The sequence below is a fragment of the Benincasa hispida genome, chromosome 12 (genome assembly GCF_009727055.1).
Source record: "Benincasa hispida cultivar B227 chromosome 12, ASM972705v1, whole genome shotgun sequence".
NCBI classification, from domain to species: Eukaryota; Viridiplantae; Streptophyta; class Magnoliopsida; order Cucurbitales; family Cucurbitaceae; genus Benincasa; species Benincasa hispida.
Genome location: NC_052360.1, coordinates 28,265,798 through 28,337,886, shown reverse-complemented (window position 1 = coordinate 28,337,886; position 72,089 = coordinate 28,265,798). Strand labels below are relative to the sequence as shown.

At 30.1% G+C, this 72,089-nt stretch overlaps 3 protein-coding genes across 4 annotated transcripts; all 3 read left to right on the top strand.

The window, feature by feature from the left end:
- The first annotated feature begins 10,275 nt into the window (after positions 1-10,275).
- Positions 10,276-12,021, top strand: LOC120092694 (nudix hydrolase 17, mitochondrial-like). Its single transcript, XM_039050845.1, has 5 exons — positions 10,276-10,554; positions 10,635-10,743; positions 10,828-10,911; positions 11,076-11,204; positions 11,472-12,021. The coding sequence occupies exons 1-5, from the start codon at positions 10,481-10,483 to the stop codon at positions 11,601-11,603; spliced, it is 528 nt and encodes a 175-aa protein (XP_038906773.1). The 5' UTR covers positions 10,276-10,480; the 3' UTR covers positions 11,604-12,021.
- Positions 12,022-18,550: 6,529 nt separating this feature from the next.
- Positions 18,551-31,343, top strand: LOC120067474. Its single transcript, XM_039019031.1, has 11 exons — positions 18,551-19,080; positions 20,300-20,417; positions 20,819-21,132; positions 21,227-21,358; positions 21,441-21,539; positions 21,624-22,071; positions 24,473-24,620; positions 26,025-26,164; positions 27,132-27,257; positions 27,333-27,459; positions 30,820-31,343. The coding sequence occupies exons 1-11, from the start codon at positions 18,653-18,655 to the stop codon at positions 30,876-30,878; spliced, it is 2,139 nt and encodes a 712-aa protein (XP_038874959.1). The 5' UTR covers positions 18,551-18,652; the 3' UTR covers positions 30,879-31,343.
- A 25,986-nt stretch (positions 31,344-57,329) lies between these two features.
- On the top strand, positions 57,330-60,902 carry LOC120092785 (plasmodesmata-located protein 6-like). 2 transcript variants are annotated; one of them, XM_039050990.1, is made up of 3 exons: positions 57,330-58,221; positions 59,809-59,931; positions 60,581-60,902. In XM_039050990.1, exons 1-3 carry the CDS (start codon positions 57,441-57,443, stop codon positions 60,619-60,621), a joined length of 945 nt encoding a protein of 314 aa, XP_038906918.1. In that variant the 5' UTR covers positions 57,330-57,440; the 3' UTR covers positions 60,622-60,902. The 2 variants fall into 2 exon arrangements, with proteins under 2 accessions (XP_038906918.1, XP_038906917.1); XM_039050989.1 differs by having other exon boundaries at positions 59,806-59,931.
- The last annotated feature ends 11,187 nt before the right edge of the window (positions 60,903-72,089 follow it).

Genomic DNA, 72,089 nt, shown 5'->3' with positions numbered 1-72,089 from the left:
TTTAATTAATTTATCAATCCTAATGGTCACTATTGTTATAATGGTTTTGAAGGTTAAAAAAATGACACGTTGATGTGTATGACAACAATTTTCTTGGAACACGGTTAAAATATTCAAAATTCTTATTTTATATGTTGTGAAACTTTAAAATAAAAAATTAATACTCATTGGGATTCATAAATTAAAGTATAAAGAAGATTTCCATCTTTAACCATATTTTTTTTCAAGACTAAATGACAAAATCTGTGGTTTAAATTTGCCCATTCCAAGAAAACACAAAGATAAATCAGTATTTTCTTTTCCTTTTTGAAAAAGGGCCATGGCAAGAATAGAAAAGAAAATTATAAAACTTATAGAATTATCAATTGGATTTTTTTAAATGTACAAATATAACAAAACAAAATATTAGATTGATTTATGTTTTTATTATTCCAATTTTATCCTTTTTAATTTATAAATATGTAAAATATGGACACGTATATCAATAGTATATGTACATACATATTTAATGTTTGATGTATCAGACAATTGATATATCTTATATTTTGTATATATCGTCTTTTTAGTTTATCATCCAATATACTAAAATTTATTTGTTATTATCATAGACTTAATTAGAATGTTTATTCATTAAAATTTTATAAAAATTTAAAAACATAAGAACATTAAAGCTAAAATTCTAAATTAGCTAGACCCTTGATTAGAATGGAAACAATTCTATATCGAAATTAAAAAAATAAAAAAAAATAAAAAAAAAAAAACTTCCTCCATAACATAATTAAAATCATAGTATATTAATTGTATAAATGATATACTTTATATAAAATATATTAAAATATATCAATTTATTAATATACCAAAAATAAAGTATATCGGTTGGTCGATATACTAAAATATATATAAAGTATATAAAATATATGTGTTGATACACACATGAAAGTAAAATTGAAATAATAAAAAATGAAAAGTCATATTTAAATTCTTTTTACCATATTTGTATTTTTAGATAACCATTATTGGTAGATAAATACCCTTTATTTTTTGCGACCCATTACAAGTTTACTCTAGAAAAATGCAAAGTCGTCCCTGAAATATGTGTATGTTATGTTTTATTATATTATATTGTATTTAGTTAGTTATGTATAGGTGTGTGTGGAGAGAGATGAAAACTCCATTGTGAAATGTGACTGCCGAAAACTATGGCAAATCCGCCGCAAAATTGGAAAATTTGTGTATTTTATATCCATATATTTTATTTCACCAAGAAATTTCTTCTTCTTCTTCTTATTATTTATTATTTTGATATTCACAAACGCCTCTATCCATTTGTTTTACTTTATTTCTAGACTCAATATGCTAACTTTTTCTAATACCTTATTTTTGGGTTGTTAGACATTACTAGATTTTATCCACAATTATGACTATTTTTTTTTATACCACTGAATAATTATAAAATTTATTTATCAACCGATTAGATAAACAAATTATAAAATTTATTTATCAACAGATAAGTTAAACACCCTCAAAATTTATATATCGTATGATGACAAATTTTGAATAATGCCTACACAAACAAACAATAAGAAATCAATTGATATACATATATAGGTCATTCGTAAGTCAATTTGACTTCGAAATGATGTTGGTCCATTCATATGTGCATATAGTTATTGAAATGTGGGAGAAGGCCAACCACATGCATTTTTCAAAATAACTTTTTAGAGGTGAGTTCTCAGCTACTCCATTAATTTGGTTTTGAAGAGTCTTTGAAGTCAATTCTATTTTGGTATTTAGATAAATGAGAAAAGACCCAAATAATAATAATAATAATAATAATAATAGTTTATAATGACAAAATGTTCTGAAAAAGTGGGCGGGTCCATAATTAATTATGTGAAGTTATATTATTATTATTATATGGATATAAATTTCACATTCTAAAGCATGTGGCACGTGGGAAGAGCATGCGACCAAGTCAAAGGTTTTCAAATGAAAACACTATTGCCGAGTCTTCCTTTGAGTGCGACACGTCAATTGTTTTTAATTTTTTTAATGGTTTAATTCATTTTCGTGCATTGAAAATGTGATTGCTTGTTGCGTTTTCTTATTTGGATTGGGAATTAATTATTAAAATAACATAATTTTTACTGCATATAATGGTATTAAATTTGTCAATCAACATATATTTTTACATGTTTATACATATAATATGTAATTTTTCAAACATGACATATCATCTGTTGTCACGTAAATTATAAATTTAGTTTATAACGTTTGCACATTTTATTCTAATTCTCTTATAAATATAAACTTTAAAATATTTAGTGCCTTAAACAAATATACTTAATATAATTTCATCAAGTATTTGTGTTCATCCCTGCATTACTATTTAAAGGTTGGGATGACACGAACATTAGATAGAGGAGTGAAGACTTAGACAATGACATACTAATAAAGGAATGTTTGACTCGTTAACCTGACTTGAGTCGAGTTGATAAAATATACCAACTCAATATTTGATCCCATAAATTTTAGATATTAGTGGAATCGAGTTTGTATATTTTACCAACTCATCTCAACTCTCTCTTCTTTCAATGTTTTCAACGGTTCCCATCCATTGGCCACTTGGCGATTATCGTTACCACACTTACCAAGTCTGAGCTTCGGCAACCACCTATGATGACAAAATCCGATGACCATTTTCACATGACCAACTCTGACGACCAATTTTGGGCTTCAACAACCATCTTTGACAACAAACTCCCATGACCAACTTCGAAAATCACCTTCATGTGACAGATTTTAGGCTCCGACAACCACCTTCGACTATTATAAACCCTGACAAAAATTACCTTAGATGATGAACTTCGACGACCATCTTCGCACGAGCAACTTTGACTACCAACTTCAGGCTTTAACAAACACCTCTGACGACAAACTCAGGCAACCAACTCCAATTCACCTTCATACAACCAACTTCGAGCTCCGACTACAAACTCCAGCAAAAATCATCTTCACGATCAACTTTGGCAACCTCCTTCACACAACCAACTCTGGCCTCCGACAACCACCTCCGGTGGCCAACTCCAATGCCACCTTCGTGCAACCAACTTCGAACTCTCACAATCACTTCTGACGACAAGCTCGGGCAACAATTATCTTCGATAATCAACTTCGATAACCACCTCCAACTATTAAAAGACCAATGATTGTTAAAGTATGTTTGGTTTGTTGATTATATAATAATAGTATTTTTTCTACGTTAAGTGTAATAATCATATGTAAAAAAATGTAAAATTGATTTCTATTTAATTGGATTCACATATCGAATGAGGGTTAAGAATATTAGAAAAAGTATGTATGTAGTTGAAAAGTATGTAACAAACAAAAAAAATAAAAAAAACCATAAATTTGAGATTTTTTTTTTCTTGAAACATTTATGATAAAAATTAGTGAAAAATGAAGATTTGTTCTTTAATGATCCTCCAAATTTGGAGGAATTGATAGTGGAATTGTTGAAAAAATGTGGTAGCATTTCATTGGTTACTAAGATGATGAGGATATTCAATTAAAAAAATCGTGAAAGAGGAAAAATATAGAGCAACAATAAGAAGAATAAGATAATGAAGGAAATGATGATAATGATGAAATTCATAGAGAAAAATTAGGAATCAAATGTTTTGGTTTCTCTTTAGTTTCCCATTTTATTTAATCATATTCCTACAAAAAAATGTAATGGGTTAACTATTATTCATTACAAAAAAAAAAAGAAGGAAAGAAAGAAAGAAAGAAAGAAAGAAAGAAAGAAAGAAAGAAAGAATAAATGACTAAAAAAATTATAATCCATATTTTATTCAAATAAAAATTGGGTAAATATATTGAATAAAAAATTTTCAAAACAAAAATAATAATCATAAAAGCATATTATTTATGGTTAAAAAAATTATACTAGTACCTTGGATATATAAGTTTAGTCCCGACTGTCACATTTGTTAAAATAAAAAATAATAATAATAATAAAAGATTGATGTTAGGGATAATGACCTTTCAAATATCTTCACAATGATATGATTGGTATGATATCGTCCATTTTAAACATAAATTCTTATAATCTTGCTTTTGATTTCGCTCGTATTTGCATGCATGCATGTATCGTAAAATTTTATTTAAAATTAAAAGGAAAGGGAAGGCAGATGTTAAATGAGTTCCAAATTACAATCTCGAAGCTAATTCGAATTTTCATTTAATTATTTTATTGTTTGATTTTGAAACAATGTCAAAAGATAAGTATAATAAAACAATGATTAGTGGTTTAGGAAAACTGTGGATGTGTGTTTCTTTTGAAAATTAACAAATAAATTAAAAAGGTCTTAATAATTCTTTTTTGGATGACTATTCCTTTTATACAACTAAATTTGAAGGAGATGAAAAGTCTTGGATTATTGCTTTTTCTTTCTTTAATTTCTTTGTGTTTTTTTTTTTTTTTTTTTTTGAAACTATTGTTTCTTCTTTCTAAGAAGATGCATGCATGTTTTACTATAAATAAATAAATAAATAGATGCATGCATGTTAATTAGTCTTATTTTCAATATTATTTTTATCAAAGGTTGAGGTGAAAATCCTACTTTATTCCTTTTCACATTTATTTTATTTTATTTTATTACTTAAATTTTTAAAATTATTCCCCTTTAGTTTAAAATTTATCCATAGTTTGAATTTCTATATGGGGTATTTTGGCTGTTTAAATTCTTGTGTTACATTAAATATGAATTTTACATGATCTACGTGGATTTTTGTCTTAATTAAAATCATGTGTATTGTGTTAGGTTGTTGAATTTGGAAGTAAATAAAAATATTTCGAAATTTTAGCAGCAATGACTTGAAAATTCATTAACAATACATAATTTTACTTTTTCGGAAAAAAAAAAACATAATTTGACGGAAGCCCACGGACGAAAATAAAATATAATTATATCAAAGGATGAAAATAGAATGAATATAAAAGCTTTAAAAAGTCCGTATTTAAAAAGTCAAGTTGAGTTGTGAAGGTGAAAATTAATTGTCATATTTGGAAATTTGTTATTTCTTTCTGAAACAAATTTGTGAATTTGTTATTAAAAAAACATTATATGCAAATATAATAATTTTTTCTTCCTGCTGTAGGTATTTATGGACTAAGGGACAAAATTGTCCTGAGAAGATTGATGGGCACTAAATCAATTAAAGAAGGATAGCTAGAGCCTAAACAACAAATACGACTCAAGAGGAGGTCTAGAGAAAGAGAAAGGAATGGACCAAAGCCCATTCCGGGCTCCTCGGCCTCGTCGTGTATCAACCAAGGAACAATCACCGTTGCACCGCCTTAACCAATGAAAGAGGAAGGAATGGGCTGAACAACATTCCGAACCCCAGCATTAGCCCAGGCCGAGACCATTCCCGATTAATCAACCCACAAATTATCATGCTTAGCTTCGCTCGGTCTAAAAATCCTAAATAACCTCCTAGATAGGACCTAATCAAAAGTTTTGTCATTAATGATTAGTGGTTTAGGGAAACTGTGGACGTGTGTTTCTTTTGAGGATTAGGGCATGAGAATCTATAAATGACCATGGAGGTTGCTTGAAAGGTAAATGGACTTTTTGAGTTAAAACTCAATATTTTTTTTTTTTTTTTTTTGTTTATTGACTTAAGCATCAAAGTGGACATGACATCTACCACACCAATGTGTTATATGACTATTTTTTGCAGGATTTTTGTCTTCTCCATACAAACAAAATTACAGTTGTTGCCTAGTCCAAAATTTGACATCAACACTTCCTATATTTTTTATATGCATTTCTTTTGTATTATTGATCAAGTATAGTACATATATTCCCAATATATCAATGATATACAATTTATGACATAATTATATAACAACTATCTTTTTTTGGTCATCGAGTTTAGAAAAATAGATATGTTCGGTCTTCGAGTTTTCAAATTGTACATTTTAATACCAAAAATTTTAAGAATAGGTGTGTTTAGTTATTGAGTTTTTTTAGTCATAATAGATGGTAGATGAATTCGAACTACAGATTTCTTGATCGCTAACGTATATATACCAATTAAGCTATGCTCATTTTGACTAGTTATTGAGTTTTTCAAAGGTGCCTTTTACCATCCCAACTTTTTATAAATAGCTTTAAAAAATTAATTAAGTTATTTTTTTATTATTTGAAATAATTATATTACATTTTAAAAAAATATATATTCTAATTTTTTAAAAAAGAATTTAAAAATGTCATATTTTAAAAATACAAAAAATTACTCCAGACACATTTAAATAAAATTTTAAAATGACTAAAAATATATTTTAAAATTTAGGGACCAAACTCATTTATTTCCAAAAATTTGGGAACTAAAAGTATTCATTTTGAAACTCATGAACCAAATACACTTACTTCCATATTGGGTAAATGATATATAAGAATTGAATACACTAGCAAACTGATTACATACACTTACTTCCATATTGAGTAAGTAATTTTCCATAAATCATATCACCTTTTTTTATCTAATAAAACATAATCACTATTTTTTGTTATCCCACTTTTATGTAATTGATATAGTGTAACATTATCGATAAAGTATATTATTGATATTTTAATATAAAATATATCAATGAAATAACATATTTGCACCATCATTGAATTATATCACTATAGTTAATATAAAAGTGCTTGAAAATATATTAGGGAAAATGACATGCTTTCTAAAATGTGATTTTTGACCTTTTTGAGGAGTGTGATTCTTCTTTTGCCAATCCATTACAAAAACATCAAATATCTAACAAAATTTCTCTCCTCTTCTCTTATCTCTATCTTCTTTAATGTCTTCTCCTCTCCTTCTCTCCTTCTCTCATTCCAATTTCTTTTTTTCTTTTTCACCTATTTCTTCTCTACTTCTCCCACTCAAAATTTATAATCTAAGAACGTATTTGAAATACATTTTCAAATATTTAATTTAAAAAATAAATTATTTTTGGAGTTAATTTTTTAGTATATTTTAATCATTTTAAATAAAAATATTTAAATAAAAATGAATTGTTTTCAAAATATTTTTTTAAAGTCGATTCAAACCAATCTAAATTTAGCACCAAAATGTTTATGGATTTAATAGCCAAATAAGCTACTTCTCAAATCTCAAAAATGACACGAAATTAAAACCATCCAACTTTGCAATTTTTTCGGCAAAAAAGTGTCTTTTTGGCTTCTATGACACTTTTTTCCTCTCTCCTCCCTTAATTTGGCTTGTCTCTTCATGTCATAGAAACTCATTTTTTTTTCTTATAGAGAGGTCATAATTATGACATCTCAAGGCTTAAACTTGATCATTTCGATTTTTGAGGTCTTGAAAATCAAGATATTTTACCATTTTGCTCATTTTATAAGTATGGTTAGGAAAAACACGAAAACACGTACCATTTAACTGAAAAACAGAGTTATATCGAAGAAGATATGACCAAAATAAAATCTCACAAATGTGCAATTAAGATTTGTATAGTGTGCATAGGTGGTGGCTGAACACTTACACAATCGTGAAAGCGTTTGAGATCATTATGTGTGCATATATGTGATCATGCTTAAACGATCGTGTATGTCTACTATGCAATTTTGCATGTTTACATGATCACATACATACATAACATATAATTTTATTGAAACAAATAAAGAAAAAGTCAAAATAAACATAATTCAATCAACAATTTCTTTTGCGATTGATCTTAAAGTCAATTGTTAGATTCCTATAGCTTATTTTTTTGAAAAAAAAAAAAAAAAAAAAAAAAAAAAAAAAAAAAAAAAAAGCGACCGACGTGGGACAACCAAAAAAATATTATCCTTAGACACAAATTAAAAAAATAATATAAATGTCATTTTCAAACCCTAACAATCATAAAATTGCTCAAGGTTTGTTTTATTTGACTTGGGTTTTAATGGGGACATCATTATTGTTTTTATGTGTTGACTAATTTTTACCCTAAAAAAGAATCACTCTGCATTTTACAATAATAAAAACTTTGATAATATCTAATTCATTTCCCCTATTTATTCACTGTATAGTAATTTGGTCATAGACATAACACCAACCTTTATTTTGACTCACCAATTTCACGCGGGATTAGAGCTTCACAAAAAACATCTATTTCTATTAGAAAATATTTTGGGCCCCACTTATTCCCCTTTTTTTTTAATTATTATTTTTTTTAACAGATTTAATCACAATTTATTTATATATATATATTTTTTAATTGAGCGAGTTGCAAAAAGATATGTACAAATATTAAGACAGGATTACAATTGCAATATACTATTTTCGGCCTTTTTCTACATAAAATCATAAAAATATATGATACTTACCGATTTCCATATGTATGCTTTGCTAATAACTATTTTTAGTAAAATAAAAGTGGAGGATTTGAATTGCGTACCTCTTAGTCTCTAACACATAGATTTGACAATTGACATATGCACATTTTGATAACCTTGTTAACAATTTAATGTCAAAAGCGTGTGAAAATTTGTTTGTAATCTAGGTTTAGAAGTTTGATAATCCTAAAAAAATGAGACTTATCACAAGATAGGATGCACCCAAGTATTGTTATTTTTTTTTAAAAAAATAATTTCTAAGATTTATGATGATGTTGCTAGATAAGGTAATGTCAATGTAAACAGAAATGTCAACGGTCTCAATTTTACTAAAATGTTGATGAAATCATTGATAAAATATTGATGTGAATGAATATTTCTTGAAAAATATTAAAAATTAATAAATAAACATTTTACATCTTATTAATGAGTTAAAATGCAATCATTTATAATAGTTTAAAATACCATTTTTGTCCTTGTACTTTGGAACTTGTTCAAATTTAATTCATATATTTTCAAATGTCTAATTTTGGTTCCTTGAACCTTAATTTTTTTTTATTCAAAGTTAACTTTTATTGAAATTGGTTTGTAATGCCCTAAGTCCAGGATTCAAACCAAGATTCGAAATCCAGATCGGTACTTGACCTGGCTACACCATTCTGACTTGTTTTGAAGGTTTCTAGAAGTAAAAGTTGTCTCCATTGGAGTTCCCATGATTGAGGCATTGAAAATGAAGGTGCATCTTGTTGGTATAGGTACTAATTTCCAATTCTTTTAAATTTTCTTAACTATATTTTTATGTCCTCAAGATCCCTCCCATTTGAATATGAACCCAATTCATTCATGTCTCTTCCTAAACTTGAGTCGTTACATGTTAAATACATAAATCATTTTTTTATACCAAAACTTGTCATTAGCCTTTAGTACATATAGTTGGTTCTACCATATCACTTCCACTCTAAAATACTGAAAAGTTATTTATAAATTTACTCCTTATAGTTCGAGTTATTTTTAATTTAGACTTTATTGTTTCAAATTTTTAAATTTGACAATAATAGTATATGACTCAAATTTCAGTTCGACTCCAACAAATTTTAAAAGTTTCAAATTGTTGACACATTATCCAAGTTTATTTTTATATTAGGTACACGACATGTTTTCCTGTTAAACTGTAATGATTTTTTTTCCAACTACATGATAATAAGTTTGTGTTTCTAAATTTAATGAACTTTGTAAGATACTTATATTAGCTGTTAGTTTTAGATATGAGTAAACATTAAACAAAAATGACTAAATGAGTGTCAAATGAACAAAAACCAATTTACGAAGATCAAGTAAACCACACTATTCAAATTAAAATTAAGTTCAAATTATATAAAGTAATTTCAACTTTCAAAACGAGAAAGATAAAAAAGAGAGATGAAGTTGTAGTTTAGTATAATTCGTGAGTATTCTTGATTCCTATCTATCAATCTTCCTCAACACCGTCACACCGACCAACATGTCGGTCGAGATCTAGAATATTAAAGTACTATTAAATAATTAAAATTGCATTTATTACATCCCAATTCCCAAAAGAGAGAGATATTTAAGTGAAATAAAAAATTGAAAAGGTCTAAAAATCCCAAAATAGTCAACGTGTGTCATAAAAACAAACCAGTCCCTAATAGGATGATGATGATTCACATTCATTAGTGCGGATTCGTTGTTGAAGGAAGCGACATGGAAACTTAATACAAGAAAGGCTGATTGCGATGTCACCACTTGCGAGCGTGGGCTCATTGGCCTTTGTGGGCTATACGCTGTCTCTACGCTTATCGCACGCACTCAAAGACCCTTCAATTTTCCATTCCAATCCCCTCAGCCCCCGCCCCCCTTTTTACGCGTACTTTTTTCCCCCGCGGTTATCCCTTCCAATTTCTATCACCAACCACCATTTTCTATATATACCTCTCTTCTTCTACCCATTTTTCAATCCTAATAACTAATAATCTTGGATAATTTCGTCCCTTATTCGATCTAGATCTCTCTGTTTTCTGGGGTTTCTTTCAAGATTCTGCTTCATTTCAGAAAAGATGGCTTGCTTGGTTTCTCGTACTGGAAGGGAATTGCAGAGATATAATCATATGGGGTTTCGCCAAGTTGTGGGGTGGGTGTTTTTTCGTTTTTGTTTTCGTTTTTGTAATGGAATTTCATTGATTGACATGGGAGAATGTTGGATTATTGCAGTTGTATACCGTATAGATTTAAATATAATGAAGATGGGATGAAGATTTGTGATGAATATGAGGTGCTTGTGATAAGTTCTCAAAAGGGTCAAGGCTTGATGTTTCCCAAGGTACTTTAAATTAAACAATTCCATATGAATAATTTCTTATTTTCATCAATTGGGTTCTTGTTATTAATCCATTTGGTTTTATAGGGTGGTTGGGAACTTGATGAATCCTTGGAACAAGCTGCTTCTAGAGAGTCACTTGAAGAAGCTGGGGTTGTTGGCAAAGTTGAGGTAGGTTGTGTTTTGCAAATCTTTTTGAATTGTATATCTGTTTTTGGAAGAACAACACTCTTTTGAATCTATGAAAAAGAAAAATGTCAATGTTGATGTCTATTATCGTTTAACTTCTTCAAGCTGAGTTTTGAATTGGATTTTGTTCTTTGTTAATCTTACAGTCTCAACTTGGAAAATGGAGATTCATCAGCAAAAGCCAAGGCACATATTATGAAGGCTATATGTTCCCTTTATTTGTTGAGGAGCAACTTGATCTCTGGCCAGAGAAACATGTTAGAGAAAGAATATGGGTATGTTCTTAAAGCTCATATATACACTTTTTTCAATTAGATTAACCTCATAGGCTCATATCCTATCAAAACTCATTAGATTTCACTATAAACTCAAACAATTTAGATCACTAGTCTTGTACAATAACTTGGCTTCCTGACTGACCCCATCCAAATTCTCAATTCTTAAACAAAAAATCAACTGATTTGTAGATCAAACAGTATATTTTGTGTAACAATCAATACAATTGTGTCTAATATATAGTTTGAACCATTCTCTTTACTCAGATGCCTGTAGCTGAAGCTAGAGAAGTATGTAGACATTGGTGGATGAAGGAAGCTTTAGACATCTTAGTTGAAAGATTAACATCCATTGGAGAGCAAAAGAATGATGATCTTCTAGCAACTGATGATCTGTGATAGAAAGCTCAGTCTTGTTTTTTCTCCTTGTAAATATGGAGAGGAAAAATGATGCTGGGGGCCATGTGAATAAAGTTAATGGTTTGGTTGGATCTTTCCTTTTCTGAAGTCTGATGGCATCAATTCATAGAAAGAAGGAAAAGCCATATTCATGATATCGCCAAAAGCTTGATCTGGCACAAGCTGTTAGAAAAATAAAAGAGACGGAGACATGGGAGAGAAAAGTGTAAGTGAAAGGGAAAGGGAGAGTGAAAGGGAAAGGACAAGGATAGGGAAGGGATAAGGGAAAACTATTGCAGAAAATCAATTTGTACATGGTTGGGGATGTTCATGACTAATTGTGTCATAGTTTCTTTTTCTTTTTGTTTTATGTATCATCAATTTTGAAATAATACAAACAAATATTATTGAAAGATATCATCTATAGCCCACTTGCAATTCATTTTGGTAATTGGTTGAGTTCTCAATCAATACTTAAACTTTTCCCATACACCTTTTCTTGGCCTAAAACCAAACTTCCCATTCCTTTTTAAAGACCTTTCTTGCTATGAATTGAAGTTATCCAAACCATATGATTGCTTAACTTATTTGATTGATTGTGTGACTTGTCAAATTGAAATGTTCCAATCTAAAATGGAATGTAACATGCATCATGGAAAATACGAAAAATTTGTGTTTATCCCTAAATAATCATACGAGTCCATGTAATTTTAATGTTTTAGGGGCTGTTTGGGGCACTGAGATGATATAGGATGTGGAGAGTTATAATGTCTAGAGAGTTCTGATGTTTGAGGAATTTTGATCGAGTATGATCGAGCATGTTCAAACATTGAGATGATATAGAGATACAAAACATGTTTCGAAAATGGGTCCAAAAACAATTAAAATCTGTGAGTTAGGATAATGGGCCTCCAAACAGCCCCTTAATTTTATCTATGTATCTGTATCCTCATATGTGGAGTTACGAAGATTTGAACATTTGACTTTTTAGTCTAGGATATATGTCTAAATCAGTTGAACAAAGTTCAATAGACAACTTTATTAACTTTTAAATTCTATCTAACAAGCTTTCTATCAATATGGATATTGTTCAAACATATAAACTAAGGATCTTCTTTATTGATACTTGTCTTATGTGAACTCCTAGAAACATAAAAGACTTGCATTTATCATACTTCATGGTTTAAAATGGATAACATTGAAACTTCGAGTTTAAAATCATGAATGAACTTTTTTTAAAAATTTGAGACTAAGATGGTTGTAAATACACCTAATCGCGTTGAGTCGATACATATTATTATTGAGGAGTACTTTTAATTAGTTGTACTTAGAGATATCCACCTCCCCACATGGCGGCACCGCCCCGAACAGGATAGGAATTCCCCATTTAGGCGATAAAAGGGGGAGAGAGTGGAAAAAAATTCTTCAAAAACTAGATGGGGATGGGGATGGGAAACACATTCCTCATCCCCGCCCTGTTAGGTTTTTTTTTTCTTATATTCATTATAATAATTTAATGTTACATTATTTATTTTTATTATATAAATATTATATTTAACTTTCAAGATTTATTGTTTAATAGTTTAAATAATGAATATGTTTGAATTGGTGTAAAAAAAAAAGATATGTTTGAATTCTAATAAAATTTGATTATGTATATGGATAATTCGATAAATAATTATTTCTTTCAACTTGAAAATTTTGAGTAATTTCTCTTCAAATTCTAATTGTCCATGTGGAACTAATCATATAAAAGTTAACAATTTATTTAAAACTTTTCTATATTAGTGATTTATGTTAATTAATTTTTTTAAAAATAAATCAAACGAAAAAAATTCCATGCGGGGAACCCCGTCTCTGTAAATTTTCCGTGGAAAATCCAGTCCCGATCCCATGAAAAATTTGACGGAAATGAAAAATGAAATAAGAGGCGAGGAAACATCTCCAGCTTTGCTATTGTATATCTATTCTCTAGTTGTACTTATAGTTGGTTGTTCCATTGAATTATTAACTAATTAAGTTGGTTAAGTATGTTTTAGTTAAACTTTCTCTATTTAATCCTTGGCCTTAATAATGTATGAGATTTGAAAACTTACTTTTTTGTTTGTTAAGGTCCGTTTGGTAATCATTTGACTTTTTTTTTTGTTTTTGTTTTTTAAATTTAAGTCTGTTTCATCCATATTTCTTACAATGATTTATATATTTTTAAGTACAATGATTGAATTCTTAGCTAAATTCCAAAAACAAAAATAACTTTTTGAAAGCTATTTTTTTAATTCTCAAATTTTGATTTGGTTTTTTTATCATTGATAAAAAATAGAGTAAAAAATGAATAAATTTGGAAGTAAAAGTAGAATTTATAGGCTTAATTTTAAAAAACGAAATATTGATCTAAATTTTCCTAGTATTTCAAGAATATTATTTTAAGAAAGAGGGAATAGGTCATTATTAAACAAACTTTTCTTGTTTTCTCTCTCTTGGAAATTATAAACAGCAATAACAAAGGTAAAATGAAAAAGACCTTCAATTGTCATTACGTGTTTATATTTGTTTCTTACTCTCCCAATTATAATCTTTTTTATTTGATGATATAGGGAGGAGGAGATCAAACCTCTTATCTTTGATAATATAACTTTATGTCAATTGAATTATATTTACGATGGTATTCAAATTATAATCTTTAATCAAGTATAAATATAAAATAAATATCCAAGAGGATGATAATTGAGAGAATATTGGACTTTTTTTTATTTTTTATTTATTCATTTCTTTTATGAAATAGATTATTAAAAGATCAATATTTGAGTGCATCTTACTCTAATAACACAAAAATATTAAAAAATATCAAGAAAAAAAAAAATTTGTCATGTGAGAAATTTTGGTAAAGCAATTAGGTAAGATGCACAAAGATATGCATCTAAGTATTTTTCTTGATTAAAAAAACCTTTTTTTTAATACAATATAGGAGGATAGCGAGATTTGAACCACAAATCTCGTGACCATTTAACACGCTCGTATGACAGTTGAGCTATGCTCACTTTGATAAAAACACGATGAATTGTTGCACCTATCTTCATGCATTCTATTTATTTACTTAGTTAAAAAAATTATTTAACAAAGCAGAAAAAAAAATTGTAATGTAACATTCATTACTTAATAATTGAGTGAGTTGCACAAAGATAGATGAAGATTGGGATGAATATACAATTTCTAAAAAAAACTTTTTTTTTGCCTTTTAGCATTACAAAATGGGCCAAAAAGTTAAAAAACTTGCATGAATGTGGGTCCCAAAGGACCTTTCTCCCCTTACCTAATGTGTATGGGACAGCCATTGGTGAGCTGAAGAACCCTAGGCCAGGGCTTCCCAAGTTGTTTGATGTCATTCATTTTTCTTTTTGTTTAATCTTTGGAGGAGATGAAGCACTAAAGGTTGTTGGGTTGGTTTTTAATGGTCAAAAATAGAATGTGGGAAATGTTTGCTTCCTTGCCCTATTGCTTATTTTTATTATATTTCTTTTAGTTTTGCCAAAGTTGGCAACTATATCTTCCCTCATGGCTTAGATATATAGATGAAAAGATTGCAAATGTTTGGAGAGTTGTATGTATATCTAGATTTTTTGGAAATCTAATTTAATTGAATCTTGCTAAATTCTAAAGCTAGAGTTTGATTTTTATGACAAGTTGAGTCACATTTGTTTGAAAGAAATTAGAATGATTCTCTTCATTTTGTTGTTTACTTAATTCCATCCAATATTGATGAATGATAGATTTTCAATATGTGGTTGGGACATTTATTTATTTAGTTTTTTTAGAGAAATGTGTAGATAATGTCTTTCTCATTGTGAGTTGTGTTTTTGTTTTTAACGTTTCTCTTCTCTTTTATATGTTTTCTTTTAAATTTTATGTTAATTTAAATTTGATTCTCATTATTCACGTAATGAACTTGAATTGTTTTAAGTGGTATGTAGGTGTTATAGGTTATTTTGGATAAAAAAAATAAAACTGTAATAAAAAAGACAATTAAGACAAAATAGCATTCGAACTATCAGGAGAAGCACGGAAAATGAGAGGAGACTAGGCTAAGGACCATTCAAAGCTCTTTGGCCTTGACCCAAGTCAAGGCCAACTTGGGTCAAACCTTGCGTGACTAGAGCTAGTTGACTCTTTTGATTCAGAAAACCCTAAAGCAAGTTCAAAGCGGATTCACAAATCAAATCTTAATAGGATATGGAGACCAAAGTCTATAAATAGAGTCTAAAAGCCTAAGGCAAGACAAGTAAGTTCTCTCTACTAACAATTTCATCAAGTTTTAAGCTTTGAACTTCTTTCAACTTAAGTATCAGAGTATATGTGGTGATTGCCACACCAATGTGAAGATAATTCATTTTGTATTGTAGGCTAGTTTTCTTCCCCAAATAAATAAGTTTACCATTGCTACCCATTGAAGGTCAAAAGCTAAACCTCGGCAAAATTTTAGCATCAACAATAAGTATTATACAATCTCTTTAATGTTTACCCTAAAATTCTTTCTTTCTTAAAGTAAATTTTGTTTAGAGGGTTTTGTAACTTGTTTTCTATATTGATTTGTTTCGAGCATGTATGTTTCACTTGTAGGGGGACCACATGTTTCTCGAAGTCAATGTTTTAGGGTTTCAAAGTTGTCTGATTTTTTAAGTACTTTTGGTCTTCAAAGGGTATTTAGGGTGTTTTAGGGTTTCAAAGTTTAGGGGTGTGATGATTTTTTGAATTCTTGAATTTTCCTCTAGAGCTTCTAGCTACTAAATCCCTAAAATGAAGGAGGACTCATCTATCTATAAAGCTCTCGTGGGCTGTGTTGCTCATGCCTAACCCATTGAAGCCATCACGCTTGAATTTTATTGTTCTTGGGTTTAATTTTTCGACTTGGACTTCGAGCCAATTTGTCATGAGATGATCTTTCTTTTGGACTCATTTAAATTTAGATTAAAATTTCATATCACTCAATTTAGCCAAGTGGTGTTCAAATAACCATGATATAAAGACTTGTGACATTACAAATTCTGCTTATTTTTGTTTTCAATTTTAATTTGAAATACTTGTCAATTTGTAACCAATCCCAAATTTTATAATTGATAAACGTATCATTGATTTGAGAAAATACTTGATAATTTGTGATTGACCAAAATTTTCTCATTTAACACTCATTATAAATATTGAATCCACTTTTTCGACATTTGTTTCCATTTTGTAATGCTTCGTTGGTATTCTGTGATATAATGAAAATGTTGATTTGTCCATCAAATAAATTTACACCAAATCATAGGACTTTGTAGTTTAATAAGAAGATTGTAGGATAGATTGCAAAACCACCACTGAAGTATGGTAGTAGTTGTAATTACACCTTTAACTTTTTAATTATAAAACTGAAGCCCAAACTTGTAGTAGTTATAGAAATTAGACTCTCAAATGATAAAAATTGAACACTCAAACTTGTACCATTGTTACAATTTCAACAATTATATAAGTTTGAGGATCTAATTTTAACACTGGTATAAATTTAAGAGTTCATTTTTTACCATTGAAAGTTTGAGGGTATAATTGTAATTACCATCATACTTTAGGGCAATTTTTACAATTTGCCCAAGGTGTTATGTTCTTTTCCAATACCATTGAAGGGGTGTTTGACGCGCAAGTTTGAAATGCTAAGCTCGACAATGTTAAGCTTGGAGGTTAGACTAGGAGGTTTAGGTAGTCTGTGTTTAGAAAATTGTGTTTGGAGTGCATGTTTTGAAAGACTGGGTTTAAGAAAACTGTATCTGGAGTGCATGCTTAGAAAACCTAGTGAAGAAAGGTAGATTTATAAATCTTGAGTTTGTGAAATATTTTCTTATATTTAATTAGTGGTTAGATTTTAGATTGGTTTAAATTTTTTTATCTTAATTATTTTAATATAGTTAAGTTAAAATAATTTAAAAGATTTAGAAGAATATTTTAAAAAAAAAAAATGAAATAGAGATTTGACTAAAATTATGATTTTATTTATTTTATTGTTTTAATAGTTTGATATTTTTTATTTTACTAGATTTTGAAATAAAATTTCATATAGACTTTTGTCACTTTAACTAATTTAAATTAAGGTTTTCTACATATATAATCTAAATAAATATACTTAATTACACAATTGCAGTCTAATGGGCTATTATTTTATGCAAAAACCTAGTTCAATGTACTTTTTAACCCTCGTTACTATTCGATTTATAAAAAATGTGTCTATATATCTAAATAATAATAATAATAATAATAATAAAAGCATATAGGGGATGTTTTTTTGTAGTGATCGTTTTACAACGAGGAGAAATAGAAGAAAATAAATGAAATCTCCTTAAATAAAGAAACATATAAACAAAGGAGGGAAGAGAAAAAATTTAAACAATAATAAAAAAAAAACTCCAAATGAAAAAAAAAAATAGAATAAAGAGAAAGTATATTTAAAAAATATTTTTTGTAATCAAATTAAGAGCCCGTTTGGAATGACTTAGAAAAAATTGTTTTCATAAATTTATTTTTATTTAAATATTTTGATAAAAAAATCCTTAAAATAAAAACGCCCATGTGTTTGACAACTCTTTATTAGAAGTATTTTTATGTACAAATTTATTTGATTTATTATATACTAAAAGTGTTTTTAATAAAGTTTATCAAAGTTGGCCGAAGTTTGCCCAGAATTAGTGATCGGAAGTAGTGTTTAGAAGTTGGCAGATAAACTTCCTAAATTAAATTAGGAAAAAAAAATTTAACCCATAAATTTGAATAGTGTTTACTATTTAAACTCATGAGAAAGACGGTAGAAAGTCTTTGCTTCTTAAACCTTTGTCTCAAATAAAGGTTGGGCTTAAAGATCCCTACTATTCAAAATTCGAGGCAGGGATAAGGTATTGCTGTTACCAAACACGCCCGTAAATTCACACCAAAAATAGTTCGTGATCTTCTTGGCGTCTTTCTTTTGCGGGTTGACAGTTAAACCTTTGAAGTTCCCGCCAAATATCCAAAGGATTCTTCGCAATTTTGAAATGGATAAAATCTTCCGGTTAATGAATATCAATACTTCAACTCATGAATTACTCAATTCCAGTCTGAGAAATCCTAAATTTCTCACTCCGCTTCTACTCTTTCATGATTTCAACAAAAATCTGCCCTCAGATTCTGAGTTGGAACTCGATTCTGACAAGCTCGGTTATCGGTCTTCTATACCCAGTTCTCGAAGAAGCTGGATTTCTGAGGAACAGGTTGATCGTAGAGAAATTTCAAAAGCAAGGGAGTCGAAGGTTCAGATAGACCCATGGCCGGAGTGGGTTGACTTCATGGAATGTTTGTCAAAGAAAGGGTACTTTGAAGGAGACAGAGTCCCATTTATGAATACCGAATTGGGTGCAAAAGATTTCAATCATATTCGAACTGCGTGTCTTGATTTTGCAAGGGATCGGTTTAACCTTACACGGTAATATTGGATTTTGAATAATGCACTCTAGCTGTTTGATAAATTGCCTGAGAGACCAACGCTATTATGAAAATCATGTTTTTTGAACCAAATTTTTTTGTTGTATCTCTCGTCTTTTTGGGGTCCAAATATGTCTACGAGCTCCTTGGTTAGAAAAACGTTTCATGTTCTGAATAAAAAAGATCGATCAATTTTGTATTTCAACTGCAAGTGCACTCTTGATCGGGTCGATAATCGATAAATCTTGCCAAATAGTTTTCAATTTTGTATAATATGCTTTGACAGAGAGTATACCTTGAGTCATGGTTACTAATTCCTTTCGTAATTGATAAATGTGTGGTCCGTTGCTCTGTTTGAATCGACTTTGAAGGCACTTCTGGTGTATATTATACTTGCAACAATTACCTTTGAAACTGAGTTGAGAATCCAGGAAGTTATAATATCATTATTACATTTATAGACAGCCGAAAGATTCTTATCTTAAGGCTTCGGCTTTGTGATAGATCCATTGATGAATCCTTCCTTATTCTTTCTCGAAAGTGCAATCATCATTGCTTTGTCCAGGATTTGTAATTGCTCACACCTAGGACATTGGTTGCTCCATAGGAATGATGGAGGTGAAGGGGATTCAGATGAGAATCGTTACTGAGAGATTCTTTATCCGCCATGTTGATCGGAAAATAAATTGTAAGAAGACGAAAAAGAAAAGGAGAAGACGCACTGAGATTCTTTATTGCTCTGATACCATATTGCAAGTATTTGAGAGGAAGAAAATGTAAATAATATATTGTAATAGTTTTGAAGAATGTAGTTAAACAAAGAGGTCAATTGTTGAATTTGGGTGATCCAAACCGTCTTACCCCCATTCGCGAAGCCTTCATTGCCTAGTTAGAGAACTAGAGCCAGATCGTCTATGTTACTGTGATTTTCTTTACTGTTCTGTCATCTTATTGCGTTTTTATTTTCATAACAAATGCTATATCCTTAATCTCTTGTCTTGCTAGGCTGTTTGCGCAATATCAGTACTTTCTGAGGTATAGTTTACCATTCTTCTTAAAAAAATTAAGTTCTTTCTTGGTATCGTCTTTCCTGATTTGTAAAAACAACCTAATAACTTGGGTTTTAGCACCAAGAAGGATAAGTTTCTATTTAACTTTCATCTTTAGTTGTAGTTTCCTTTTGTCACGTGTCTGAGAAACTGCAGTATCTTTTCTTCCAGGTGCTTGTCCAGGAAAGAGTTACAGGTGATTGCAGGATGTGGATGCCCAAGCACAGATAGGAAAGTTGTGAACTCAGGGAAGCGTCTCAGAGCACATCTGGGCATTGATGAGGGAAATGTATGTATTGAATTTCCTACTGTTTATGCCACATGCAATTGAAAATCTTATTCGGTTAAATTATAAATTTAGTCTAAACACGTCTTTTTAATCCTTAAACTTTAATTTCAATTACTGCCTTTAACGAGTATTACTTCTACTTAGTCTTTGTCTACGAATCTATCAAGCATTATAAAATCACAACTTAGCCAAAATTAGTGTAATGGACATGCCACCTAAACATTTGGGATTAGAGACTAAATCGATAAGCAAGGGATGAAATTTTTAATTTCCCCCCTTATATTTGAATATAGATAAACTAGTCTGTTGTATTTATGAACTCCAATTCATCTACAAGCAAAACAGTTCTTATGATTTCTGGAACTTTGTATCATCTTTAATATGAATAGGCTTCTTAGTAGGTCTGCAGTTCTTGCAAACTGCAGGGAGAATGTGAGAGGGCATATGCAAAGGCATGCGGAGATGAAGGAAGCCAGACCGTGGATGTCATGCGTGTTTTGTTATTTTATGGGCTCGATCACATCTCTGCTATGGTGGAGAACAGACCATGTATGAACAAGAAAGTCAATGACTCTGTTAGAAAGCTGTTGAAGGATATTGTTGAATATAGTGCAGGAGAACGTGAATCTGTTCTTCTAAAGTCTAACGAGACTACTTCAGCAGGAAATCATGAGACAAGTGCTTCAGCGACACGAGGCGACTGGCATTGTCCAAAGTATACATAACTAACTACTTGCCATAAATTACATTTAAACTTCATATTTCTCAAATTTGCATAATGGATTTTCTTTTCATTCTTCATTTGGTAGATGCAACTTTTTCAACTTTTCTAGAAACATCAAGTGCTTGCGCTGTGGTAGTATATCCCTCGAGAGACTTCGGAAACTAAACGAGGATCAAGTCGATCTTCCGTTGAAGAAGGGTGACTGGATTTGCGACAAGTAATGACTCCACACATGTCCTAAACATTTTGAAGTGTTGCTTTTTGTGATTCTTTTTCTTATTGAGACAGCATTTCTGCAGGTGTAATTTCTTGAACTTTGCTAAGAATTCAACATGTTTGCAATGCAAAGAAAAGCCTTTGAATCGACAGCTGAATCAAGGGGAGTGGGAATGCGAATCGTGAGTCCTTTCTTCACTTTCTTGATCTATCTATGGTATTATCCTTGAATGTTTGATCAAACTTAAGTTACATACCTTTTACAGGTGCAACTACATCAATTTTAGAAAGAATACATTATGCTTGAGATGTGATCACCGACGCCCGAAAGCACTAAATTCTCGAAACGTTTCTGCTGGACCTGCAGCTGAGAATAGAAACTACAGTTTCAGCAAGCCTAAATTCTCTTCTGGTAAAGTTGGTAATAATGCAAGCAGAAAAAATGATGGTAGTTTGTGGAGGTTTGGTGAAAATGAGGGTGAAGATGATTCTGGATTTATGGATTTTCCTATTGCTCGTTCTTCTGGAAGTGCAGAAAGACAAGAAAGAAGGAAAGTGGAGATGTTAGAGAAGAGAAAAAGCAGAGAAAATGCAATAGATAAAGAAGAAGATCTAATCTTGAGATCTGACAATATCGAAAGAAGATTTGAGTTTGTTGAATCTAGTGATGATGAAGACATGATCGAATGGTTTGGACACAAGCCAGAATCAAGAAGATAGGTTGGATACTAATGGACCAGAAGTTCATCCAAACCAAGTATCTTTTACTGAATAGAAAAAACTTCAAATTCCTTTTAGCCAGTTTAGTTTTATTTATGAACATTATGTCTTTTATTATTGAAAAATTGCATAATTTACCTATTCTAGAGACCCAAAATAAAAAAATGCTTCACTTTTTTAGAAACAATGTTAATCTACTGAGGTCATATATGAGTAAAGTTACGGCCGACCCTTTCTTCAGATTTGTTTCTTTCTTTTTTTTTTTTTCTTTTTTTTTTTTTTTTTCTTCTCTCTTTCCTTCTTCTTCTCTGGTGTGACCACAACTTATCCAGCATAATCAACTTTGACAAAAACCAGTCATCAGCTCCGATGAAAACCATGCACTAGCTCTAGCGAGTCCATAGGAGCAGTTTCGATCGTGAGAGAGGAGAGTAGCTCCAACCAACTTTATTGAAACTAGACTGAGAGTGCGAGAAAGAACGAAAGTGTGAAAGCGAGTGTGAGATGGGCTTTTCTACATGTGTTAGTTCGTTTTGGGAATTTACCCAAATTTGACATCAGCAAAGGTAAAAAGAACCTCATTTTTAAAAAGCATGACAATTTTTATTTTTCTTTCAAAATTTGGGTCATTCGTACAAAATTCACTTTATTATTTATGATCATCGGACATATCTGTCTTTCTGATGTGATCCTTATTTGTTTTTAATCACAGTTTTTAAATGCAGCTTACACATTATTTTTATTTTTCTTTTAAACAAAAGAATGATTTAATTAGGTAATCAACTGGGGACAATTTTATTTTATTGAATAGTTTTTAATTTTAATTGATCATTCAACTAGGAACCCTGCCCGTAAAAAATAAAATAAAATGAGGAACACAACCTTGATACTGGTGATATTTTATCCATTTTTCCTCTTGTTTTAACTTTTAGGGAGCATTTGAGATATAGTGTTAATTATTATAATTTCAGGCTATTATAATCGGATTATAGTAGTTTGTGTTTAGAATATAAATTATTTTAGTTTTGATTATAATAGTATGTATTTGAGATGCAAATTATAACAAATAATTAAAAAAAACGATAAATGTAAAATAGTAAAAACCGTAGAAAATAGTAAATACTATAGCAAATGCTGAAGGTAGCTAATTCGAGAATACAAAATAGTATTTACTATAGTAAGAGGTAGTTATTATAGTTTTAAACATACCTTTGATTTATTCTCTAGAGTACATTTTTTATTCAAGTAGTTCATCTTTTAATTATAAAAAGATTTAAATACCATTTTAGTACATGTACTTTAAAGCTTATTCAATTTTAGTCCTCATGTTTTTAATTATATAATTTTTGCCATGATACTTTCAATAAATCCAAAATTTAGTCCCTCAAAATTATTTTTGACCAAAATTGGTTAAATAGTAATAATAATTTTCGTACAAAGAAATACAAAATGTAAATAAATTTTCAAATTTTATAGTTAAAATACCAATAGATAATAAAAAAGTTTAGAAAAAATAAACTAAATCAATAGTAAGGACCAAATATAATATTTATAGACAAACTAAAATTTGAAAATTATAAGTACATGAGTTAAAATTGAGAACTTCAAAGTTTAGGTACCAAAATGATATTGTATTAATCCTATAAAAAAAATATTTAAAATGTGGTATGATATTTTAACCTTCCTACTTATTTCATTTTAGTCTATTAACCTAACCTTCATATGCTTTTCTAAATTATCTTTTAATTTTTTTGATCATGAACCCCCAAAAAAAGATTCAAATACTACTGTAGGATTTAAACTTTTAGGGAGCGTTTAAAGCATGAACTTATTATTATAGTCCTATTAAACTTTAAGTCATGGACTTGGATTTAAAATGATGACAGTAGCTAATTATGGATTTGAAATAGTATTTATTATAGTAAAAGGTGTTATTATACTATAGTCTTTACTTCAAATGCTCTCTTAACTTGTTGGATGGGGACAAATGCTTTAATTAACTGAGTTATACTCATGTTACACATATGGACAAATTTGATTACAATACTTATTCCTTTGTGAAAAGAAAACCAATTAAATTAATGGTCAAAAAGAACATTTAAATTAAATTAATCTGAAAACTTAAAACAACAACTAAAATGATTATTACGGACAATTTAAAATGATTCTTTTATCAAAAGGCTTAAAAAATTAAAGTCAAAATCGAATTTAATTAAAGACTTTACAGAAGTAAGAATGAGAAGTTATGATGAAATCCGTGCCACCTCCTCAGCTACAGAGAATTAAATAAAATGAACGGATGTGATTTGCAGGTGCAAAGAGACTATCATAAACCGCGAAGCACATGATCGATTACTCAACTTTTTTCGCCTCTTTCTCCAACCTTTTGCTATGAACAGCAGTTGACTGTTTAATCCTTACTTTCTCTCTCATCTATCTTTCATGCCACGCTCTCTCTCTCTACACTTGGGTCTTTAACTTTCGGAACCCTAACTCAGAAACCCGAGCTTCAAAAATGGGCGACGAGGCCACGAAGGTTGTTGGTAAGTCTTTCAAACCCTAGTAATTCCAATTCTACTATCCGACATTTCCAGTCTTGTTAGGTTTTTTGTTCTTTTGTTTTAATGTTAATTCTGCTTCTGACTGTGATTTCTTCTTCTTCGGGATGTTGGAGTTTGTTCTGTTTGGTAATCAACTTCTATTTTGATTTCTTTTCCTCCTACAAGGGAGTGTGATCTGTTTTGAATACTTGGAAATGGAAGTGGAGACTGTTAATTAATTCGGATTTTGTGTTATTTAGCTGGGTTGCAAATGTTGTGCTCAGGAGATGTTTGGGTATATATTTTTTTGTGTTGGTTTACTCCGGACTGAAGATAGTGTGGTGATTTGCGTTCTCTTCAGGTTGGGTTGTACTAACTGTTGGCTTAATCCTTGACGATTAACTTTTGGCTTTATATTATGTTATCTGGGTTACAATAGATGGACAGACAGTTTGAAGGAGAATCTGAATGTTTAATTTCCTTTACCTTGGTTTCTCACTAATATATNAATAAAATGTTATTTCTTCGACAATCTGTAATTTGTTGAAACTTTGCCAATTAACCTACGAAAGATTGCCATGTTTGGAGGACAGTAAATGAGGGTGTATGTGAGGGCTGCTGTTTGAATAGCAGACTTGTGGGAATGTTGATTAATTGCGACAGTAAACATCTGCTTATGGATTTAATCATACAAGTTTACTTCTTCGAGTGTTGGTATTCAACTTCATAGTTACAATGTCTGAAATTCCTTGGGTCATGCATTTGCTGGAGTTCTGCGCTGATGCTCCAGCAATTTTTTCAATCTCGTTTTGTTCTGGATTCCTTACTTGTTAGATAGGATGTAGTTTCTGAAGTAGTCTTATAAGAAGTTGTGAAGGAGGGTACATGCTGTTATATAAATAAGTTAGATTGATTTACTTGAGTGGCTTGGTTTGATCTGACAGGGAACAAACCAAAAAAATATAACAGGGAACAACCAAATCATCAGGCTGTTAATATGTTGTACTTGTCGTTATAATTAATAGATTGATGACAGGCAAAGACCTTCTTATTGACTATATTCATAAAATGAAAAGGTTTTTATTTGTTACCCTGATGATGGTGGCATGTGAAGCATATAGAAATGCCTGCTTGTTCTGCCTGAGAACTAAGGGTTTAAACTTCTTTATGACTTATGAACTCTTTATCCTCTTCGTTTTCAGAAGTTTATCCTCTTTCTTTCCAGAGTTGGTTTGCCTTATTCAAAATGATGTTTTCTTATGTTCCAAGACTCAGAAAACCATGATTTATTCGTTAGTTATTGACTTATTGCTACTATCATCTTAATGAAAAATTTTCACTTTGTTCAAAAAATTTATGCTTGTTGCACTATGAGCTCTAATTTTAACAATATTTTCTTTTTGGCAGTTCCTCGAAATTTCAGATTACTAGAAGAACTTGAAAGAGGTGAAAAAGGAATCGGGGATGGAACTGTGAGTTATGGAATGGATGATGCTGATGATATCTATATGGCGTCTTGGACAGGAACTATTATTGGGCCACCTAACGTAAGTTCATTTTTCATCTCTTTTACTCCTTTTGTTATGGTGTCTCTGATGGCATTTGGATCCGCCTTTATATACATTGATTTGTATAATTACAAATAATGAGGGAAATATGAATATCTTCACAACATCAAGTTCAAGTGTATCATTTCACAGAAATGTTAACAAAATTTTTGAAAAATAAAAAATGCTGGTTGGTTTGTCAAAATTTTTTTCTTCTGTAATTCCCATTTGTAACTTTTTTTTTTCCTGTTTTCTGTTGTTCATTTGTTTCCTTTTGGTTCCAGCCTCCTTTTTTTGTGTGGCCCTTTTTGTTTTGCCCTCTATATTTTTTATTTGCTCTGAAAAGAAGTCGTTCCCTTCAGTAAGAAAATGTCAATGACAGACTACTGGGCACATCATTTGAGCATAAGAAAACAGTGAGATAGTCTAGCTTATGTGATCAGACTACTGATGGACCGCAAATTAAGAAAAACTTCATGCCATGTTTAACATCTTTAAATTTGAATATGACTATTACTTCACCACATGAAGGTTTTAGCATGTAGTTGGCTTACATTCCTGGATTTTCATACTAAAGGGGTGAAATTTTGGAGTTGAGTATACATGATTCTGCCTGACTTGATTTATGTCCATGGCATTTTTTAAATGATCTGAATTGAGTTTCTCCAGAGTACGTTATTCTCTGATCTTTGTGTTTCCTCTGTTCTTATAGTGGTACATTCTATCTTCAGTCTCTACCTCCTAAAACCTCCCAAAAAGTGCTCAGATTTGATTAGTAATGTAGTTACATTACTAATTTCCTGATTGTCTTTACCTAAAAATTCACAATTAAAGAAAACTGGTATACTGATTACTGTTCCCATGTTCTTCAGCCTCGCAATGTAGTGGATTGATGTATTCTTCTTTATGCTTGTTGGGAGGGGATGAAAGAAATTGTAAATTGAATTGTTGCTTTCTTGTATTGCAGACTGTTCATGAAGGACGCATCTATCAACTCAAGTTATTCTGTGGACAGGATTATCCTGATAATCCTCCAAATGTTAGATTTCAAACTCGGATTAATATGACCTGTGTCAATCCAGAAACTGGGGTGGTATGTGATGATTTTGTGAAGCACTTTTACCATAATGTGACTGAAAATAAATTAACAGGTCATCTGTATGACTAGGTGGAACCAAGCCTTTTCCCCATGCTTGCTAATTGGCAAAGGGAGCATACAATGGAGGACATATTAATGCAATTGAAGAAAGAAATGACTTCTCCCCAGAACAGGAGACTAACTCAGCCTTCTGAAGGTGAGTTTATTCACCTCTGATCATGGAGATCACATCCCTCGCTCATTAGAATATAAAGCATATTGAATATATTTGCATGTTTCTTTTATGATGAACTATCTCTCATTAAAAAAAAGAAATGTATTCGAGGAAAAATGAGATATATTACGTCCAGTCAAGAAGATTACAACCAATAACGCTGCCCACTCAAGGAGGTTCCAAGATGACTCTCCAGTTGTCTAAAACAAAAAAGATCTGTATGTAAAACTGTTTGGTATATCCCAAAACATCTAGGTTCCTGCATTTTGTCCTCAAAACTGTGTGATTATTTTTTGCTCACGTCTCCTGCAAGATCACTTTCATGGCATTTGCCTTTAAACCATCAGTTTGACCTTTGAAATTATGGCTCCAAACGAGTTGGAAAACAGCTTGTTTGCCATCCTTAGGAAACACTACTGCAATTCTGAGCTAGCCAGCAATCTAAAGGAGCAAGATGAATTGGAAGTGCAATAGAAGAAATTGTGGTCTTGGTCTTCCGAACATCTAAGCACAATGCATCAGTTAACAGATACAGCAAAGCTCGGAACTCCATCCTAATTCTGTCTCTAGTGTAAATATGCCTGGGCACCTAAGTGCAAAGGAAGAACTCGACTTTCTTAGGAGTTTTGGCATTCAGTTTGCAATTGAGAGGGTCAGGTTCATATATATATTGCCAGGATCAAATGTGAAAGCTGATTGAAACGACTTACAAGTGAATTGGCTTGACATATCCAAGGTTCAACTCCACATTTCCTGGTGTTGGTTGGGTTAAGTTATAAAGAGTAGGCCATTCCTGGGTCTGTGCTTCATAGAGGAAGGAGTTCTTTTGAAATCGAACTTCAGGTAAACTTCATCACAAACCAGTGTTGGCACATAAATTGTTCTTTGAACTCTGTCAAACCTTGGAGTCCCAGGAAAATAATAGGAAATAGTTTTTTTTTTTTTTTTTTTTTTTTTTTTTTTCCAGCACGAGGTTCCCAAAACTTAATTCTATATTGCATCAAAAGAAACAGAAAACAACTTAATTCTATCTTCTCTGGCCATTTTAAATACACGCCCGTTTCCTAATGCATTTGGAAATATACATCCAAGAACTTGGGGCTAGGAACATATGGTTTCCAGCCTCCTGATCAAGCCCCTGTATACTAATAAAAATCTATCCCACAAGGGTTGTGTCTTTGAATCAAACCGTCATCTCCATCTTGATAACAAAGCAGCATTTCTGTGCTTCAGGCCACCTTTCACAAAACTAACTTTAAAAAAGAATGGAGACCTTCCACCCAACCTGGTGATAACCTTTTTCACTACCGTCTCCTTGTCGCAAGATTTCTGCTTTTTTCTTTTTCCCCAACCTGAAAACAAGTTGCCAAGACATTGAATCTAGATAGCAGGTACAGGGTATGCATGGAGCCTTGGAAGACCGAGATTTCGGCATCATCAAGATGCTGTCTTTAGAAGTATATCATTTGTTTCATCAGGCTTTCCTTCTCTAAAAGCTCATTGATCCCTCTAGGCTCCACGTGGCACACCCAAGTAAAGACAAAGGACTCTTAATTATCGAAGAGGAACAAGTGCACGTGAGAGGGATGTTCAAAGTTGAAATTTTTTATGCCTGATAATCCCATTTATTTAATTTCCTTCCTATTAAATTTGTGAAATAGAGATTGTTTGCCCTTGGGAGCTCTGGCGATATAGGTTGGAGCTATGAGTGACAGTTTAGTCCAACATCCAGATTTTCTAGGGGCCTAGGTGAAATTTTATTAAGAAAATGCTTCTATTTTCTCCTGCTTGAGCTGGCATGGGACAACGGGAGGCCTTTTTTTTCTTTTTTAACCCTTTGGGGTGGTGGGATAGGGCCTGATACCATACGCATTATAACAACATTGAGAATCAAACTGAACCAATTGGTTCGTTGCTGCAATACAATGTAAAACTGAATGCCTATATTGAAATTGAAAATTGAACAACCTGACTGTACAAACCGAAGAAAAGACTGGATAAAAAAAAGGATTAAGGTAATGGATTGAAAAAACCAAATGCCTCATGAAACCGTTGCACCCCTACTAGTATCTAACACATTGATTGCGCTAACGAGCATTTGAAATGTATCTAACAAGGGTTAGGAGTGTCCAAGTGTCTGACATGGATAGAGTACACCAAAACCAACCAAGCTTAGTGTCTAAACTTAACAAATGACTCTTTAAATTAGAGGATATTTATGGGGCTTTTAGTGGTGCGGCGTATCAGGGGTGACACTTCAGTGTCATCTATCAGGTGGGTTCATGAGATGTTTTGGAAGGATAAAGAATTTTTACAATCTCATCAACCATCCGTCCTTGACGGAGCTCCTTTCTGTTAATGGTGAGATCATGTGATCGAAGCTGAGAGAAACAGTCCCAATGGGCTGTTAGACTTCGTCACTGTGAGTGATTGGCTAGTTAGATGATATAATATTATTATTATACCAGGTGGTATCACGTTAATAAAAGGTTAGGAGGTTATGAGTTCAATCCATGGTGACCACCTGTTTAGGATTTAATATCCTACAAGTTTCCTTGATAGCTAAATGTTGTAAGGTTCAGGCAGGTTGTCTCGTGAGATTAGTCAAGGTGCGTGTAAACCGGCTCGGACACTCACGGATTTATTTAAAAAAAAATTAGAGCAGGTGGTCCAGGAGGTTCCATGTTCAAATCTTAATGTTATTTCCTCCCCAACTAATATTGATTTTCACTTGGGGTCTTCTACATATTTCTAGCCCACAGGTGAGGGGGAGTGTTAGATGATATAATATTGAATTTACCTTCACCAATTAACTTAAGTTTTTTGGTCAATCGGTGATTTAAGACTTAGGCTAGTTAGTTAAACATCTCTTTTGGGCCATATCCTTGAGTAAATAGAAGAAGGAATTGTACTCTTCAGCCATACTTATCGAGCAGATCAAAGGAGAAATTGCTCTATTGAGCCATGCCCCTTGTATGTTCCTCCAGCCTTTCCTTTTTATTCTTTCCAATTTTGATCCATCATCTCTGCAATTGGAAATTAGGGGAAAAAGAAAATCCCTCTCCTGTGCTGAAGGCCCAAGCAAGTTAGCCAGAAAGCTAGTCGGTTAGAGATCATTCACAAATTCTTGAAGAAATATTGCCCCTCCTCACTCGCTGATAAATGGTTTCCCTTTCCGGGCAGCTAGATGCTTGTGCTAACTGCTAATGAAGTTTGCTCGTGATTTGCAATTTTTTTTTTAAAAGCACTCGAGTTTCAGTTGCTTGTCCTTTGATTTCTTTACTTCATAATCTTTCCCATCGGTTTCCACTCATGGATTGCCAGAACATACTTCTTCTGCAGGTAATGAAGATGGAAGAATTGACCAAAAGGGGCTAGTGTTGAAATGTTGCATTCTTTAAAGGTAAAAGACCAAATATGATAATGTAAATAAACAAAGACATTTGATGTTACTATTTAAGCAACATGCTTATGTCTACACGCATATGAATGAAGTTGAGTTGAGTTGTGTTCCATTAAGTGACATGTTTGTCATAATGTCAATTTTCTTCTTTGCTATTTGCCTAGCCTTCCCTTTTGAACAGCTCATTGATGAGATGGGTTCCTTTCAGCTGTTCTAAAAGATCAGCAAAAGAGATAAAAGTGAAAAAGACAAACGCAAGTTATGTTAAATAGAAGTCAATCAAAATCTTTGTAGATTCTGTTCCCCACTAACCCTTCCTCTATTGACAGTTGTGAACAAAAATGAGAACTTTCTGGCGTTTTTCTATCAGTACCATTATTATCTTTGGATTGTAATTTGTAGATTGTTGTATGTATGTAGAATTCAACTGACATCTTTACTTATATATTTCGCTTTGGCCTTTAAATTTTTAAGTGATTTGTTTTAATTATTCCATTTTTAAATTTTGTTTTAAGTTTAAAAATTGTGTGTTAAAATCTATTTTAGTCGTTGTGGGGTTTTTTTTTCTCCTTTTTTTTAACATTTAACAATAATCCCAGGTCCATTTGGAAAATTGATATCTACCTTATTATATGTGGTGGTTTTAATTGTTGATTTGGATATCGGTTTTTGGGTGGTGAACTAACAAGATTAAAATGGGGTTATGTCATACTCTTATTAAAAAAAATAGAGTAATTGTTTTAAATAGTAAAATTGTTATAAATATTTTTAAATATAGTAAAATGTGATTGTTTGTCACTAATGGACAATGACATTTTGTTATATTTGTAAATAAATTTGTTCATTTTTATATATTTGAAAATAGTTAAAAAAAAAAATGTACAATTTCTTCTTAACTTGAAAGTTCAAAAATTAAAATAAAATATCTAGAAAAAGAACTCAGAAAATTTAGAGACTAAAATATAAAATTTAAAATCTTAAAAGTAATACAATGTTTTATTTAGGTCTCGTTTGGTAGTCATTTGATTTTTTTGTTTTTGAAAATTAAGTATATAGACACTACTTTTACTTTTAAATTGCTTGATTTGTTATCTAATTTTTACTAATGATTTAAAATATCAAGCCAAATTTTGAAAACTAAAAAAAAAAAATAGTTTGTAAAAACTTGTTTTTGTTTTTGAAATTTGATTAAGAATCTAATCATTGTACTAAGAAAAATGCAAATCATCGTAGAAATGGTGTGCAAATAGACTTAATTTTTAGAAATAAAAAATAGCAAACGAAATGGTTATCAAATAAGGTGATTTAAGAGTCTAACAAGATTGGGGAATCGAACTTTTGACAACAAAAAAATGTCATGTCAATTATCATTAGGCTATATTGTCAAAGTATTGTTATTGTTATTATTGTTGTGCAAAAGAAACAGGATTAAATAATTGACAAAATGAATAAATTAATCATGTAAAGTTTTATTTTTTATTTTTTTGGACAGAAATCTAGTAACTTTTATGATAAAGGAACTTTCTAAAAACTCTACTGGCGACCCCACATGGAAGAATGTTAAGAATGTATCAAAAACATAAATTAGTTTTAAATTCATTAGCTTACACAAAGATTCAGTAAAATAATTTTCTCTTTATGTCATTTAACGCTTTATTTATTTGGTCTCTTATTATTTTTATTTGTATTATAAAAATGTGGCAAAAAAAAAAAAAAAAAAAACATCATCTTAAAATCCTACTGCAACAGCCACTATTCCTATTTCAAAAATGAAAAATAGAGTATAACACATCCAATCATATTAGAGATAATTATTCAAAAAAATTAATATAAATAAAAGCAATTAAAGTTCATGTAATAAGAAAGCATAGTCTCTTTCAATCAACCAAATTATAAAAAGAAATTCGCCTGTTTTCAAATATAAAAAAGTGAGTAAATATAAATATGAAAAAATGTCACAGACATCTCTTAGTGTCTATTACTAATAGATTGTGACATTTTATTATATTTAAAAACATTTTAAATAGTTTTATCATTTAAAACAATTACTTTTAGAAATTATGTTTTTATTTTTTATTTTTTCTTTTTTTGGGTGACAAAAAGTAGATACCTTTAGACAATCTTAGATAACCATGTCACATGGGGTCTATAAATAGATTTAAACATCCCCATCTAAGGTTTATTGCTACCCAAGAATTTATTACATTGATTTTTAAGACAGAAATCTTATCTTCACAAAATGTCATATAGGTTTTTGGTCTTTGGTCTCAACAAACCAAAGACAAACTCTCATGACTTTGAAATATATATATTTTTTTTAAAATAAAACAATAATGAAGCTCACCAATTATTGTCACCATTTTATCCCACTCTTAACGATTCAAAATTGACCAATTTTACTTACGAATTTAATTGATGGAGATGTTAAACTTATCATTGTTTTATTCATTCTCTCTTTATGATTAAAAAAAATAATGAGATAATTATATCTTTATTTTGTCATTGTCTTCATGATCAATTGGATTTTTTGGTCGTAAAAAATTAATTAACATTGACTTTCATTAACCTTTGCAAGTGAAATTATTGAATTTTAATTTGAATATTTCAAATAGAGCATGTAGAAATATAAAATTTGAGCCCCAAGTCCCAAAATATTGAATTCTCAACTAATATAAAAAAGAAATGGTCAATTTTTTGGTATAATTTTGTTAATTAACCACTTGATATTGCGGATAGGTTTAGTAATATTGTATCTAATTTTAAGTTGTTTACGTTTTAAATCAATCAATTCCAACTAAATTAACAAATATTATAACAAAAGTATTATAAATACTTGAAAAGGACTAAAATTGCTTATAAATTGTCAACTAAGTGTGTAAATTTTGGCTTTAGGTCAAGATGGGTTTCTCACTACTTATAAGTCAATAAGCTAAAAGAAATAATTAAATAAAAAATCTAATTATTCATATCACATCATTTTAAAATTAATAATATTAAACTCAGTCCAAATTCATATGACCAACAAATTTAGGGTCAAATTTGATCTTTTCCCATATTTTTCTTAGTACACATCATTTACATCATTTTATTTTTTTGGTTGAGAATAGATTACCTGATTCAGTTGAGTACATCGAGATTAATCATATCAATAAGAACTGTTTTTCAGATATAATAAAATGAATTAAAATATTTATAAATATAGAAAAATATCAACGTATGTTGATGATAAACACTGATAGACTTGATCTATCACTGATGTCTATTAGTGTTGATAAATAGTGATATTTTGCTATATTTGTAAATATTTTAAACAGTTTTGTCATTTAAAACAATTTTCCTTTTAATAAATTACATGTGATATATTTGGTTTGTTTCCAATTTTATGTAGATTTAAAATGAATTGAAATACTCCTTTTCAACTATATGATCAAATCAAATGTATGTATGGTATATATTCAAATAGAATTGATAGCCTACTTTTCAATTTTGTACTCATTTGGTGTACTTTTGTATTTGTTCTAATGTAGAGAAAATTAATATTAAAAATTACTGAAAATATATTTGAATATATAATTTAGATTATAAATATAGTAAATGGAAGCAGGTGAAGATGGCCATGCTTGCTGTCCAAACATCACCAAAATAAGAAATATATTATTATTAAAACCTCCATGCCACTTGCTGTCCATTATTTCTCTCTCTATCATTTTTCTAAAATATTTAATTCTTTGGTATAATTTCTTTTTAAAATAAATAAATAAAGGGTGAGAGATTAAAATAATAATAATAATAACTTTCATTGGTAGGGTTTTCATTTCATTCTTTCTAAGTTTTCTACGTTTGATATTCTACTCTTTAACAAGTCTCAGGCGATTTTTTACTTGCTTCATTTTGTGCAATGTTCAATTGTTATTTGTTGTTATGTTTACACTTCTAATTATGTATATTGAGCGTTGTTTTAGGCAAGGTTTAATATCCACAAGTGGACTCAAATCTAAGAAAATTGAAAAACGACATGGAAAGTGAGCTCCAAAAGGAAAAAAGGAGTCTCGGGTTCTGGATCGACCAGCCAAACTGATGAATATATATTAAGTCGTGCTTGGTCTAGCACCCCTACAACCTTGAGCACCGCAGGCTACCCTAATATCGTCGGACGAAGTTACACATAACCATAGACGAAGGTCAGAGGAACAACATTATAAATAGCCCATATTCGATGACCCCAAGGGAAATAATAAGTAATCTCCCTAGGAGAGACCTGACCTTACTTTTGTGTGTATTCTTCTGAAGTATATGCTATCCATACTAACTTAGATGTCAAATTGTGGTAGGGCATCACACTGGTGCAAACCGATGCAAGAAACTTTCACGAATACCAGCTCAGAAAGGAGACCAAACCAAGCGAAGTTGATAAACGTGTGCGATTTTCCCCACCAACAATGTGGTTTGCGTTTTTAACTTTCATGTTTTATGATGGTTGAGTTTTATCATTTGGTGTGATTTTTATCCTAACATTTTAATTTTAATTTAGAAAGTTTTAAATTTTAATATTTAATTAATTTTATGGTTTAACTGAAAGGATACGCGAGTACCTGTTGCGGAAGCGATCATGTCTCAATTCTAATTTTACAGAACATACAGAAAACATAGATGACAGAAACAAGATATATATAATCTAATAAGCATGTTTTTGCATATAAATTAAAGAGGAAGAAGGGATTCGAGGATCACATACACTTGAAGACTAAACTCTTCACAATTCCTCTCCGAATCTCGAACACAACAAAACTTCAATCATGAAATCACAGCAACATAATCCTAATCAATTGAACACCACCATACGAAAACCAAGTTATTCTCAGGGTTGAGAATCGTTGAGAGTTTGTGGGCTTCAAGAATAATTTGGAAAGAGATGAAAATTAATTTAAGAGAGTGTAGAGAAACAAAATAACGCCGCACTTTTTTTTATGTTCTAATGGTGTCCTTTTAAATGCAAGAAGAAGATTATCCATATTCCATCTCTTTTCCACTTCCAATTCCGGACATTAAAATGAGAAAATAATGGAAAGGAAGTAATCAAACAATTTCCTCCTTAATAGTTAAATTATATATATATATTAAAACCATATGTTGTATCTAATATAACATATAACCTATAGTTTGTATTAGGTTAAAAATCACTTTAAGTCCCTAAACTTTCGTAAAGTAACAACTTAGTCTCTAAACTTTGGTTTGTAACGATTTAGTTCTTGAACTATCAATTTCGTAACAATCTAGTCCCTAAATTTTACTATGTAACAATTTAGTCCTTATACTTTCAAATTTGTAATAATTTTGTCCTTATTGTAGAAATTAGAGTTAAAATTTAATAAGATTTCTTGCATAAATAAACCAATAAACTAATTAGAGACTCAATATTTTTTTTTTATAAAATACAAAGTCTACACAATAAAATAATAAAAATTGAGATCTAATTTTGATAAATTTGTTTACGTTAGGAACTAAATTGCTATGAATTTAAAAGTATAAGAATTAAATTGTTCCATATTAAGTTTAGGGACTAATTGTTATAAAATTGAAAGTACAGGGACTAAATCGTTACAAATCAAAGTTCAGGGACTAAATTGTTACTTTCATGAAAGTTCAGGGATCAAAAGTGTTTTTTAATCTTTATATTATGTCACACATAATATAACCTTGTTAGGATTGATGTCCTAAATCTCTTTAGTATTCTCGTAGTTTGTAAATATTGTATATACAAATTGTTATTAATAAAATAATTGTTATCTTATGAGCATACACTCAATCCAATAAACTAAGATCCTAGGTTATTTTATGTAATTTAAACATGTATGTAGAGACATACATGTGGATCATGTTTAAATGATAACCTAAACGGTGTGTAGTAGATGAATAAGACTTGGGTATCGTATCTTGGTAACACTATGGATACGACCCCTTTTATAGATGTTACAACTGTTGTAAAGTGCTACAAATGGCATGATCCTGATCATTCATGTGGAGGCATGTGAGCAAGGGTATCATATATAAATAATTTATATAAGACCAGACCACAAAATGACTAGTCTCATTATATAATATCGTTAATAATAGGGACTTACATTTCATCAGGATGACCATAGGTGACATGACCTGAATCTTGAGTGAGTTGTGAACTCCTGTTTATTAAGGCGGTCCTTTGATTTGTATGGTGAGAGTGGCCAGATTGCCAACTCAATATGCCTACCATTTTGGGGATTTATCTAATTGAGAAGTTGGAAACACAGCTACACAAGATGAAGTTCACTCATTCCCTAATGTCGAGGTAAGTAGATAAATTACTCTCTTAAGGGTTGATTCCGGGGCTTGAACAATGTGGCCACACCCTCTCTTAGCTCGAGGGGGACTTGGTCATAGTTGGACTATGACTTATTGTTAATTAGAGGGAGCAGTGGTATTTAAGGAATCAGATGTAACTACAGGGAAAAAAACGGTAATTTTGGTCCAACTGTACTTACGAGTAATTTGTGAAGGTTATCGCACTATTGACTGGTTATATCCAATGAACATAGAAAATATCTGTAGTATGAAAACTGTAGCTATCAGCCTATAGTGGAGCGATCTACAGTAAATGAATCTTGAGTAATTTAAATAAAGAGTTTAAGTAATTATCCAAGTACCATTAGAGCTTCAATTTACAAGTTCATAAGGTTCCCTCTATAGCTCAACAGGGATTATTGAGAATTAATTTTGGATTAATTTGAATTGTTTAAATTAATATTAATTAAATTAATTATATGTGATATAATTAATATAATGTATTTGATACATATTTATTATGAGAGGAATTAAATACTTGAATATGATTCAAATACTAATTATATGAATGAGATTCATATAATTAAATTTTAATATAAATATGATTTATGTTAAATATCATAAATGATAAAGAAGAAATTAAATATTTGAATATGATTCAAATATTATTATATGGGTGAGATTCATATAATTGAATTTAGTAGAAATGTGATTTATATTAAATACCATGTATTGTTGAGAGAAAATACAAACTATAGGTTATATTGTATTTGATACAATATAAAAACTATAGACTGTGTGTTATATTTGATATAACATATAGTGTGTGTGTATATGAATTTTAATTAAATTAAATTAGATTTATTTTTAATTTAATTAAAGGGAGGGAGTTAACTCTCTCCCTTTAATTCTCTCAACCAGTACATGGAAGAGTGGTTCAGTTTTGTTCTTCCACATTTTTTCTGTTTTTTGACAAAGAGAACTCTCACTCTCTGGTTCTTCTCCCTGGAAAATACAGAGAAGAAAAGCTGCTTTTCTTCTCTTTCCTCTCTTCTTTTCCTCCCTCTCTCAAATTCATCAATGCTTACAACTTTGTTTGAATTTTTAATCCCAAGAGAATGCAAAAGATTCTCTAGTGGTAGTGCCCCTTTTGGGATTTCGGATTGAAGGATCGAAACGTTTGTGACTAGATCGAGGGACTACGCGAAGAAAATTGGCTTCAAAGGTAAGCATCTTCTTCCCTAATTATTCTATTTTTAGCATGTTGTAATTTAAATTTTATAATTCATAATTTTGTCATGTTTTGTAAAATTTTATGATTCTGTGAAAAATAAAATTGGGACCGACTCTCACGCTTTCGCACAAGGACCTTCACCGATTTTCTTCAAACCTATAGTTTAATACATTCTAACTTAACCTATAGTATTTAATATGAATAAAATTCATATTAATTTTAACCCATAGTTTTATACATGAATCACATTCATATTAATATTTGAACCATATTCAAATATTTATTTATCTCTCAAATAAAACTTTGTATTATAATGTATCATTTACATTATATTAATTATATCTTATATAATTAATTCCCTTTATTAATTTGAAAAATTCAAATTAATCCAAAATTAATTTGATTCTCATTAATCCCAATTGAGCTAACAAGGGGGCCTTATGGACCTATACATTGAAGCTCCAATAGTACTTAATTAATCAATTAAACTCTTTAATTAAATTAACTAACTTCCATTAACTGTCGGTCACTCTACTAAAGACCGATGATTGCACTCTTTGTACTGTAGATATATTTATGTGTTCATTGAATGTAACCAATCAACAGTGCATTGACCTTTCAAAAATTGCTCGTAAGTATAGCTGAGCCAAAATTATTATTTTGCCCCTGTATTTACATCTAACTCCTTAAATACCACCAATCCCTATAATGAATAATAAGTTATAGTCCAACTACAATTGAACCCCTCTTGGGATAGAAGAAGGTGTGGTGCCGCATTGTTCAAACCTCAATAATCAACTTTAATGGAGCAATTTCTCTACTTACCCTAAGAATAGGGAAAGAATGAGTTCTTTCTTGTGAAGCTGCGTTCCCAGCTCCCTAATAAGATGAATCCCCTAAATGACGAGTATATTGAGTCGTCAAAACTAACCAATCTCACCCATACAAATCAAAGGACCACATTTATAGGCAAGAGTTCACAACTCACTCAAGATTCAAATCAAGTCACCTATGGTCATCCTAATGAAATATAAGTTTCTACTAATATTGGTGTCATAGAGAGAGACTATTCATTTCATGGTCCGATCTTATATAAACTTTTTATATAAAATACTCACGCCCGCATGTCTCCATATGAATTATCATGATTAGATCATTTGTAGCACTTTACAACAATTGTAACAACTACAAAGCGGATCGTATTTGTAGTGTCACCAGGTAAGGTACCCAACCTTATCCATCTACTATAAATCGTTTAGGTTAGCACTTAAACATGACGTGATCCACTTATATGTCTCTACATATATGTTTAAGTTGTAGGGATCGAATCCCGAGCGGAAGCATGAGAAAGCCTTGCATTTTGAGATTCGATTTTAAGAAAACAAAATATAGCAAACTAAAACATAATAGAAAAGGATAAACATCATAATAAACATATATTATAAAGGAGAAACAAAAGGGATGAACGATTCTTACTTTCGTAGATTCCCAAACTTCTCAAAATTTCTCTTGTTCTTCACATGGACATCTTTTAAACGATCACCGACAACACCACAAGAACAACCTTGTTATTCTCTAGGATTCCAAGAATTGGATGAGTGGTCTCCAACACTTGGAAGAGGAAGAGGTAGAGAGATTGTAGAGAGAGTGTAGAGATGAATTATCTTGGAGGCTATGGTATATTTTTGCACAAAATTGATGCTTGCCCTAAATGGGCTAATAGGATGAATTTATATGGAGAAGGATCTACCCTTTCTCCAAGTATTTTCTTTTTCACCCTTGATACTAATTAATTAAATAACCTCTTATTTAATTAATTGACACATTAATTCAATAACCATATATTAAAAGCTAATTTAATATATAGTTAATTAATTAATTAATATATAAACATAGTATATTCAAATACTTCCACCGCTCTAACATTATAATTTATTAATTCTTCATGAATATAATTCACATGAATTAAATATTTAAATCTCATTCAAATATTTCTCTCTAACATAATTATAATTATAGATCACATATATAATTTATTTATATATTAATCACATTAATATACAATTTCATCAATTGATTTGAACAATTCAAATTATTCCTAAAAAATATCCTTTAATGAGAAGGGGACTTGGTGGACCTACAGATCAGAAGCTCTAATGATATGAGATTAATTGGATAAACTCATTAACCAAATTAATCAATATTTGTTAACTGTGAGTACACTTCACTAAATACCCACAATTGCACTTTTCTCACTGCAAATATACTTTTGTATCCATGGATATAGATCAATAACAACAAGTTAGTCCTTTATGAGTATTCATAACACTAGTTGGGTTAAATTACTATTTTACCCTTGGGTTACCTTTATATTCTTAAGTATCATTGCTTCTTTAATAAACAACCTATTTATTATCCAACAATTAAACAGAAACCCTCTCGGGCCAGCAAGAGGCACGCAAGAGGCTAGGGCCCTTTTTTCAAGTTCTGAAAACACCATTTAAGAGAACACTCATCTACTTTCTCTAAAGTCGAGAAGAAGTGAAATCTATCTTGTATTATTATATTCCCAACTCCCCACTCGATTTTATCCTCAAAATGGTACAATTATTGAGTCGGAAAGCTAGCTACTTTTATCCATACAAATCACAAAATAATCCCTCGTGAACAAGATTCATAATACACTCAAGATTAAGACTAAGTTGCCTAGGTCATCCTATTGAAATAGAAACCTAACTAGTTAAGGGTATTACATCTAGTGGTTACTATTACGCATTCTGGTCTTATGCAAACTCTATTGGGGTTGATGCCTTAAATCTTGGAGTCCTGTAGTTTGTAATTGTAATGTATAAACAATTTATTTATTTAATAAAATCTGAGGTATTTTATTTGATATTTAGTAGCATTAACCAACAAAACCAATAAACAAACATCCAAAGTTATCTTCTATAACTGGAACATGTATATTGAGACAAATGAATGGATTATGTTTAAGTGATAACTTGAAGGGTCTGTATAGATGGATAAGGTTAGTGACACTACGAATACGACTCGCTTTGTAGATGTTACAATTATTGTAAAGTGCTACAAATGATCTGATCCTGATCATTCATGTAGATACACGTGAGCGGGGGTGTTCTATACAAAAGGGTTTGTATAAGACCAGACCACGAAATGACATATATAACACTATTAATAATAGAGACTTATATTTCTCCAGGATGACCATAGGTGACTTGACTTGAATCCTGAGTGAGTTGTGAACTCACCTATGAAGATAGTTGTATGGGTGAGAGTGGTCAGATCTTGACCGAATAAGCCTATCATTTTGGGGATTCGTTTGATTGGGGAGCTGAGAACTTAGCTACATAAGATCGAATTCACTCATTCCCTAATGTTGGGATAAGTAGATAAATTGCTCCCTTAAGGACTAATTTCGGAGCTTGAACAATGTGGTGTTAAATACTCTCTTGGCCCGAGAGGGGTCTGGTCAAAGTTAGACTATGACTTATTGTTCATCAGAAGGATTAGTGGTACTTAAGAAATTAGATGTAACTACAGGGGCAAAACAATAATTTTACCCCAACTATACTTATGAGCAATTTGTGAAGGTCATCACACTGTTGACAAGTTATATCGAATGTACACAAAAATATATTTGTAGTACGAAGAGTGCAATTATCGGTTTTTAGTGGAGTGACCCACAGTTAATGGATGTTGGATAGTTTAATTAATTATCTAAGTACCATTGAAGCTTCAATCTACAGGTCCATAAGGTCCTCTTTGTAGCTAGGGACTATTAAGAATTAATTTTGGATTAATTTGAATTGTTCAAATTAATTGAGGGAATTAATTCTATATGATATAATTAATTAAATTAATTATATGTGATATAATTAATATAATTATTTGATAATTATATATAAAGTTTATTTTGAGAGAGATAAAAATTTTGAATATGATCAAATACTAATAATATGGATGAGATTCATATAATTAAATTTAATATGAATTTGATTTATATTAAATGCCATGAATTATTGAGAGTTTTAAAACTATCGATTTATTATATTTGATATAAAGTAAATTATAGGTTATGTGTTATATTTGATATAATATATAGTTATATATATATATATAAGTTGGTTTATATATATATATATATATATATATATATTATATATATTAATTTATTATTATTAGAATTTATAAATTTAATTTAATTTTAAATTAAAGGGAGAGAGCTACAACTTCCTTCCCATACTCTTAGAGAAGAACGTGTGAGTGGGAGGTTACTTCCTATAATCTTCTTCTTCTTGGTTTTTTATGGAGAGAAGGTCTCTAAACCTGGGTTGTTCTTCTTGATCTCCCAACAAGAACACACAGAGAGTTATCCTCTCTTCTAAATCACAGAGAATTATTATCTCTTCTAAATTTTTTTCCTCTCCCAAAATGTAACGACCCGACCCCTAGGACTTAAGTTAGGCAGTTACTAAATACATGCATGCATGGAACTCAAAACGACACTCGGTTATGGTGAAATAAATGCTAATTAAATAAGATAAGTTCAAAAGACTTTCATTAAATTCAAATACTATAGCAGGGTACCCATAAATCATAAAGGACAATAAATAAGTCTGAAAAAAATTCTTAAATGTAAGTTTTAAACATCAAAACTAAAAGTTAAGAGAAACATGAAAAGAACTTTAAATCTCATGATGCGGAAGCGTAAAAACTAGTTCCAGTGGCTCAATCACGAATTCTGCTTGTCCATCGTCGGTGCATCTCTACCCTTACCTGAAACAACAACATGAGAAAGAATGAGTATAAAATACTCAGTAAGTAACCCCACTACTGGGGTCAAGCTGGGCATCTATATCCTCTAGATACCCACCTCTGGTGAAACATATAAACTGCTCTAGTCCTCATGGGACACATATGCACATGAAACAAGAAGGAGACTGAGTCCTTTCCTACTGTAGTTAAGTATGCCCACTACCTCTGGTGAATCTCGAAGGAGACACAAATTGGTGAATCCCGAAGGAGACAAACTGGTGAATCCCGAAGGAGACATAAACTGGTGAATCCCGAAGGAGATACAAACTGGTGAATCCCGAAGGAAACACAAACTGGTGAATCTCGAAAGAAACAAAAAATCTAATGGGCATCTAACTAATCAGTAAGGACATTTGCACAATCTCAACATCATAATCATCACTGTACGAATCTATGACATACATATAAACCTCAACATCATGGCTCTACAACATACACATATACCTCAACATCATGCTTCTACAACATACATATATACCCCAACATCATCAGATCAAATACAACCATGGAAGCACTTACCATCTCATACTAGCATTCAATATCTATGTGCATAAATAAATCATTCGGATCTCGTAACATAACATACTTTAATCATATTATACTATCAATCTTTCATGCTGTCATTCTGCCATAACCTTCATTTAACATGCTAGCATACATCTAATGCCGACCCGTAGGCAGTTCTAGTAGTAAGATTACTTACCTTGATATTAGGTCGAACTAAAAAGCAATTGAATCTTTGTGAAATTCTTGAATCCTTAATCAAGCCTAAACATAAACCAAGCTTTAAAATTAATAGTTAAGGCCAAAATCCAAACACCCAAATATTACAAAATATTTCTAGATAACCTTACCTAAGGTGTGATCCAATTCGAATTCACCTTCCAAACCTCCAATTTTAAGCCCAAATAATTAGCAAACCAAACTCTTCTTCATCTTGAATGAAATTTTTGAATCAAGAAATTAGGCTTAAATGAGTAAAGCTTGAATCAAATACATACTTCACTACCAATGTCTCAAATAAATTATCCATATGTAGTTTCGTCAAAAAGATCACTTCCAAATGACTTTACCAAAATTTCTCAACAACCAAAATTAGTCCACAAGAGGGTCATCAAAGTATAAAACTTACCAAAACTCGCTAAAACAAACTCCAACTTCACTGAACAACACCTCAATACATTCACAAACTTGAATCCAACGTTGAAACACAATGGGTATCAACCAATTAATGCCAAAAGTAAATGAGTATTCAAGAATCAACCGAAAACAACCCAAACGGCAGAAATCTTACCCAAATCGATAGATCCAGTGACGGAAAAAGCGAACGACGCTTGAGCGGTGTGGACAGAGGTCATGAAGAGAAACTGACGCGGCAGTTTTGGGCCGCGGCTAGGGTCTCGGCTGGAGGAAGAAGAAATTGAGGGGGGGGGGGGGGGTGCCAGCGGATACGTGAGGAAGAAAGGGAAATGTGGGTTTAACTTTTTATTAAAAAAATAAAATAATAAAAAACAAAAAAGGAAATAAATATAATTACATTTAATTCCTTTCCGTTTTATACTATTAAATTCCTTTTCGTTTCAAAAGAAAATTAATTCCTGCCATTAATTTCCAATTTGAATAATTTCACGCCAACAATTAAATTCCCGCACTTACACTTGAAGTCCAAAATTCCAAAAAATGCCCTCAAACTAATAACAATTACTGACAATCCAAATAATAAAGTTACTGAAATTACATTATTACTAAAAAATGTGTGGGGTGTTACACAATATACATAGAGCCCATACAATCATATTATTCTCACCTTACCCTAAGAAGAATATAGAGGAAAATCTTAAAAGAGGAGATCGTGAAAACTTATTAGCTTCAAAGGTAAATGTAACTAATCCAAACCCTTCTTCCCTTCTCTGTTTAACTAATACCTCTTATTTTATTAGATAAATAAAGTGTTTGTATGATACAATTACAATTTACAAAACCACGAGATTTAATGTATCAACCCCAACATTAACTACGAAAGTATTCAAAATGAATTTTCTCTAGAATTTTTTAAAAGAGGTTTTTTTTGCAATACAAACGATGCAGATATGTCAAATCCCATTAGACTATTGATGTTTATATGTCAAACGATTTCGATGACAATATTAGTGTGTAGGATGTTAACATATTTGAGGTCGATGATTAAGTTGTTCGTGTTAATACACTGGATGACTAATCGACCAAATGTGTGTGAGTGATGAAAATGGAAATAAATATGGTCTAAATACAAGCATACACTGCTGGTGAAGTAATAAATCTTGAAGTATTCTAAGAGTCGAATCCCACGAGACTATTTATGAAATTCAGTTTTTCTAAGAAAGAGTTTTTCAATGCAAACCAATGGTAACAAGTAAAGAAGTGATTCTGAGGTTGAATGTTGATAAAAGTGTTGGATCGGTATGGCAACCCTAGAGGGAAGTGAATATGATTTAATCAAACTAATTAAAACTTTTACTAAAGCCCAATTAAACAAATTAACAAACTTTTTGCTAACAAGTAATTTAAACAATAAATTTATACAAATAATTTCACTTTGAATTAAACAAGAAATTAACTATCGCACTTTTAAGCACAATTTTTAAATTTAATAAAAGGATTGGTAAAGGATATATAAATGTAAGAATTACCAATCAAAATAAACATATATGAGCAATTAAATTTAAGAACAAAAATTTCAAATAATTTCAAGCAATAAAATTTAAGAACAAATTAATTGCAAAATTAAATAGTTAAGGAATAGAGAACTTTTATAGTGGTTTGACACAACTGGCCTACATCCACTTCCCAAGCTCCTCTTGGATTTGTCAATCAAAGTTGACTATTTCCACAGTTTAGAGTCGAACCGCTACAACGTTCTTTTTCCAGGAGTAAGAACAAACCTAATCCTTTCCACGGTTGAGGATCAAATTGTTACAACGACTTTTTTTTCTAGGATCAAGAGTAACCCTTAAAATAGTTTGGAAAAATAAATAACACACTTAACAAACTCTCTACAATAGTAGATTTACAAATTTTGGCTCACAACTAATCAATCCTCACGACATAAAATAACTCTCTCAAGAAGAAGATGAAAATAAGAAAATTGGAGCTTAGAGATAGAACAACAATAGTGACTTTGAGTTATAGAGGATAAAAAAATAGTGTAAAATTGTTGTTAAAATTTGAAGAAGATGAAATGTTTAAATAGAGAGGAAAAATTGTTGTCACATTTAATTTGAACTATTGGATCTTGAAAAAGAAAAATCAATGGTGGAGATTTTAAACTAAATTAGCCGCTAAACACAAACAAAATATAATATTAATTTTTTTCTTTTTAAATTCGTTTTATTTATTTTTTAAAATCCAAAAAAAAGCAAAAACTCACCATGGTAAAAAACTAGCCGTTAGACACAAATATAAAATAATATTAAATTTATTTTCTTTTTAAAACCAATCCAAAAATCAAAAGCCCACTATGTGTCACTTCTCTATTGCTCTAAATGACACTTTTCAATTGGTTTACTTTGATGAGAAAACTTATGTCTCATCAGCTCAGGATTTTTCCGTTAAGCTTGTTTTGGCCTCGGCCATATCTTCTTCGTTTGAGATCCGATTTAGGTGATTTGAATTGCAATGGAACCGTTGTTTCGAGCTCTATGCGATGGATACTTCAAAACACTCAAATTATTAATATATAAAAATAGATTTGTTATCATCAAAATATTAATTAATTAATTAATTAAAATTGATTAATTTGAGATTAAGGGCCAAAAAACCAACAAAAATTAGTAAACAAGAATGTAAAACAGGGATATAGGTATTTTCCAACCTTTCGGGTTTTATGCAAAAAGTAATGTGGTCACATCACACCAGAATAATGAAATATGCATGGACAGAAATCTACACCTATTCAATCTCGTGTCAAGTTCCTTTAGGAGTTCTAAGTAGCCACTACTTAATGTTTCCATGGGTACCTAAATCTTAGATTAATTTAAGTTCAGATTCTTTATCCTGCGGTGTCCCTTATTTCTAAGGTGACCGACCTTCCTATTCCTAGGCTCCTTGTCACATATTCCTTTGTGACATCAATTTATATCCTTGAAAAGAAACCTTTTGGTATCGCTCCCAAAAGACCATAAATCAAATAAATTTATAATCTTACCGATCAAGAACTTCAACTAACAAGTAGTATCAGTAGTAATAATGGGTCGAACCATAGGGAGCCTAAGATAGAATCTTTCTAAGCTAAATTAGTCTTTGAAAAGCAGCAAAAATGGAAGGTTTTGGTTGTTTGGTTTGACAGATAAACTAAATGCGGAAAATTAAAGTGTGAAAATTAAGATAGATTGAGAAAAAGAGAGAGCGAACACGAGATTCCTTCACCGATTAAGAGACTGTTGGGCTATCTATGGACCAAGTCATTGATTAATCATGCAATTATTCACGAATTATCTACTTCTCAAGCCTAATCGAATGTACGAAAATTCGAACAAACTTCTTAAGGAAAACCAACATGATATTAATTCCTAAATTAACTAAGCAGTGTCACACAAGCCTATCTACTTAGCTAATCACATTAAGCTCTTGGATTGATTAGGACATTAAGTTAAATTGGCCAAATCTAACCTAACATATTTCCATTCTTTAGGTTTCGTTATCTTTCGCTACTGATGATCTTAAAATCCTAGCAATCGAACCATGACTATAACTAAAATCTATTGCTAATCCAATCGAACCATGACTATAACTAAAATCTATTGCTAATCGAGTTAAGCATGCTTTGAATGCAATTACATACACATAAAACATACATAACATGGGCGAACGGACATACGAGTATTAATGATTAAGTTGTCAGTTTAATCTACCCATGCATTCATTCTAGGCATTCAAATGAGGAAAGAAAAACAAGAAGAAGCAGAAAAACCTTGAAAATTACACTAAAATCTCATAGATCCAAACCTCAAGATTGACGTTTGGGCCTTCAACCATTCATTGAATCCGAATCTCGATACCAAGACATACAAATAAAAGTCAAAATACAAAGAAATCTCATGGGTTTTTTCACAAGAATGGTAAAAAATCGAGCTTAATCGACCTAACTCTCCTTCCTCTCTTTTATCTAAATCAGAAAAAAAAAACATTTTTATACCGTAGTTGCAGCATAACTACACTACAAACCAACGTAATTATGCTAATCACAATGTTTTCGTAGCGTAAGGGGCTTGGTGTAGTGACATTGTCGCTAATCAATGGAAATACGAGTATTAATGGATCTTGCCATTTGCTTCAATGTCCGGAGCATAGCTACGCTCCAGACAACATTGTAATGCTGTTAATAAGTGAATCTTCTACCTTCTAGTTCGTTGCATCGTGGTTATGCTCTCGCCAAAGGTATTTTGATTATTTCTCATTCTCTTGAAGCCCAGTTGCTCATTTTAACTTCTAATTGCTTTAAATTAACCTAAATAGCCCGTAACGGCCAATTCTTCCTTCAAGACGATCGGTACCTATAAAATCATTAAATAAACACATTAAACGCCGTAACGACCATGAATTAAATGGAGGAAGATAGCACATTTTCGGTGCTATCAATCCTAACCTTCTCAGTATTAAGACTCCACTAAACTGCTAAATTAAGTGATCAATTTAACTTAACAATATTTTTCCATAAACTCAATAAAGGAACTGTATATGTCAAAAAGGTATGAAATATAAGTATTGCTCAAGCCATAAAACCCTAGAATATTCACATAATTAAACCCTTTATAGAATTTAACTCATGATTAATGATAAAAGATTGGATTTCACTAAATCAAAAATCATAACTATAAGATGATGTTCAACGGGTAAATAAAGAAAAGAGAAAATTACAATAAATAAATTAATAATAAATGTTAGAAACTACAAATCAAATAACTTGGGATAAATTCTCAAGCTTCAATTCTTTTCCCAGGATGATTCCCCATTTTGCAAGGTGAATTGTACCTTAACATGCACTTCCGTGGGAAGAGATATCCTAGAGTCACTATACCTTAGAGGAACTTTGTTCTTAAGGCTACTGAATTGAAACACTGAGAAGAAACCCAAGGGACTAGAAAATGGTGGTAAATGGTGATGATTTTGGTGATAGAGAGTTGATTGAGGAGGCTTCCCATCATTTATATAGACCCAAATTGGTTGAGGAATAACCTAAAATTGTGGTATGGACGTTTATCCATCATTTTAGGGGTTGAATAACAGCTTAGATCGAGAAAATAGTAACCATAATTGGCTAGGCATGAACTAGGAAAATTAAGGCTTCCTTATGCGGCTGCATCATTTTGCTATTGCGGGCACACCACTTAGAAAATTTGCAGAAACGGCAAAAAACCTGCCAAAATTCACTAGATCAACACCAAATCAGCAAATAATATTTTTCTAAGCTCATTAAGACCCTCCAAAGCTCATTTTGACTAATTTAGGGAATCTTGGGATCAAAATATCACAACAAGTGTCCTTTTACTATAAAAAAAATGTACTAAAATAAATGGTAAAAACATGCACTTTTTGACATCAATCAATAACCAACATCCGTTCAACATCGATGTAGATTTTGTACTGAACATAGGATCACGGGCCAACAGAGGACCATTGAGTGAGAGTAACTCGACGAAAAATGGCGAATAGTTTACAAATTTGATAACAAGTTGTAGAACTGGGTGCAACTATTAGAAACATGAAGTGTACCTTGCATTTAAAAACGAACCTGATTGTGGTCTCCTTAAAGACTATTGTAGAAGATGTCCAGTAACTTAAACGAATCTGTCACTATATCAAACTCGTCACGACCAAAAGATACCTTCCCAAGTAACTTAAAGCTAATTACATCTTTCCTATCTTCCTGTCATACCTCCCTCAATAGAATATAATGGCACAGAAGACCATTATAAACTAACTTAAATCCAAAAACTGCCTAAAAACAGTTTGCCTAAATATGTATAACTGCCTAGATGATAACTTTTTCTTAATATGTGAAATTGTTTTTGCCAGATGAGAACGAAAAGTCAAATTTTCAAGGAAATAGTTAGAACTGTGGATTTTAGTTATTAATGTCATCTGTAACATAAACCACAAAAACATAAGCATTTTGAACAATCAATTAGACAAAACAACAACAAAACATAAACATTATGTATGGAAACTGCCTTAAATATTGAGAAAAACTAGGGGCAAACTCGCCTGAGATTGTGTTTTATTCATGATGAACTCCAGACATTTACACTGGCATTCATGGGACATATTTACCTCGAGATTTTATATAGAATGGCACTAAGAAATCAACAGTCAACCAAATCTCGAGACAAATTCAATGAATCTTGAGAAACTTCATCCAATCTCAGCTGAGATTCAACTGGATTTCAAGCGTCATAGGATGAAGTCTCTAGAAAATCATTGAATTAAACCAACATACATTAAAAACAAACCGAAATATGAAAAATAAAAAACGCAAATATATAACTCGGATTTCTCAAATATCTTAAGCAACTTCTCAAAACCCTAACAAACATTAAACTAAACCTATAGTATCTGACTAAATGAAAGAAATAATAATGGAGAAGTTGCTTATATCCCTCTACAAAACAAGGCTTAAAAATGCATATAACCGTGTTAAGGATACAAATAACAGCGGAGATGAGCTAAATTTGAAAGCAAGTGAAGCGAGAACTCGACGAAGTGAGGTCATAAATGGTTTCCGTAGAGATGAAGGGTTTTTTCAATTAGAGGTATTTCGTCATTTCACAAGATTGCATCATTTGAGTTCCTAACATTCAAAACACAATCTTGGACCCGATCTCCTCCGAGAAGGTCTGAGAAAAATCCTTTAAACGACTTTACTAAAGGTATGCTATTTTGATAATATGTAAATTTAAGGGGTTATTTTGGACCATTTTCTTAAAAAAAAAAAAGAAAGAAAGAAAAACCATTGATAAGAGAGATACCTAGAAATCAAATTTCTCATCTTTCTCGTGATCTCTCCCCTCTAATGTGTTCATATAAAGCACACTTATCTTAATTAAGAAAAGGGAGCTTGCTTTAATTTTCCTTTAATTTAATTTTATTTGCTTTTTCCTTTTCCAACGAAAAGGAAAAAGGAAAAGGAAAAGGAAAAGTGTATGAAAAGGTGGGTATATTCATGCATTGGGACCATGAATTGCCCCTAATTAGTGCCACATTAGTTAGAAAACAAATCATTTTACCAATAAATTTGAAAAGTATTCCCAAACTACTTTGTGGGTGGATAAATTAAGGACTATTATTACTTTCATAATCCTTTAAGCCCATGCCTTTATTTCTGGCTTCTTCTATGTTTTCTTTACGACAATTGCCACAAAAAGAAAAAGTGCATGACAGTTACGATTCAACTAATTAAATTTATCCCAATCATGTGTCGTTTCATGAGATCAGTTATACTTGTGTTTAGATTTTGACACAACTCATGGGAGAGAGTAAAAAAAAACTAACTTGTTAGTCGAGGAATGGTTAAAAGAGTTTAAGGATTATTTCTAACCATTGTTTATACTTCATGACACTAAAATTGTCCTTTTCAAAACTTCGTCCACTAAATAGACAGCTATGAAGCATAGATACTTCATATGAGGCAAAGAATCAGTATCAGATATGTATCGGATACCGATACTTCCAGATACTTTCCAGATACGTATCTGACACGCGATTTGACGTATCTATTTCTATGCGTACTTTTTTTTAAGAAAAAAGATGAGTAACTCATATAATCTTTCTTAATCTAAAATTAGGCAACATATTTAAAAAACTCACTACTCGAGTCCAAAAATAAAAGAAAAATAAATAAATAACGGACCAAACTCTAGACTATAATTATCCAATCTTCATCTTCACATTTGAGACCCCACAAAGTCCACCAAAATATAAACCATTTGGATATATTCAACAATAAGTTCTTCGTTTATCTTCATACTTCTCCTCTAATCTTCTTCTTCTTCTTTGCAATATGAGTCACTTTTCTATTGCATTTTATTAATTATTGTACTTCAACATCTTAGATGTTTTTTTTTTTATTGTATTTCAGTGTTTGTATTTTATTTTGTGCTATTGTTATTAACTTGTATGCTAAATTTATTTATATCCTAGACTTTCTTAAAGAAAAAAAATGTATCTTCAACGTATCAGTATCCTCGTTTTTTAATAAATATATATATTAAAAATATATATATAAAAAAATGACGCATCCTTAGNCGCATCCTTAGACGTATTCGTATATTAGTTTTTTAGAAATTGACGAATTACCGTATTCGATCGTATCCGTATCGTAGAATTGTATTTGTGTCTGTGCTTCATAAATAGATAACAAAATCAAACTCTTGAAATCAAATATGTATTTTGTCAAATATATATATATATATAGAGAGAGAGAGATTTTAGAATTTTAGAATTTCTCCTCCTTTTCTTATTTTTTTACCTTGTTTCTCTCAATCTTTTTTCTAACGTGCTTTTTTCTTTTTATCTAATACTTTATTGGAAGCTTTCACCTTGCATCGATTTTGACTAAAACCAACAGACATTTGTGTGGTTTCAAAACCATAGATTTTAATCAAATGTAGATTGACAAGTTTTTTTTTTTTGCCTAAAATTGGTGTCAATAGACCGATGTATCACCTACTGAACATTGTTACTCCATATTTGCTTTATATCAAATTTCCTAACTTTAGTGCGGTATCAGTTTCATTCATGTGCTCTTTTAGTGGGACACAATCGGATTAAAATTATACCTATATTTAAACTATTATTATAATTCAAATTAAGAGAAAAGTTCTAAACTATGATTTTTCTCATTTCTTTTGGCACAGAAATAGAACGGACGAAATTACGTGAGAGAAAGAACCTCTTTGGATACAACAAATATAAAATGAACTTGACTCAACTAACGTATCTACAAAATGTCTGTAGGTCGAATTCTCACTTTTATCATACTAAAAAGAAAAATAAAAATTATACAGCAATTTGAAATAATATACTTTTTTTTATATAGTATTAGATTAAATATGCGGGTGGGGAAATTGAACCTCTGTGTTCAAAGTTAATAAAATTTTGACAAAACCGCATCACTATTACTAGTTTGTTTTATTTATTTAAACTCGAGCTTCAGCTAATTTGACGGTCAAAAGCGGGTGCATTTAATTTCTATTGACTTTCTTCCATGCTTCAAAAAAAAAAATTATTGCATCAATTTCTCTTTTAGTTTAAAATAGATTTATATCCTTTTCAAAAAAGGGAAAACAAAATTACAAAATAAATTTATTAGCTAATTGCACACCGTCTGCGGGGTTCGAACCCACGACCACGTAGTTTTAAATTCACACGCTCTACAGCTGTGTTAAGACTGCTTGTTGAACATGTTTCTTTATGTTAATTAATTTTACATTTTCTTTTTATCATCATGCATATTTATTTATTTATTTGAAAGGAGCTCATTCATTAATTTTCTGTGGTTGAGATGTGACTCTTAATTATTTATTTTATTTTGTTATTATCTTTTAAGTCAAAGCATGCAAGCAGCAATTGAGCTAAGTTACCAAAAAAATATATATTTTACAAAATTTCAACATCCTAATACAAGATAAATTAATCATCAAACAAACTTTTTATTCAATATTAAAATTTATTTTAGAGAAGTTTGGTGTATAATTTGTATAGCTTTCAAGAATTTGAACTTGTGTATTTAGATTGTGAATATAAAATTTTAAGTTCGTATAATCTATTTTTAGTTTGAGTGGATTTATAAAAGTGACAAGTACAACTTAAAATGTGATAATTAAACTTGATATCTCATCATTCACCATTCAATCTATAAAGTTTAGATGAAAAATCCTTATTATGTTATTATTATTTTTTATATTAAAAGAATATAAGATAAATAAAAAAAATTAGGTATTATTTTAGAATTAGAATCGTGATTACAATTATCAAAATTCGTGACTACTTAACTAACCATCTTTCAAAATTATCAGATTTGGAGTTTGTAATTGGTTCCATTTTCATTGATTCTCTCTCTTTTCTTTACTAACACTTCATTCTAATTAAATAATAACAAATTAAACTATAAATTTAGGTGTTTTTTTAGCTTGATATCTTGTCCATTAGGTTATGGTTATTATACTAAGACTTGCCAATAATCAAAATTTGTATTATGTATCTCGAACTTTTCAAATTATAATATTCTTTTTTATTATCTTAGGTGAAAAACCAATAATTTAGTTAAATAGACTTGTAAGATAATGATAGATGTGGCCACATGGGTAAAAGAGTAATTAAGCAACTAGGGAATCTATGTCATTTTCTGTTTCAATAATAGGATTAATTCTAGAACCAAACTTTTTTTTCTTATTTTTTAATGCTGACGTGGCTAACCACTTTCGAACCTAAACTTGACCTTTTTTGCCCCAAAATAATGTTCACATTATTATCTATTTTTTACATAAAAAAGGAAATTTTCCCACTGAAAAATGTAAAACTATTTATAGAAATAGTAAAAAAAAAAAAATTGATAAAATATTAGTAGACTTCTATCCACGTCTATCACATAGTATTGATGATAGAATTCTATCAGTTTCTATCAACAATAGACATTAATAAACTTTTATTAGTCTCTATAGAAAAAGATTAAATCTTACTATTTTGTATAAAAAAAAATTCCTTTATTTTTTAATTTTGAAAATCACTCTACAAAATCTAATATAGAAAACTTCGAATTTAGGAAAAATACTTAAATCAAATAATTTTTTACTAGCTATAAATAATGCTTTAATTATGAGTCATGACTACAATTAGAAGTTTAATTTCAAAACTTTATTGCAGATTAACTATTGGTTTAGTTCAAGTTGGTCACATTCAAGAGTATTATGAATTTAATAGCCTATAAATAAGTTGGTTTGATTACTACATACATGTGTTCATTTGTACTTTTCTTGATTGATGATTATTTAATATAGTACTACGTAAAATAATGGATGACTTTAATGAAATGTAAAGCATACATTATATTAAATTAAAGTGGGTGATGCACATAAATTGAAATTTGTATATGTTTTTTTATTATAACAAACATGAAATAGGGATTGGTGTTGGAACTAATTTAATAGTTAATTTATTTGTAGATATTGTGTGATCTTAATTGTGGACATATAGTTTTCTAAAATTAGCCCATTTGATTTTAAGTAGTTATGCCTCTTTAGTCTCCTATTCATCATCTCATAGTGAGAGTTTTTTATAGGTTATGATCTAAATTTTAGATAATTCTAAAACTTTGTAGCTTTTGGTTTTCATCTATGCTTAGATCTTTTATTTTGATTATTTTATATAGTCATTTTAGAATAATCATGAATTTGAGTTTTATTAATTTTTCCGACAATTTGAACTTTTGCCAATATAAATATAGTTCAACTAGTTAATGTATATAAATCATTAACTAAAAAAGCCAATATTTATACTCCTAACATTGCATCTTGTTAATTGAACTAAAAAATAGAGAGATTTGAACCTTCGAAGTGAGGAGAAAATGACTAACGTTTTAATTTGTTAAATTATACTATGTTGGTTTATAGCATTTTTTTAATTAATAAATATACTAAAAAACAACTTTCAAATTCGTGTTTATATTTTTATATTTTAAAGTTTCAACTTTCAACTTTTAATCCCTTGAATAGTTTTTATATTTTTAAATATACTTTTTTAAATCTCTAACAACTTTCAAATTCGTGTTTATCAAATTTCTCTAGATCAACCTTAATCTTTAAAGTTGTAATTGTAATTAAATTTTCTATACCTACAAAACAAAGTTTTTAACAATTCTCTAAACTTCCAATTTTGTAATTCTGGAAAGTAATACAATGGATAATAAAACTTATCATGTACAAAATTGAAGATTAATTGCTTTAATAATTAAAATATTTTAAAGTATTTAGTATTGAAGCTATTGAACACCATGGTAGATTAAATCTAATATGTGTTTGAAAAAAAAAAATCAAGTTTGACCTTTAATTTTTCAGATTATCACTGAGTTAAATCCAAAATTAAAATAAGTGTGGCAATTTTTACTATTTACTCAATTTTTGCTTCCATTAATTTCAACAACAAAAAAAAGAACATAAAAGTATTCGTAAATTATCTAATGTAAAAATACTTTGCAATTGCATAAGATTAAGATTTACCATGGTACAAATTAACAATAGAATAAATTTGCTAAAATTCCAAAAATTTTAACCAAAGAAAAATAGGAATGCTCGCTATCTTTTTCAAAAAATTTATCAATATCACATCGTTTATATGTTTTATAATTCATTAAAGTAAGAAAGAAATGTTGAAATATTGTAATACTCAAAAGTTTGAAATAAGATTGCAAATTATTGGAATAAATTGTATGTGACTATTCGTGTAGAGACGCATTGTTTCACAAATGATTATGTCTTTTTTGTAATTAATCAACTTGAAAAAATAACATGCTATTTAAATGACCATAAATAATCTATAAATATGTATTTTTTTTTTTCATATTTCACTTTAAAACCTTTTTTACGATCATTTTTCTCCCATAAAACATTTCACCATTTTTGTCAATTTGTTCAAGCTTAGTTTATTTTTACAAATTATAGTTCGTTGGATCTTGAAGATCTATCATGAGAAATAATTACTCAAGCATTATAGTGAGTAAAATCATTTTAAGGGGATTACATTGAGATTTTTGGGTTCAGTTTATCTCATGTGTATCATGTTATATATATATATATATATATATATATATATATTCTATGTGATATTAATCCTATAATACGAACCTTATCTAGATTTAACATACAATTTGACGAAATTGAAAGGTGACAGATAAAAATCAATACAAACATACGAGGGCAGTCAACATTGATTTTTTTTTTTCTTGTATATAATTTTGCTTCTTCCTTTTTACGTAAACTTTATAATATAATATAATATAATATAATAATAACATCAATTTATTTTATATATTTGTAAAGTTAAGCTCTAACGGGGCTTAAAGAAAGTAAATTACCAATCTCCTTTTCCGATAATCGTCTTCTCCACCTAAATTCTCTCTGCAAAATCCCTCTCTCTTTCGACATGTCGGGAAGTGAAAAACGACTTCCTTTCTCTTTCTTTCTGATATTTCTGTACGGAGCCACCGCAATTCTGACACCTCCTTCATCCTCCGCTTCCTTAGACACCTTCGTCTTCGGCGGCTGCACGGTCCAAAAATACATTCCCAATTCACCCTACGATTCCAATCTCAACTTACTCCTTAGCCGCCTCGTCGCCGCCGCCACTTCCGCCGCCTACGGCAACTTCACTGTCATCGGCTCCGCCCCACAAGACACCATCTACGGCCTCTACCAATGCCGGGGAGACCTCAACTCCGGTGACTGCTCTCAGTGCATTGCCGGAGCGGTGAGCCGTCTCGGGACCATCTGCAGCGACGCGTGCGGCGGCGCGTTGCAGTTGGAGGGGTGTTTCGTCAAGTACGACAACAAAAGCTTCTTTGGAGTAGAGGATAAGACGGTTGTGGTGAAGAAATGTGGGCCGTCGATTGGGTCTGACGTGGACACGTTGACTGGGCTTGATGCTGCGCTGGCGTATTTGGTTAGCAGCGGTGGGACCTACAAAACAGGTGGGTCCGGAGATGTACGGACTGTGGCTCAGTGCGTTGGGGATTTGAGTGTGAGCGAGTGTCAGGATTGCATCTCTGACGCCATCGGACAGCTCAAATCCGCTTGTGGGCCTTCCGCTTGGGGGGATTTGTTTTTGGCTAAATGCTACGCGCGCTTTACTAGAGGTGCAGCCCACGCGCAAGATAATGGAAATGGGTTAGGATTTGGAAATGCAAATGCTAATGGAAATGGAAATAGTAAGTCAATTTTTTTTTTTTTTTTTTTACCTTTCTTGCTTAATATGGTTTTAAAATTTGAACTCATATATTTGCAATTGAAAATGATTTTGGTTTTAGTTTTATAATTTTGAAAACTTGGCCTTTTGAAGTATTTGTTTAATATTAAAAATGAAAATAAATTTTTGAATTTTTTTTTATCTTGAATTAGACTAAAATCATGTTTGGATTCACAGATAAAAAATTATTTTCTAAAAAAATATTTTTTTAAAAAATGATTTATTTTCAAAATTAAATAATTAAAAAGTTAAATCAAATTGACTAAAAATGAAATTTGTAAGTGAATTTTTTTTTTTTTAATAAAAAATCAAATGGGCTTTCTTTTTAATATCTTTTTTCTTTTAAAATTGTTTAAGTGAAAAATTTTAATATCTTTTTAAATAATTCAATATTTCATTTTTCTTTTAAAATTGTTTTTATTTTTACTTTAGGACTCTTTTGATAGGTCAATTTGGTGAAGGGCTTCATGTGTAATTTTTTTAAGATTGTTTGGAAGGAGAATATGAATAACTACGAATAAAAATTTATAATAAAATAAAACGATGACCCTTGTAAATGGGGTAGCTGTATTTCGAAACTAGTTCTCCAAAACCCCCTTTTTTTTTTCTAATTTTCTTAAAATTCAGCTAGATTAAAATTTTTTAAATTAATATTAAAAAGATATTAAAATATTTTCTAGTTTCAACTTATTTGTGGAATTTTAATATCGTAGTGGGTACTTCTAAAAAAAAAAAAAAATGAATTCTAGTGGGTAGTTTACTTGTAATGTAAAGTCATTTTTCTAAAATATTTTGTACCTTTTCACATTAGTGACATTATTATAAAACAAACAAAAATGTTCAAAATTAGGAAAAAAAATGAAGAAAGAATATTCAAATTACACTCCCAAAGACTTTTCTTATTCTTTGGAAGAAAATGGCAATAAAATAAGATAATGTGTCCTTAAATCAAGTGACTTTGCACCTTTAATATGCCAAATATTATTCTTTATATATTTGTCTTTCAACCCATCTTTTACTTCAACAACTTTTTTGCTTTTTTTTCTATATACCTAAAAAAATAATTAATAATTAAATATGAATATAAAATTATAGTTGAGTAGAATTGAAACGATAACTCAAATTAAACTAAAGGAGATTATCCTAATAGTAGATCCTTGTTTTTTAGAACAAATTTTAGTAAACATGCATTTAAAGTTGGACAACTTATTTTATTTAATTGTATTCACATAATTTACCAATTTTTTTAAAAAGTAATTGTTTGAAATAGTAAAACTGCTGAAATTATTTTCAAAATATAATAAAATATCCACGATCTATCTCTGACACTAACAGATATATCACAATAGATGTCTATCATGGTCTATCGCAGTCTATAATAATGACATTTTACTATATTTATAAATAAGGTATTCATTTTTTTTATTTGAAAATAATTATTTTTTAAAACACAAATGAATTACTAGGTTCCAATAGATGAGAGAGAATTTAAAAAATGATTTTCCATTAAAAAAAAAAGTGATTAGTTGGAGTAATATATTGGCAGCAGACTCAAAGGACAATGACAATGAGACGAACAAGACATTAGCAATAATTATTGGACTCATTGCAGCGGTTGCCTTGCTCATCTTATTCATCACTTACCTCAACAAAAAATGTGAAAAGGGAAAAGGTACTTCTTGGTTTCGAGTTTAATTTCTATGTAGTCTTATATTTCAAATTTTACTATTCTATTCTTGAGTTTTTAAATTTAGTTTTTATTTGATTCTTGTTTATGTATTTTTTTTTTTTTTTAAAATTTTAAAATATGAATAAGGTTTTATGGGCTAAATTATACAAACTATCATTTATCTATCTTGATGTTTTTTTTTAAAAAAAAATTAAATATTTCAAAATATTAGAGACAAAATTGAGACCACTTACTTAGGAGAGGAAAATTGAAATAGTATAATCAAATCATACATATATAATGGCGATATATAATTACGTAACAATACATACTTCATTTAAAATTTGTCTAAAAAAGAGTGTTGAAGTTACCTAATCTTTTCAATTCTATTTAATAACTATTTGATATATAATTTTTGAAAATAAAAAATACAATTTTAAAGGAAAAAAAAAAAGTATTTACCCAAAAAATTACAAGAAAACAAAACATAGTACAAAAACAAAATGGTGAAGCCTTATTTTATGTGTTAGGTATTTCAATAGATGATTCTTTTTTAATCAAATAAAAAGATTAAGAGAGAATTTAAAACTTTTTAAGGCATTGTGTTATTATATATTTTCTTAGGATTAAATTCCCATATTTGATTATGCAGGTTGTGGCCAAATCTGTAATTTCACAGCTTTCTGGGTATAATTTTCTCTCTATACTTTGATTTTTGTTGGTCTGAAAAAATAAAAGAGTTTAATTAAAAGAAAGTGTATGCAAGAAGAAGGAAGGGGCCTCAGCAGAAGCAAAGACAAGAAGATTCAACAGAGAATTATAAGAAGAAGAAGAAAGAAAAAAGAAAGCTACAACATTTTCCCACTTGATTTTTCAGCCTCTCTTTCCATATTTGCTTTTATGTTATAATATTGATGTTGTATATATGTATAACTTAGGTCTTCACCAATATTTCTTACAAATTTTTTTAAAAATGCGCATTTTATGAGGTTAAATTTTTACGATGTTTTAAAAAATTCAGCCAAGTTTTGAATAATAATAATAATAATAAAGGAAACACAGATACAAAAAATATCAAACTATTTATAGAAATAGCAAAAAAAAAAAAAAAGCTTCTATCAATCTCTGTCAAAGAATATTAAAATTGTGTTATTTTGTGTAAATAGTTTTTCTTATCTTTCTATTTTTGAAAATTCTTCATTGTAAGAAATTGAGAAAAAATATGCTTAATTCTAAAAAATAAAAATTAAAAAGAAAAAAAAAATGAGATGGTTACTAATAGGTTTTAGTTCCTAGACTTTTGAATTTTTAACTCTGGATCTACTAGTTACAAAATTGAAAATTTAAAGTTTTTTAGATACAAATTTTAAATTTATATGTCTAATAAATCGATTAATTTTTAAAATTGGACAAATCGTTAGCCGCAAAAACTTAAAAGTTTCTGAACTTAATCGAGACAACTTTGACCAATGAAATTTAAGTTTGATGTTAAAAAATTGAGTCTATATATGTTTTGTATGTGAGTTTTGCTTATTTCATACTACAAACTTTAATAATCTTGTAGCATACATTCATATTAAATGATGCTTTTTTTTATTACATATTTCAACCTTTACGTAAATCTTTTAACCTACAAACCAAACACGCATAATACACAAACTTTTAAGTCAAGACTACTTAGTTCAACATCATAAATTACGTGTAAATGATTAAGAAGTTTGTGATTTAAATCTTCATCCATTTCTATATTGTACGAAAAATGCACAAATTTCAATAATTCATATAACGTATCTCTTCTTAATCTAAACATAAATTATATAGATAAAAAATTTCAATCCAAAAAATTCTAGTGTGTTTGAAATAATTCGAGAGAGATATCTTTTAAAAAGATCATTTTCCAGTAAAATAGTATAGAAAAATTAGTATGTGTTAGTATAGTCAATTGAATGGTTCTGAATGATCGAAAATGTTTTTTTTAATCTTAATAAATAAAAAAAACTTAATTAAATAGTTTATTACTTCAACAACCATTGTTGTATACACATTTGAAAAATATATATTATCCAAAAATGAGTTTTAACTTTTAAAAAAATTAAAATCTAAAGACTAAATTATAACAAATAACCTTGAACTTTCCTTTTTGTTTAAAAAATACTCCTATACTTTTAAAAGTTGCAATATTACCGCTCAACTTTCATAAATGTTTCAAAACTACCTTTGGAGAATGAATTCTTTAGAATTTCGAATAAAAATCGGGAATTAGAACTTGTGAGGATGACCTAAAACGATGTGATGATTCAAAATTTCATTCTATGTCATTTACTACACCATTTCACATTTCAATTTCCATCTAAATTCTAATGAATTTCTACTCGAGGGTATTTTTGAAATGTTTATAAAAGTTCAAGGATAATATTACAACTTTTGAAAGTATAAGAGCATTTTTTAAACAAGTTCAAGGATATTTTTTTATAATTTATCCTAATCTAAAAAATCATTTCATAAGCTTTACTAAACACATTTTAAATTACTATTCTTTACAAAGTTCATAAAAACCTAGATGTTATTTATTGGAAAAAAAAAATCTTTTCACAAGTTATTCAAAATACAATATTTATTAAATTAATATGACTCAAATGAATAAAAGGACCTAGTTGTCCAATTTTCATTAAAAAAAAGGTGAATCAAAGTTGAATAATTGCTCTATCACATCTGCCAACCTATGAATTGACCAAGATGTCTTTTACTCAATCCATAACCAAAAAGTGGGTTTGGGTAATTGCCCTTCAAAAGGGTTATTGAAAAAGATACCTATTCTATTCATTTACCAATTTTGCCCACAATTTAATAGCTATAAACCTCAATTCTTATCAAGATCTTTTAACAATAAATGTATTTTGCCCATTTTTAATATGGAGTTATGGATGCAATTAAAGATATGTAGTCCAACTTGCTATCTCGATAGAATTTTTGAATGAAAATTAAGACCTAAAATAGTGTGGTGATGATCGAACTAGAACAGTGTGGTAAACCGACATTTTCATTTCAGATCACTGCAACACTATTCTACGTCTTAAAACAATCTTGAAATGTTTATGAAAAGTCAATGGTAATATTACGACTTTTGAACGTATAAGGATAAAGTAGGTAGATTACCTCCTTTGGAACTTATGGAGTTAGTCATTAAAATAAGGCATAAAAAAAACTGTCATTATCTCTCTCATCACTATCATGACAATGAAAAAAAAAAAAGGTGGTAGGGAAGTAATTATGTGAGAACCATACAAATTATAATCTCATCTCACCTCTCTCATCCATTATTCATATTATATCTTTAGGTTTTGCTTTTTAAACCTTAGAAAAACTCACTTTTTGGCTATCCTTCCTGTCCCAATCTTTGAAATGGATTCTCAAACTTAGGAGATGTTGATATATCAACTATTTTATTTCCCATGATTTTATTAGTGTGCCCCAAATTCTCAATGATTTAGAATCATATTATAAACTCACTTTTTATAATAAACTCAACTAATATTTCAAGTTTGTTTGTTGGTAAGCAGTTTGAAAAAAAAAAAAAAATTCAACGAAAGTAAAGTTGTATTTATGTTATTATATATATGTTTAGTAATTTATTCAAAAATCAGATCTCATTACTCAAAATGTATTTGATAATATCTTTATAAACCTTTAAAACTAGTTTTATTTAATTACCCACTTAATATCAAGTGGAATACAAACTATAACTATTTTAATTTATGAACTTCATTTGTGTTTATACTTATTATTTTACAATATCATATAAGTTCTAATATATTATATTATACAAATTTTAATTTAATAAAAAAATAATTAAATTTATAACATGGAATACCCACTCTCTCTATATATAATTTTATATTTAAAAATTTCAAATCCAAAATCTGGAGACCATAAAAACATATAGAACCATGTTTGTTTTCAAAATTTTCTTGTTTGAATCATATAAGATGAAACACTTCAAAAAAAAAAAAAAAAAAAAACTAAATCATTAAAAATGTCCTTATATTTTGTACTTTGTGTAAAAAATATTCATGAACTTTCAATAGTTTCAAAAGCACTTTAAACTTTCAAAAAGAATTCAAAAATACCTTTATTATCACTACAACATGTTGAGAATGTCCTAGAACTCGCAATTCGTAAATTTTGTGTTAAACATTCTATTTATCAATAAAATACTAAATATTATTGAGTATTTTATTCAATAAAGTTGTTGATTTTGCATTCTATTATGAAAATCCAATAAACATATCCATGACTATAGTATGAATACTTTAACTTTATGTGGTGACATACACAGGATCAAGTTAATAGTATATAGCCTAAATGATCTATAAGTATATATATGAAATTGGGTATCTCATCCTGGTAACACTATCGAATGCGACCCATTTTGTATAGGTAATAAAGATGACTTGATTCACAGATAATTCATGTAGAGATATGTGAGTGGGGGCATCTTATGCAATGAATTTGCATATAGACTAGACCACAAAATAGTCACATTTTCTTTATAACGATCGTTTACTGTTAAAAACTGACTATTTCATACTTATGTAACCTAGGATAACTCGATCTTAATCCTAAGCTAGCTATGAACTCTTGTTTATTCGGGATTATCCTTTGATCTGCATGAGTGAGAGTAGTCCAACAACACTGCTCAATAAGCCTTCCATTTTGAGGATAAGACCAGATGGATAACTGGGGACATAACCCTACAAGATGAAATTCACTCCTATCAATTTTAAGGTTAGCAGATAGGTTGTTCTCTTAAGTGCTGATTCCAAGACTTGAACAATCGGGGCCCACCTTCTCATGATAGAGAAGAACATGATTCATAAATAGTAATATGTATAAAAAATTATTCATTAGAGGGTCAATGAGAACTTAAGGAACAAGATGTATTTACAGGGGTAAAATGGTAATTTTTGACCCAACTGTAATTACGAACGACCTGTGAAGGATCGACTTACTAAATATGATTTATATGGATATAAATATATCTACAGTGAGGAGAGTGCAACTATCGAGCTATAGTGGTATGTATTGATAGTTAACAAATAGTAATTAATTCGATTAAAGTGTTTTAACGAATTAATTACAGATCGTTGAAGCTCATGATCTGTAAGTCCATTAGGTCCCTCTACTAGCTCATTAAATTAGAATAATAAATTGAATATTGACGTATGAAATTAGGGTTATGAATTTAAAATGTTCAAAATCATTTTTAGGGGTTTTCGATTGATTGTATATGATACAATTATAAATGTTTAATTTAATTGAAATTAGACGAAATTGGAAAATCAATCAATATTTAAATTATGGTTAAAATATAAAATTGATTTATTGGTGATATTGATATTTTATTAATTTAATATTTAGATATTAAATTAATATTATTTTAATTAAAAAGTTTAATTAAAAATCAATTAAAATTAGGTTTATTCAATTAATTATTTTTGAATTAATTTTATAAAACTAATTTAAAAATATAAATAAAAATTATTTTTGAAATCATTTTAGGTTAGTAGATTTTTCCAATTTTTGGGAAAAATCCACTAACCACGTTATGATGGATAGTCACTAAAATCCATTTCTAGTTGATGATGAACTTCAAGCTGGAGCTGTTCTTCATGCAATCCTGTATGTTTGCATGAATTCTACCTATATATAGAAGCTCCATGCATGAAGATCAATTAAGCATTATGAGTTATACTTGTTGAAGTGATAACCTAAAAACCCTACATACCCCTCACTTGTTCTTCATCAGTTCAACTTGATTTAGTGTTTCCACCACACGTTCCTGCTTGAGCATAGTAGAAAAGATCTCGGTGGTAGTCCTCTTGATATTTCAAGCTCTATCTTGGTGGATCTCAGCCGAATTTTTGAAGGATATCTTCAAAGATAATATGTGTTTCAAATCCTCTTTTGATTATCATATAAACATCATGCTTAAAACTCAAATTAAATATAGTTCAAGTGCTTATTGATTCTGTAGTCTTCCGTTGCATGATATTTCATTCATTCACAACAAATATCACATACGATAGCATTAAGAAAATACTATCGTAGACTTTCAATAGCATATAGCATTTTCGAATTGCTGTCGTAGCTCATGTTATTGAAAATCCTCGACTTTCTATAGTTTTTTTTAACGCTATAAAAAAGGCTATAAAAAGTCAATTTAAGATAGCGTAAATTTAATGTTATGAAAAATTTTCATAGCGTTAATAAAAAAAAACGTTATAAAAGCATTTTATAGTGTTTTTTGTAGCAGTAAAAAAATGCTATAAAAGATATTTTATAACATATTTCATAGTGGTAAAAAGCGCCACAAAAGACTTTTTATAGCGTTTTAGACATGTTGTGGTAACCCATGTTATTAAAAGTTCCCAATATTCCATATCATTTTTTTAACGCGATAAAAATGCTATAAAAAAACCTTATATTGCATAATTTTAACGTTATGATTGTTATTTAATAGCATTTTTCATAACGATAAACTTGTTGCAATGCTTATTTTATATATGTTTTTATAGTTTTTTTAAATGCTATGGTAGGTTTCCATAACAATTTCTTATTGCTATTTATTATTAATAGTAACTAATATCATAAACTTCTAGAACTTTAGTGTCCCAAATAAGTTAATGTGCATTCTTTAAACTATCATATAAAACTATTTAATTGACTTACTATACCATGTTTATTTACAATTATCCAACAATAAAATAAATTCAACAAGTAATTTTCAATAAATATGTTACAAAATTTACTAAGGAAAGTATCATGATTATAAACTACTTAAAGTTAAGTGAGTTTCTTACTTGACATATTAGCCTATTCAAGTTTTGATTTGTCAGCTACTAGTTCATTACATTAATTTGAGATTCTTCTCCGGAGATGAAAATACCCACAAACTATATTCCAGTTTTTATATTATATTGGAATCCTTCTAAACCTACATTTCAATCCAAAACATAATTAGTTAAAAGTGTACAAATTTCCTGCAAGAGTTATTTTGAAAATTCAAACACAATGGCAAAATCTAAGAAAAGTTAGGTAGATTATAGATAATAAAACCTCTTAACTTAGAAATACATGAACCAAATATATCTGTTTTGATGAGTTGCTTAGTATAAGAATGAAGTGGAACTTAAATTAAAAAAATTACACATACTTTACTTAATGGAAAGCATAATTAAACAATAAAATTAATTTTGAATGAAAATGCAAAATAGGACATTGTAAACAAAAGCAAAGGCTAAATAGTACCTTGCAACTAAACTTAATAAAAAGTTTAGATAATTGAAAATTTGAAGTGTTCATCCCAAACATGCATGTATGTGAAAAATAGAACCACCTTTTATCAAATAACTGCTTTTGGGGTGAAAGTGAAACTAGAAGTGCAAACTTAAAGCAATCAGATGACATTCTATATGCAAAAAAGGATGGTATTTTTGTCAGATTTACATATAAAATTGTTTTTATAGAGATGAGAGATATAGAAGATTTTTACCAAATTGCCAAGGAAGAGAATTAATCCTAACTATTATATAGTTGTATCACAATAACCAGAAAAATTCATCAACATAGGTTGTATCTAAAGCAATATAAACAATAGTGGATGAATCAAAGCCAATTCGAGATTTCAAGTACTTGCAGCTGCAAGACCTCATGAAGAAATCAAAGTTTGACATCCTTCAACATTCATTGTTATTTGGCATGGCGTCAGAAGCAACAAGAAGCACATAGAGTTGAAGAAGCTATAATTTAATCAAGCCCCAACAGCAATAAAAATAAGCGATAAATTAGAATGACATCACAATGAAATAGGTTAAGGGAGAAAAAGTTAGATAGTAAAATTAATCAAGATGCAAAGAACATATGCTTCAAATTATAGCAACAAGTTCATCAGAACTGCCAAAGTATAACCAAAATTAAAGCAATAGTTCAAAATTGAAACAATAGTTCTCTTGATCCTTCAAAACCAAGGAACAACTATCAATATGCTTCAAATTTCAACTCTTCAAATTAGTAGCACAACTAAAAATGTCAAGTTGTACAAACAAGAGGTTGGAATTCATTACCTTGCCTTTGATCCAACTATTCAAATAAAAAAAAAAATCTGCCAAAACTAAGCACAATTATAGCAAAAAGGATAAATCAATCCTAAGATAGAGTACAAACAAGAAAAAGAAGTAAAATCTATATTACTTGAAATAAATCCATATTTGAAATATTCACCACTCCTAAGTAGTACCTATAAATAAAGATGAAGGTGCACTAGAAGAATTTCGGGTTTTAATATTGGTTTTAAACCGACAATAAAGATAGTGTTATTAAAGCCCTTTAATGTCGGTTTAAAACCGACATTAAAGGGCTTTAATAACACAGTCTTCAATGTCGGTGCAACCAACATTAAAGGTCTTTAATGAAATTTCCAACCGACATTAAAGGGCTTCATTGTCGGTTAGCCCTTTAATGTCGGTTGCAACTGAAGACCAAGAATCAATTGAAATCCTCTAAACCGACATTGAAGCCCAGGATCTGTCCGTTTTTATCAATTATTGTCTGTTTTTTTTAAAATTCCGTTGCCCCATTTTTTGGTCAAGAAGTTAAAAACGACATTATATGTCTCGTGTTGGGTCAGGAAATGTCCATCCTTGTTTTTTATTAAAAAGTATAAAAAAATTTGCATGGCAAGCCATCAATATTTGTCTTTCACCTATGAATTTATCCACAAACAAGAATCAATATTTCCAATCCATTACATATACTCATCAAAATATGAAATAAACACACTGATCAACAACATTTGCATAACAATAACAAACTTTCATAGAATACTTGCACCAAGCCATCATTTCTCTCATTCACAAATATCAATTAGTACTAATGCCATGAATACTTAACACCAAATACCCCATGAACACAAAAATATTATACATAAATCTTCCAATAAACAGATCATGGTTAGATAAATTTGTATTCATTCTAAGCTAACATTTACATTCTATTGAGACAAAAAAACAAGAATTACATCCTTACACAAATCGGCCAACAAAACTTGTCCATTGGGTTCGAATTACGTCAATCTCTCCTTGGGTATATGCATTTTTTTTTATTAAACTACAAAGAGGAAAAAAAAGAAGAAGATAAATTCAACATAAGTTTACGTCCATTTATTAAATTAAAGCTAGTATATAAAAAATAAATAATTTATGTACGAGGCTAGTAATGGGAGTAGTAGGATTATGCATTATTTCGTGTATATACTTTTGCACATAGTTCCCGCATCTACATAATCTAATTGACGGGGGCACTGCATATAAAGAAGCTAAAAACAATTATTCTTATGTTCGAATGAACATAAATTGTTAAAAAATGAATGCAAATTTACCTTTACAGGTTTTCATTTTGGTGAAGACCGATGGTGTTGGAGATTGTGCTTGGCTTGCCATGTTTTCAATCCACTAAATAGTTTGAAAACATTAGTTAAACATAAATACTTCAATTAAGAGCTAATAAAGTTCAATTACACTTACATATTTATAACTCCATGAAAATCCTCTGAACCTTACTTCGAAGAGAGTCCAAAACATAAAAAGCACAATTTTCTTATAGATTGATTACTATCAATATCCAATGATAACTATAATAAGCAATAATTTTGAAATATTAGTATGTGTATAATGCAAATTAAAAATAACTTAATAACTTGTATTTACTTACTTTGTGTTATATGGAATAAAGACTAATTGGGCTAAATTAGCCAATTCTAGTTGATTGGCTAAATTTATGGATCGAATATCTTGTGACTTCACATGTGATGATATTCTTGCTTGATCAATTATAAAAAACTTCTTCGTAATATCATGACCACATTCATCCCAAAGATACCTAAACAAAGTAAAAGCTATTAATTAAACATGAAACAAAGTATACATGAGTGAATCTAGATGAGTAATACTTACGCAATGTATGTCGAAATACACATGTAGCCTATTTCAACCATATTGCAATATTATCAAATCATTGCGACCTAAATAAATAAATTTGTCTCTTCTAAATATATGCTCGTCCAAAGTGATATGGATCATGTCTACATCGTTCATGTTATGCATGGCATGTCCGTTCAATAGTTTCATGGTACCATTGGCGTCAGTATATTTGTAGGACTGGCTGAAGCTCTTAATTGTTGAATGGTCCTACCATAACCAAAGTTACAAAAATTCAAAGTAGGAGAAATAATAAATAACCAAACTCATATACTGAAAAAGAGACATACTTTTTTCTCGTCAACCATAACTACAAGTTCACGAGGCCATTTTATGAAGTTGCCCATTGCTTGATTTAAGAACTCTATTTTACCCTTCACAGGAATTAGTATAGGCAAATCTTTTCCAATGACAATGTCAATCAGAACTTTAACAGTTAAGCATGACACATCATCATCAAATATTGTGGCTACTGCAACAATATTATCTACAGTTCCTATAGCCAAGTGGCATGGTGTCCCATAACAAATTTGAAAGAACTTATGTCATGCATGGTTAAGCACGTACAATACGATCAAAAGTTAAAAGTCACAACAAATAAATTACCTCCAAATCTTCTTTAGGCATCTTCTCAGTATCTTCTTCTTCAGATGCACTTAGTGCAACACTTCCAACAGATAATTTGGACTGATGAGATTGTCTGCTGTAAGTTCTTTCTCTTGATACTTTACCATGTCGAACTTTTTTTCACTAGAGCCTCCTTCAATTTCTTGGCTCATTGAGGACTTTAGTTTTACTAATTTGAAATATTGGGAATGGGAAACAAAATCACCACGTCCCCAATGTTCCTCTGTACTCCATGCTTTGATCAGAACATCTTCACCTTCATAGACTTTAGCCAATTTATCTTGTAAAACATATTACAATTTTCACACAATATCTATATCATCACAAGTTACAAACATTATATATATGCCATCTTAAACTTTGCACAATATAAACTTACAATCCGATTGGCACATTCTCGAGTAGCTTCATCAAAGTATTCATTATTTTTTCCTTTTCTTGCTTCTTTCCATAAAGTCGTCCGATAAGAAGGATCATTCGATAGGTTCTACATGAATATACATATTTAATTAGCATAAACATATTAGAATAAAAAATTTAATTTAAGTCGAAAAAATCACTAATTCTTGGGCAAGATCCGCATAACCCTTTCGAGAAATGTGATGATTATATACACATTTCGCACATCTTTCTTTTTGAAGACGATTGATTTCCTGTACAACAAATCTAGTTGAAGTTACCTATCAAAACAATGATAATGTTGATATTTAATTTATTGTGAATGACTTACATCCCATTCTTCACTCAATCGTTCATTGACGAACGATGTCCACTAATCTTGCTCTATATGAGAATATTGTTGGGGAGGAAATTGTAAGACCGAGGGTTCATCCTTAAATGGAAGTATGAACTTTTGAGTCAATATTATCTTGAAAGTCTGAAACTTCCTAGATGCAGACATGAGCATCTCTTTCTGAAGAGTTCCATGAGCACGTTCGGATCGCTCCGATCTCACAGTGACCGAAATACATATTATACATTCAATACATACAGTTATGCAAACAAACCTTAATTAACGACATACTAAGAACAAAAAAATAACAGGGAAAGAGTGCCATACCAGTTGAAGGCGTTCTTCAGACTTCAGCACTCAAAGCAGCTGAAAACCTCCACGCGATCTACCAACGCCCAGCGGAAGCGTCGACTGCAGCAGCACGAACAATCGCGAACACAAATGCCTTGGGGAAGACACCACCAGAAAAGAGCCCCGGTATTCTCAGAGTGAGAACCAAAAGCGTGGTCTTTGGTGAATTTGGTAGAGGAAGGAGGAAATTCAGATCGTGTAGGCGATAAGCAAGTGGGAGGGAAAAAGGCGCTATCGCATAACACGCTGCTTATCGTTTAGGAGACACTACACGATCGTGTAGGTTTTACTAAACGATCGTTTAGAAAAAGGTATACGATCGTTTAGCAAAATCGGCACTGCAGGACGGGGTAAGTAGATAGAAAATTATGACTCCCTTAAGCCTGACTTTCTTGGGGGACTTTTGAACGTGTGAT

Excerpts from the sequence above, each read along its gene's own strand:
- LOC120092694 (XM_039050845.1), top strand. The coding sequence starts at position 10,481 with ATGGCTTGCTTGGTTTCTCGTACTGGAAGGGAATTGCAGAGATATAAT. Across the intron at positions 10,555-10,634 it reads GGGTTTCGCCAAGTTGTGGG|TTGTATACCGTATAGATTTA; the intron begins GTGGGTGTTTTT and ends GGATTATTGCAG. Across the intron at positions 10,912-11,075 it reads GGGTTGTTGGCAAAGTTGAG|TCTCAACTTGGAAAATGGAG; the intron begins GTAGGTTGTGTT and ends TTAATCTTACAG.
- LOC120067474 (XM_039019031.1), top strand. The coding sequence starts at position 18,653 with ATGGATAAAATCTTCCGGTTAATGAATATCAATACTTCAACTCATGAA. Across the intron at positions 21,540-21,623 it reads GGGGAGTGGGAATGCGAATC|GTGCAACTACATCAATTTTA; the intron begins GTGAGTCCTTTC and ends TACCTTTTACAG. Across the intron at positions 22,072-24,472 it reads GACACAAGCCAGAATCAAGA|ACAGCAGTTGACTGTTTAAT; the intron begins AGATAGGTTGGA and ends CTTTTGCTATGA.
- LOC120092785 (XM_039050989.1), top strand. The coding sequence starts at position 57,441 with ATGTCGGGAAGTGAAAAACGACTTCCTTTCTCTTTCTTTCTGATATTT. Across the intron at positions 58,222-59,805 it reads TGCTAATGGAAATGGAAATA|CAGACTCAAAGGACAATGAC; the intron begins GTAAGTCAATTT and ends ATATATTGGCAG. Across the intron at positions 59,932-60,580 it reads AAAATGTGAAAAGGGAAAAG|GTTGTGGCCAAATCTGTAAT; the intron begins GTACTTCTTGGT and ends TTGATTATGCAG.